The sequence below is a fragment of the Helianthus annuus genome, chromosome 10, assembly GCF_002127325.2.
Source record: "Helianthus annuus cultivar XRQ/B chromosome 10, HanXRQr2.0-SUNRISE, whole genome shotgun sequence".
Lineage (NCBI taxonomy): Eukaryota > Viridiplantae > Streptophyta > Magnoliopsida > Asterales > Asteraceae > Helianthus > Helianthus annuus.
The window spans coordinates 20,756,209-20,828,297 of NC_035442.2; the positions used below are offsets into that span (position 1 = coordinate 20,756,209).

At 36.7% G+C, this 72,089-nt stretch overlaps 3 protein-coding genes and 1 non-coding gene across 5 annotated transcripts; 3 read left to right on the forward strand and 1 right to left on the reverse strand.

Moving 5' to 3' along the window:
- Nucleotides 1-1,711: 1,711 nt before the first annotated feature.
- Nucleotides 1,712-1,817, forward strand: LOC118483555. Its single transcript, XR_004870846.1, has one exon. It is a non-coding gene; the product is annotated as a small nucleolar RNA R71 (small nucleolar RNA).
- Nucleotides 1,818-35,629: 33,812 nt separating this feature from the next.
- Nucleotides 35,630-46,647, forward strand: LOC110884164 (autophagy-related protein 18g). Of its 2 annotated transcripts, XR_002560966.2 has the most exons (10): nucleotides 35,630-36,023; nucleotides 38,034-38,498; nucleotides 38,591-39,016; nucleotides 39,189-39,431; nucleotides 41,076-41,831; nucleotides 42,857-43,017; nucleotides 43,225-43,325; nucleotides 43,975-44,412; nucleotides 46,265-46,319; nucleotides 46,420-46,570. XR_002560966.2 is itself a non-coding variant. In XM_022131847.2 (9 exons), exons 1-9 carry the CDS (start codon nucleotides 35,859-35,861, stop codon nucleotides 46,267-46,269), a joined length of 2,760 nt encoding a protein of 919 aa, XP_021987539.1. In that variant the 5' UTR covers nucleotides 35,630-35,858; the 3' UTR covers nucleotides 46,270-46,647. The 2 variants fall into 2 exon arrangements, 1 of the variants encoding a protein (XP_021987539.1); XM_022131847.2 differs by having other exon boundaries at nucleotides 46,265-46,647.
- A 2,534-nt stretch (nucleotides 46,648-49,181) lies between these two features.
- LOC110884163 (probably inactive leucine-rich repeat receptor-like protein kinase IMK2) lies at nucleotides 49,182-50,790 on the forward strand. The gene has a single exon (XM_022131846.2). The coding sequence runs from the start codon at nucleotides 49,360-49,362 to the stop codon at nucleotides 50,551-50,553; it is 1,194 nt and encodes a 397-aa protein (XP_021987538.1). The 5' UTR covers nucleotides 49,182-49,359; the 3' UTR covers nucleotides 50,554-50,790.
- An 8,386-nt stretch (nucleotides 50,791-59,176) lies between these two features.
- LOC110884162 (probable E3 ubiquitin-protein ligase ARI8) lies at nucleotides 59,177-60,817 on the reverse strand. Its single transcript, XM_022131844.2, has one exon. The coding sequence runs from the start codon at nucleotides 60,800-60,802 to the stop codon at nucleotides 59,192-59,194; it is 1,611 nt and encodes a 536-aa protein (XP_021987536.1). The 5' UTR covers nucleotides 60,803-60,817; the 3' UTR covers nucleotides 59,177-59,191.
- Nucleotides 60,818-72,089: the final 11,272 nt, after the last annotated feature.

A 72,089-nucleotide genomic window follows, 5' to 3' on the forward strand; every position in this document is an offset into this window, starting at 1 on the left:
AGCATTAGAATTGTTAGTAAAAACATTCAAACGCATTTTTCTGTTTCCAAATGCCATATCAACTGTACCAAATCTACAATCGATAATAGCATGTGCGGTGATTAAAAATGGCCGACCCAAAATTATGTTTTGTTGTTGTTTAGGGTCCGCCGATGAGTAATCCAAAACTAAGAAGTCCACCGGGTAATAAAACTCATCAATTTTTACAATAACATTTTGAACCATACCCCGAGGCAACTTATGAGACAAATCGGCCAAAACAACCGTCGTCTCCACCCTTGCTAATGGACCAAAGTCATATTGGTCGTATAAGCCCCCCGGTAAAATGCTAACTCCGGCTCCGAGATCTAGCAACGCCTTAGCCATTTGAAAATTACCCACTTGCACATTAATCAATGGTGTGCCCGGATCTTGGAGCTTAGGAGGAAGCTCCCCATTCAACACCGCACTCACTTGCCCGGTTAAATCCACCCGCTTAGGCACTTTTTTCTTGTTTTGCCTTTTTTGTGTACATAATTCTTTTAAGAATTTTGCATAAGCGGGGACTTGTTTTATTGCATCAAGGAGTGGGAGATTTATTTTAACTTGTTTGAACATATCCCACATCTCCTCCTTTTGAGGACCTCTTGACACAATAAAATTTTTCTTTCCCGGGTCAAGTAGGGCCGATGGAAATGGAACTTGACTCGGTTCACCCTCAACTTTTTCATTCTTTTCACTTTCACCCAAACCCGGTTTTTTAATAATTAGTTCTTTTGGTTTAACCGGTGAAAGTTCATCATCACTTTCCATTCCCGTGATATCCTCAACCACCCCCTCGACCAATTCGGGTGACAAATTGGCCTTAAACTCTTTCCCACTTCTTAAAACACTAACATGGTTAATATTAACATTACCTCGTGACGAACCATGTGAAGGGTTTACCTTAGTGTCGCTTGGAAGTTGACCCTTACCTTTCTTCAATTCCGCCACATCGGTTGCTAATTGACCCATTTGGGTTGTTAGTGATTGGATGCTTTTATCACGAACCTCGTCTTTTTGCATTCGCACTTCGTCTAGTTGGTTCCGTTTTTGCATCTCCATTTGCATGCTCTTTAGCATCTCCATAACCTCGTTTCCACCCGAAAGTCCCCCTTGTTCTTGACCCGTTTGGTATTGTTTTTGATACCCTTGGTTATTCCCGCCTCGGTACCCACCTTGGTTATTGTAAGATGGCCGTGAACCAAAATTACCTTGGCTACCTTGAAAATTCGGGTTCGCTTGATTTGACGGGTTCCCATATCTAAAGTTCGGATGGTTCCTCAATCCGGGGTGGTAGGTGTTTGAATTCATGTTGTTGTAGTTCCTACCACCTCCTCCTTGACCTTGACCTTGAACCGCATTGACTTCCTCGTATTGCCCTTCCAACATCCCTTGGCAGTTTTCAGCCGCATGACCTATTTCATTACACAAAGCACAAACATTATATATTTGATTAGTGGTTTGAACATTACCATCATCTATGGCGTGCACTTGTGGTCGGTTAGTGGTTGGTCGGGCTCTCCTTGAAGCTTGGGCCTTCCTTTTTGATGTAGTTGCCATGCTTTCCAAAAACTCCCAATCTTCATTCTCATAATTCGTTCCAAACGTCCCTCCGGTGATAGACATCAAATCACGTGCGTCTTCGGCACTCAACCCCTCATGAAAAGCGTTCATCAACTCCCATAACTCAATTCCATGATGAGGGCAGTTTTTAATCATCATGTTAAAACGCTCAAACGCCTCATGAAACATCTCACCGTGTTGTTGTTGAAAGCTTCTCAATCCCTTCCGCGCATCATTGGTCTTTTGGGCGGTGTAGAATTCATCCAAAAAGGTTTGTTGCATCTCCCCCCATGTATATATTGATGCCGAAGGCAAAGTGTAGAACCACTTCTTTGCCTTATCCTCCAAAGAAAACTGAAATAAGACCAACTTGACTTCATCTGCCGAAAAACCTTGACTCCCAAAAGTGTTGCAAATTGAGTCATAGGCCTCTAGATGGAAATACGGCTCCTCCGTTGCTAACCCTTTGTACTTCGGTAAACTTTGCAACGAGTTTGTTCTTACTTCAAAAGTTCTCCCTTGGTTGTTGTGAGGGATAACCACCGGTGAAAGGTTTTGAGTAATGATTGGCCTGAAATGTGCCTCTATTCCCCTTGCTTGTTCCCTAAGATGCCTTCTTGGAACACCCAATCGACCCCTTGGACGAATAGGACCCATTGGTCTTGGTATAGGCCCTTGTGGTGCAATTGGTTGTTGGGGCATCGGTGGGTATTGATTCGGCCTTTGAAATTGTGGGTGTACATGTTGTGGCCTAACTTGTTGCAATGGAATGGGTTGTTGGATCGGTGGCCCTTGTGGTCTTGGCCGAATGTGTTGTGGTATAATTTGTTGTTGTGGCATTCCACCAACACTTGCCATTCCTTGAGATTGACTTTGCAAATACCCGAACTCCCCTTGATCACCATAACCTCCATAACCGTACCCATCATCTTCATAACCCTCATAATCTTCGAATCCCTCATCATAACCATCTCCTTGAATTCCTGAGGTCTGCCCAAATGGGATGGTCGAATACTGAAAGCCCGACTGTTGTTGTTGAGGTCTAAAAGATGAAGTCGTATGCACGATAGTTGAATTGGGTGCAATGGTGAAGGTGGATGATGATTGACCTGTAGTTGGGGGAAAGAAGTGAGATAATGGTGGGATTGTGGTCGATGGATCGTAGGTGATGGTAGGCTCAGTTTGAGTGGTGATTGGTTGGGTGACATTGGATGGTGTAAATTCAGCGGTGGTATTAGGTAATGTAGTGTTTGGTGATGGTTGGGTGGAAGTAGGTATAAAGGATGAGGTTGTTTGACTGGTTGTAGGTGGAATCTGAGAATCAGCCATGATGTTTCTCGGTGTAATGGGTGAAGTGGGTGAACCAATGATTTTGTTTTCTCGCACTAAAACTCGGTTTTGTCGTAGCGTTCTTTCAATTTCCGGAGCAAACGATAGCGGTGATGACCTGTGAGAGCCTCTAGTATGCATACACCTGAAGTACCTGCACACTAAACACAACCAGCGTAAACCCGAAAATAACAAACAAAACTATTAAACTAACACACGTTGCGCACTACTCCCCGGCAACGGCGCCAAAATTTGACGTGATGTCGTGGGTCACGCAAATTTAATCCCCAAACAACTGTAGTTAGTGGTAGTAGGGTATCGAACTCAGGGAGTATGTGGAAGATGTGTTGATTATATAGCTTCGTACTTAAACTAATATTAAACTAAATTGCAGAAGATTAAAATTCAAGATTGTGGATTGTTGTTTTAAAAAAAACTAAATTAAGAACTAATTCAAATTAAAGTTGGTTGTAAACAATTAGGAGAGAACAATGATCACCCTAGGTTTCAGTTTCTTTAAACAGTTGTGTGCAATTTCACTAGAAAGAGTTACATAGACATAACTCGTGTATACGTGATTGAAGTGATAAAAGGGAACAAAGTACTCGGATTAGATAACGCGAGGTTGTTTCCCGATGACCTATTAACCAATAACCAACCCTAACCCTTCCCGTGATATCTCGGTTGCCAACGGCACCAAGAACGTACGATTAAGACTAGGAATTGCAATATAGATTAACACACTACAAACAATCAAACATACACCATGACATTCAAGCAACGCAAGAAATCATTCTAGAAATGCAGAAATTAAACACACAAAAGTTTCAGAAACATTCACCTAGGATGATCACCAAAGAGTTTAGCCGGACATGGCTCGGTGAATCATCATCAACATCAAACTATTGTTCATACGAATTAAAAGCACAAACCGAATGATTGAAATTGTTCACAAAACAAGCCACAAGCCAAAATTCGTCCCCAAGGTGTCCAAGAACCGTCCAATGATGAGATAATGTGAAAAGACACCCCCAAAACCGAATAAAAGATGGCAGTTACGTTTTTGCGATTTCAGCTCCACCGTAAATTACGGCTCCACCGTAATTTACGGTGGACATCAATTTGTTACGGTGATGAGAGCCTGTGTTACGGTGCAGAATAAAGTGGAAAATGGTCTACCGTAAATTACGGTAGAACCGTAATTTACGGTACTCGGCTGCCTTCACTTCTTTGTTATTCTTTTGTTCTCCTCTTGCCCCGTTTTCCACCAAAGCCTCCAAAAGCTGCCTTCGATCCATCTTTTAGCTCCTAATTCGTACCTGAAACATAAGCATCGTAGTTATCTAATTCAAGATAATTACACGGCTAAATGGAGGATTATTTCATATTTTAACATGCTTAAGGGTTGTCCAAAGGACCACCCGTCACTGTCAAGACTAACAGTGCAGGTCCATCAGAGGATACAACACCAGACTATGGGTATGAAGTCATCATCCCTCAAAGGTCTGCCACAAATGGAAAGCATCAGTTGTTCAAAACATCTGTGAAAGCTCAACCACTGCTACATCAACAGTTGTTGACCAAAGTAGCCCATTTCCCACTGCTTCCACATCCTCAAACACTGCTGACAAAAGTCCTCAAACAGTGGATAAAAGTCAGCAGTGGTCCACTCCATTACCACCCATTCCACCACCTTTTGAAGCCACTGCTGGGTCATCAAAGTCACCAGCAGTGGTTAGCTCAGATGATACACATTTGCAGCCTTCACCAACAAATGCCATCATACCATACCAAGGAGATTTAATCTTCTTGAGATCTCATCCACCTGATCAAATCATTGGCAACATCAATGAAGGGGTGCTCACAAGAAGCCAAACCCAAAACATTTATCTTTTTGCTGGTTTTCTATCACTCCATCAGCCAGTCAAGTACCAAGAGGCACTAAAAGACAACAGCTGGGTAGAAGCCATGCAAGAGGAGCTCCAATAGTTTAAGAGAAAACAAGTATGGGAGCTTGTACCACTGCCAAAAGAGGTTAGTCCCATTGGCACAAAGTGGGTCTTCAAGAACAAAACAGATGAAAGGGGCATTGTTGTCAAGAACAAAGCCAGGCTTGTGGTTCAAGGTTACAGACAGGAAGAGGGGATTGATTATGATGAAACATTCGCCCCTGTTGCAAGATTGGAAGCTATCAGACTGTTCCTGGCCTTTGCTGTCAACCACAACATGAAGGTGTTTCAGATGGATATCAAAAGTGCTTTCCTCTATGGTACATTGCAAAAAGAGGTATATGTATGTCAACCTCCAGGCTTTGAGGATCCATTTTATCCTGATCATGTCTACAGGCTAAACAAAGCCTTGTATGGCCTGAAACAAGCACCTAGAGCCTGGTATGAAACTCTTTCCAACTTTCTTCTCTCAAATGGTTTCAAAAGAGGTACCATTGATAAAACACTGTTTCTCAAATGGAGAGGGAAAGATTTAATGATTGTCCAAATTTATGTGGATGACATTATTTTTGGAAGCACATGTACCAAAATGTGTGAAGAGTTTAGAGAACTCATGACAGCTGAGTTTGAAATGAGTGTAATGGGTGAGCTGCAATGCTTTCTTAGTCTCCAAGTACAGCAATTGCAAAATGGAACTTTCATTCATCACAGCAAATATGCTAAAGAACTTTTAACCAAATTTGATATGAATGATTGTAAACCATGCAGCACACCCATGGCCACAAATAAGCTGGTCATGTCTGATGAAAAGGATGAGCTGATTGACCAAACACTCTATAGAAGCATGATTGGGTCTTTATTGTACCTAACTGCATCTAGACCAGACATCATGTTTGCAACATGTGTCTGTGCAAGAAGTCAATCAGCTCCCAGAAAATCAAATCTCATTGCTGTAAAAAGGATTCTCAGATACATAAAAGGTGCTCCCACACTTGGTATCTGGTATCCAGCTAATGAGAATATCAAGCTTTCAGGTTTTTCAGACAGTGACTTTGCTGGATGTCACACCATAAGGAAGTCCACTTCAGGAGGGTGCCAGTTTCTAGGTGATTGCTTAGTATCCTGGCAAAGCAAAAAGCAAGCAGCAGTTTCAACATCCACTGCTGAGGCTGAATACATTGCTGCTGCAAGCTGTACAGCCCAACTCCTGTGGCTTCAAAATCAGTTATTGGATTTTGGTATCACTGCCTTAAAGACACCACTCATGTTGGACAGTGAGGCAGCAGAAAATATCATCAAAAATCCAGTTTCCCATTCTACCACAAAGCACATCGACATCAGACATCACTTTGTGAGGGATTGCTATGAAAAAGGTTTGATTTCTCTGCATCATGTTCCAACTAAAGACCAGTTGGCAGATGTGCTCACAAAAGCACTTGATACAACCACCTTTGAAAGTTTGGTCTCTAGGATTGGGATGCTAAACATGGAATAACAAGCAACATCTTGTTTTTCTATGAATAAAAGCAACAAAATGTTTTCAGAAAATCAAAAATCCATCCTTAAAAATAGCTTAAAAATGAAAATTTCATTAAAATCCTTAAAGTCTGCCATAACCACTGATTGTTCAAAAGTCTGCTCTACTTCAAAAAGACTGCCCACTGCTGAAAGGCAACCTCTGTTTTCTCATTCCTTGATAACCACTGTTGTTCAAAAGCAGTGTCTTATCCACTGATATGCTATCCACTGATAGTGAAAATCATCCACTGCCTCCTCTCCACTGCTTTCATCAGTTGCTTTCACCAAAAGTATTGTCCTTCATTTTCACCAGTGGTTGTCACGTGGGCAGTACATAGCAGTCAGACCTTTTGTAACGGCTGCCACGTCAGCGTTCATTCTCTTTCCTATAACATCCCCACTCACCATCAAAACAGGGTTTTACTGTCGAATTGAATTCTTAAAAACTCTCTTCTCAAAGCAGTTTTTCTTCTCATTTCTCACGAATTTCTTCGACCGTTTCGTTTCAAAAATGACAAAATCGAAGCTTTCTGCAAAACCCTCATCAAAATCATCGAAAACAGCCTCTCAAAAGGCCACTACCACTGAAATTCCATTCAAAAAATCTCACAATCTCCTGGGTCTTCTCACAAAACCAGGAACCACAGATGTTTTCGATTCCATTATCACCATCATGGCAAAATCAAAGTACAAAACTTTGCTCACCGCCGACGCACCCATCTACTTGGCGACCCAAAGGGAATTTTGGAAGAATGCAACCCTTGAAAAACAAGGAGACCTTGCAACTGAAATCCACTCTTCCATAAAGGGTAAAGCTGTCCACCTTACACCACAATCCATATCCGAAGTCTTTCAACTCGATGACCAGGCAGGTAAAACTTCCTTTACTAAAAACGAGTTGCATATTGACTTCATTGAACGAGGGTATGAAGCAACAATGATGAAGAAACTAACCTTAGAAAAAGGTTATTTTCCTCCTGCATCAAGATTTCTATTTCATACCCTCCTCCTATGTGTGTCAAACAAAACCACTTCTTTTAATGAGATCCCTATAAAGATTCAAAATCTGGGATATGCAATTCTTCAAGAAGAAAATTATAATTATTCTCGGGAAATCTTTAAAGATTTGGTAAATAATGTTGAAAGCAAATCATTCTTACTATTTCCAAGGTTTTTAAGTTATTATTTTCAAAAGAAATTCAGTAAGGATGATTTAGCTTTAATAAACCAAGGTGAAATAACTGCAATAAACTGCCTAACGTCTGAAACTTTTTCACGAATGTTAGCACCTTGCAAAACACAAGCAGGGGTACCTGAGCAGAATTTAGCAGCAACCACTGCTCCTCAGGTATCTGCTGCTGAGCCTACTGCTCTAGGTGATCAAAGCAGCAGCCCAACTGTTTTGAAACCCACACCTACAAAACCCAAAAAGCCTTACAAAAAGAAATATCAAAAACCCCCCAAACCAATCAAAATGGCAACTCTGGAGGATGAGATACCAGAGTTAATGCCTGTGACAACACAAGAGTCACAAGAAACCACTGCTGCTTCTTCCTCACAGCAGATGGTACAAATATCTCAACCCATAACCATAACTCCTCCTGCTTCTTCACAAAAAGAACAGGTTGTACACAAAGGGCCACCACATTATGATGCTCTGGATACACTCGTTTCCATCATCCACAGCTCAATGCCCGGAGCAAATCCGCTTTCTACACCCACCATCACATCCTCAATTCCACCAAAAACACAACTACTGTTGGATGCAATTGATTTGAACCAGGCATTACACAGTCCTTCTCAATCACCTATCAATGAGAATATGCCTCAACAAATGACTGAGCCTGCTGTATCATTCTTTGCTAACCCACCAACACAACCTGAGGAGGTTACACCCATTGAGTTACAAGTAACTCTTTGTGGTAATCCAAGTGAAGCAGCCACTACAACTGTTGAACCTACAAGTTTACAGTTGGACAGTGGTTACATCTATAAGACTTCCTTGGAGGCAATTCCTTTTATAGCACCTCTGCCAACCACCAGTGGATTTATCTATCCTACTAGCAACATCAAAAGGTTGTCAAGTGTTGAAGGAAGAAGACCCCAGTACCAAGAAAAAAGGGCATCAGTGGTTAAGGTTTGGAGTAAACTCCCTACTTCTACCACTGATAAAACCACTGTTAGTGGGAAATCAGATGATCCCATTAAATTGGGTGATGGTTTAAAATACCAGAAATTGACGGCTCGTGTTGAAAAACTTGATAACTCTGTTGCAGAACTCAAAGAAATGCTACAACAGTTGTTACAAGTACAAAAGGTACAATCCACTGCCGTTCCACCTCAAGCACCTGCTCTACAACAGGCACCTACTACAAATGAGCTCTGGAATCTATTTCAACCTTTTCTCCATCATCAAGCACAAATAGCAGATCAGCAACATGAAAAACATGTTCAACAATTGAGAAATGCTATGGAGTCTAGGTACAAAGACACTCAGGCTGATCTAAAGGCTCTCAAAACTCAGATCTTGCACTCCACTGGCACTGCTCCTCCACCAGTATTCTTCATTGATCAACTCCCCGAAGATAATGCCAAAAAGGGGGAGAAAATTCAGAAATGGAGAAGAAAAGGAATAACAGATGGTCTCTACCTCGCACCAGAAAATTCAAATATGACCAAACAGATTCCTTTGCCAGATGGGAGTAAGAAAATTGATGTGACTACAAATGCACTTGCAGAAGCACTTGCATGTGTAAAAAGGGATAGAGAGGCCAAAAAGAAAGCCAAGGTGGATTATCCGGATCAGGGTACTTCAGGGTCAAGAGATGATGAAAATCTCTTTGATGAAAAGAAGAAGTCTACTAGAAAAGTAAGGCTACCCAAATCCATTCCGGTCAGACGTTCAAAGTCTGCTCAAAAACCACCACCTAAGACAGTTGTTGTAACTCCTGGTGTATCAGCTGCTGTTGGTACTTCAGTAGTTTCAACATCTGCTCCCACTTCAACACACACCACTTCAACACACACTACATCCAATGTTTTACCTCCATCACCACCAAAATCACAATCACCTCCTGTCAAAAGACAGAAGACAGCAGTTGTTATAACTTCTGCTGTAAAGACAACAGTGGTTGGAACACCAGTTGTTCCAACAGCTGTTAGTCTATCACAAACCACTATCACTACAACCACCTTTCCATCCAAAACATCATCAGTCCCTCCTCAAATAAAGAGGAGAAGGCTAATTCCCAAAGATGATGTCACTTCACCATCTCCAACATCTTCAAAACCTTTAGCTCTTGTCAATATACCAAAACCAGTTCCACTTTCTTCAGTTCCAATGCACAAACCCTTACCTCCTGTAGGTGTTCAATTCCCTCTTGAACTAGAAGCTGTCAGAGAAGAGATAAAATCTTTCTATACTGAGGATGACCCTGCCAAAAGGAGTTTGCCTTCAATCAAAGGATATCCCTGGCCCAAAAACATTGAAGAATATTTGAAGATAAAGGCCAAGCAAGCAGAGGATATCTCGAAAAGAAACACACAAGGGAAATCTGACAAGGAAGTATCAAGATACTACCAATATCTGCTCACACAAGTCAGTTCCCTAGAACGTTTTGCTAAAAATGTCAGTCAACAAATTTCAGAAAGAGCAGCTGAAACTCTGAAGAAAGACTACATTGAAAGCATTATGTTCTACAAGAAATACAAAGGAGAGAGACACATGTACAAAGAGTGGACTGTTCCAGAGCTTGAAGCTGAATCAGCCAGAATTCAAGTTATGATAAAAAGGAAAGTCACTACACTCCTCCTGATTGGGCAAAGTTCAAAAAGAATGTACCTGAAAAGCAGTTGGAACTAAAAAGAATGAAAGAAGAATTGGTTGTTGCTGAATTTGGTACCAAAAGACAAGTTGCTAGATGGAAAGAAGATTTGGTCAGGTCAACCTACAAAAGGTTGGAGGAATTAAGGAAGAAAGATCCAAAAATTCCTCAAAAACCTGACTACCCTGAAGCAGCGTTTTCAAAAGGACCATCAAAGCTGCAAACCAGGAGAGCCACTGCTCCAGCTGGTACTGCCATCTACAAAAGAAGGACACAAAGCCAGTTTGGAGTTGAAACTGTTCAAGAAATTCTTGCTGGAAATGCTGTCTGAAAAGAAGGCTTGTTAAGAACGTTAAAAGAAGAACTTGAACAGGAAAACTCTGCTACCACTGCTCAGCCAGTGATAAACCGGCCAGCCTCACCAAATACTTCTGCAAATAAACATCTCCCAAGAAACCCACCAGGCTCAAAAATACAAAAGTGGGCAACTGACAAACAGACCTGCGTATTGACTTTGCTCAGGTCTGGTGGAGTAGTGGATAAAATATCAAGGGAACAAGCTCTTGGCCTGAGTCTTGAAGATTTGCAGGATCTCCTTGATCTTCCACTTAGCAGGGATGATGAAGATACAGATGCCCTTGACTTTGAATTACAATTTAAAGGTCAGATAAGGGAGCTGTTAATGAGGCAATAAAGTATCCACAAATAATGAAGGGTTTTGGCATTATCTGTTCCAGGGGGAGATTGTTGGGATTGAACCCTATCAGAGGAATAAATAATTAAAGCCAAAACTGGATCAGAATAGTGGATTATGAATAAGCAGATGCTGATACACAAATCTCTCCCCTTGAAAGTGATTACAACTACTGATGACCTCCTATCTGCTGATCTTACCAAACTGCTGTCTCATAACTGCTGCTCAACTAAAGATCTGATGGAAGACTAAAGTCCTGCTGATTCAATCTACTGCCTTGAGTCAAGCACTGCTGATCCGGACAAGTGCTGCTGGGTTCACAGCAGTAGAAGGTTGCAGCAGCTGTTCTAAAGTATGTTTTGTAATAGAATGTATTAGCAGTAGTTAACATAAGCAGTGTCTGTATAGATCAGAGGTTAGAGTTTGTTAGGAGGTTAGATGTCATTTTCATGGTGACGTCAGCAAAGATGCTCAGTAGTTTGCAAGTGCCTATAAATAGTTCAGTACTTTGTACTGTTCTATTAGCTCTTTGCATCATTCATCTTCTTTGCACGAACAAACTACTGAGCTCGGGCTGAGGGGGAGTTTGCATTCATACATCTATCTTTGTAATCGTTGTTGAAATTAAATTCAATCATTCGGTTCATAGTGTAAAAGATGTTTGATTAAAGTATTACTCTCATTTGATTGTATGCAAAGTTTGTTTTCATTTTAATTCCGCTGCACAACTCATCCATTTTCATCTTAACTTCAAACACAAAATACAACCAAAAAGAAACTCAGATCCAACAGGTAGGGATTCTCTAAGATCTCCCTAATGTATGCATCGTTCATGTAATAGGGATCTTGAGGATCTAACCCTGGGTAGGCTCCTAAGTTGGGTATTGGCACATTTTCCTGTATCGGGTTTTGTTGCACATAGTCCCTAACATCGTCCCACCAGGGGTCGTAATTGTTTGGGTCTAGGGGATTTGGTGCAGGTACCCTAGGTATCTCCTCCGGTTGTAATCAGGCATTTCTACTTGATTTCCAAAGTTTTCTATTTCCATGGGTTGATCAGGAATTTGTGGTTGTGGTTGGGGTGCTAGCATTTGTTCCAGGTTTGGGTCAGCTGCAGTGGTTGCTAAAATATGGATATTAGCTATACCCCTATTGAGCATATCCTGGGCATAGGCATCAGTTTCTCTTTTAGCGGCGGCTAACACTCGTTGTTCCTGCAACTTTTTCATACGTTTCCTACGCTCGTGTGCTCCCCTACTGAACCATCCCCTCTTTTTCTGAGGAAATGGCTCTTCAGACTGAGCCTTAAACACAAAGATTCCTTCTTCAGTATCAGCAGAGTACCCCGAGAGGGCAGGCTGAGAAGAGGAGGTGCCTTCGCTTCTAGGTGAACCAGACAGTTGACGATACGCGTCAGATGGTCCTTGGTCGCTCATACTGTAAACTAACAGATAGTCAGATAACACATAACAAGAAAATACAATTATGCATGTATTCTCGTAATTTATTTCCTAACACTTTGAATTTTGATGTCAGCAGAACACTTCTGTGGCTGAATCAGTGGCATAGCTCTGATACCACCTTCTGTCACAACCCCCGATCCCAAATCCCCGGGAACGGGCGGCCGCGAGCCAGTTTCGGTGGTATCACGTTTATTTATTCAATTTGGCAGCGGAAATTTTCATCAGGACCGTAGTTAGGAAATATGTTATCAGAGTAAACCACCACATTTTATAACATTAAACACATGGGTAAAACCCAAGTTTTTAGTACATACATTTCATAGGAATAAATCATATTTTATTTAATAAAACATCTAATTTATTCTTAGGTAACATTATTGCCACTTTTCCAAGCCTTCAGTGCTGTCCAGCTGGCTTCTATTTGGCTTTTACATTTTGTTACCTGAAACGCGTTTTAAAAACATTTTGTCAGTGGGAAATACTGGTGAGTGAATCCCAGTTTAATCAAGTTTAAATAAAGAGTCATAGTGAACAGTATTGAGGGCGATCCCGCAATTACATTTGCTTCCAAGTTATATCAATTATCACCCGTCGGTACTGTCAGACCTGACTTGTGGAAATGTTACTCCTTGACCAGGTGGTAACAAATTTTGTATACAAAACCCCAACATACCCATGATAATTGTATTCTTACAAATACTCAATAACTGTTATTCGCATGGAAAGGTATTTAAGGTTTTGTAAAAACAATTAACAAAAGATTTACAAAAAGTGGATCAACTCACAAAAATGAGTATATAAAAAGAGGATTAACTCACATTGCTGTTTTAGGGTTTTCAGTAGGGATTTCCTGGGAATAATCTATAAATTACACAAATGCACGTGTGTTAGTATAATAACCCATTTTAACATTAGTAATACCCTCCCCGAGACGGCATTCCAACGACTACGTCGGGCAGAACCACGACAGCCGTTACGGAACCCTAGATCAATCGGGCAGAGTATTTAATACGTATCCAGGGGTTATAATACTTACAACGGAGCAGAACCTCGCTATTTAGGGAGGTATAATACCCGGGTATAATAACTCTACTACAGAAATTGAGATTGAGAATTGAATTGTGAACGAGACAGACTGAAGGCCGATGGCCTCTATTTATAGGGTTGTAATCCGGTTTCCACGCGGCCCGGGTGTTGGGCCACGTGGCCGCACCGGGCTTTGCCACATTCTAAGTCTCTCGCGGCCCGCGTTACTGTAAGCTTAAGCTTACGCGGCCCGCCTGAACTTAATACTTCTGATTTTTATTTTATTTTTAATGTTATATTGTATTTTGGGCTCGGTTTTCACATACGGGGTGTTTCTAGGGACATATTGGGATATTTTAAGATATATTAGGGTGTCGGAAAAATTATGAGGGTGTCGGTTTATGTTAGTGTTGTTATATCTTGTATCGAGTCTTAGATTAGATTGTATAGATCAGGGCACGTAGATCGAGAAAATAGGAAAGTTTGTATGTTTATGAAGCTGATTTCGCTCCAAATGTTAATTCCGCTTGAAATGATAGCGGACACTTTCAAGCGGAATCAGAAGCTTGCTATTCCGCTCCAAATGGTCATGTTCCTTTCGAGTGGAATCAGGCCACTATATATAGTCAGCCTGGAGCGAAATCAGATGAAGGATTCTAGTTTCCGGTACCGAACTGCTGTTTGATTGTAAAGCTGTGAAATCATCAATACAAGGCAAATTTAAGTGAAACAAGCTGTTTTTCAAGTCCGTTTCTTATTTTCCGCATCTGAAATGGATAAGATCTCTTTTGATTGACTCGTTTGGGTCAGCACGCGATCCTACAAGTGGTATCAGAGCTCAGGAAGAAGAGTTCTTGCTAAAACAGCCTCATTTTCTGACTTCTACACCTTCTTTTTAAATCTGAACTAGTTTTAACGGTTAAAATTGGCTCAATTTCACATATATTGTGTAAAACTACATATTAACAAACCCTTGAAAGTTTCACTGCAAAATTCGGACTAAAAATGGTAGAAATGGGCATTCAAAGTGATTCCGCTCGATTGTATACCTTGTGATTTCGCTCGAATTTGGTATACTGCTTGACTGATTCTGCTCGAATATAGAGGTTCCGCTTGAAAGGACTGACAGGTTCCGCTCCAAATTGTTAGTTGAGATTTCTCTCCAAACTACTAGTTGGGATTCCGCTTGAAAAGGTTGTTTGGGTTATTTTCGCTTGAAACAGAAATCTGTGATTCCGCTCCAAGTTACATCTGTGATTCCGCTCCAAGTTACATCTGTGATTCCGCTCCGAGTTGAATGTGATTTCGCCCCAAGTTACATCTGTGATTCCGCTCCAAGAAATTTGTTATTTCGCTCCAACTTGTTATTCCGCTCGAAATTGTCTATTATTGAAAAACGTGTTACCGAATCATGGCTGAGGAATTCTACAATGCATTCGCTACACCGGTTGCTCCAGTTACTGCTGCTGAAACTGTGTACAATGAGAATGAAACAGGAACTTATCAGAAACCGCCAAAACTCATGTAATTGAAGACTTTCAAGGTTGGAAAAACCGATTTGAGAACTGGGTTTAAGCCTACTGTCACACCCCGATTTCCACGTGTCTCACCGGTGGGCCCGGTGGGGGATTACCGTGACGTAGTTGGCAACAATATAGTCAAACCACACAATTATATGAATGCACAGCGGAAGCATAAAGATAAATATAATTCAACCATTGATTGTAATATCGAATGTATCACAAATAGTCGAATGGTATCCACAGGGGGATCAAAATAATAAAAGTATTATTCAACAGACAAGACATCAAAAGCTTGCGAGACTCTTAAGGATGCTAAGGAGCTATAGCCAGCCGATTTCGTTTAGTACCTGCAGTTAATCTTTTTGGGAAAATACGTCAGTTTACACTGGTAAATACATTCAACCGACACTTTTGTAAAATGTTTATTAAAATTGATTTGAATGCACAAGGCACAAACTCTTTTCTAACTTGGGATAATTTATAATTAAATCTTGTAAAGAATTACATGTTTGCTATGCGTTCGGTCGCCCGGGTCGTGCCGGGTTAAAGTTTAATAGACACACCACATAGCATATAACACCGTGGCGGGTAACCAACGGCTATGCTTTTATAGTTATAGACATAATGCCGGGTGTACGCCTACACCGGGATGTCAAGGTCGTGGCCATTCGTAAATGCTGCCAAGGATATCCGGGACATGGTCATTAAGCCCCCAAAGGCGTTAAGCTAACAAAACAAGTTTTAAACGGGTCACATCGGTAATACCCAACTACAAATGAGTTGGGGTCAGTTGCCCGACCAAGCGGTATTTTAGATACCGTAACCCAAGCCCGTATAACGGAAAATAAGTTAAAAGTATTTACCTTTGCAAGTATAGTCCTTAATTGATTAAATCACGAATATCTTTTACTGGGCTCCTATTCTGGAACGAAGGTTTTAAAATAACCTATTAGAATCCTAACGGGTCTTTATATTAGCTGTAGCCTAGACCGGTCAGTTTCAAAGGATAGATACGGTTTAATCGCGTGAAAGGCAAAAACCGGGAATGGAATGTGATTCCGACCCAACAAGTTTGAAGGCTTGTTTTATATGGGTTTAATATTCACACTCTGGATTTTGGGGTCAAAATAATATGGTTTGACCCGTATCGGCTAATTTATGTAAACTAGTTACATAAGCCGAACCGTGCGCGCAAAAAGGCGTAACGGGTAACCGTAAGAGTCCTACACTGATTTCCTAAGTCAATATGCCTTAAAGAGGTTGTGGTATCAGTAGGATACCTCTCGTGATGCCCGTAACGAGTTTAAGTTCATTCTATGCCCCGAAGGGGTATTTCGGTCTTTTTAAAGATTATAAAAGAGGTTTCTGAGTTCTACAGGAAATCTGAGTTTCCCGATCAGTTTATAAAGTTCAAAATACTTTATTTATTATTTAAAATCAGTAGCAACTGGAATCGGGTCAAAAGACCTTATAGAACTCAAGTTATGGCCGAAAAGGGCATATTCGGTATTTACCGAACCGTTGCCATAACCGCAGGTTATGAGCAGGTTAAAAATAATTAAAAATCTTTAAAAATCCCAAAATATTATTTTACATCAGTGAGTAAAAGGTTTGGTGTCGAAATCCGGGTTTAGATAGGCGTTATGCTAATTGCGCTATTTAATTACTAAAGTTTCGCAATTTGCGCTATTTAGCATAACTCCTATTCTGGACCTCGGATTGTCATGAAATTTTAGGGACATGCTTAGAATTTAGTAAGCAAGGTTATGGTCCCTTCACGTGTCCGAAATACTCGTTTTATTTTGATAAGGGCGTTACGGTCAACTTTAAGCAATTAACGGAAATGCGTAAAAGACTCGGACAAACAACGAACCGGTCACAGAGGGTGGTACCATCACGTGACCTGGTCCTAAGAGAGTCCTAAGGCATATCTACATTGCACTAAAACGGGTCAGAACTGAAGTCAAAGCAAAAGTCAAACTTTTGCGACATTCGGCTCCGAACCGGGTCAATATAGCAAATGGCCGGATCAAACAAGCTTAGACAAGTTTATATACTTAATATCATGTTTTATGAACATCAAAACAGGTTACATATCTCCTACATTACAGATTATGTATAAAATCACAAAATAGCTTTCTGTTGACTTTTTCCAAGCATGTTTGACTCGATATTTGAATTAGTTAGAGTGGTGATCAGGGGGAACCCTTTTCGGGGTTTATTACCCACATAAATACCAACACATAACTACTTTTGATTCGACAATTCACTGGACCATTCGTGATTTATCGCAAAGTCAATCGTTAGTTACGACGGATTGACTTTTAATGCTAAACTAAGCAAAAACAAAGCCATAGAAGGTTTGGCATACTTACAGAGGCTTAGTGCACGACTTAGGATTATAGAAGAACACTTGGGAGCTTCAGGAATGATCAGAAGATGTGTTTTGAGGTGTGTTTCAATTGTGAACTATGTATGGCCTTTTATAGTGCAAGAATGGCCTCTAGATCATTACAACTCAACCTACAAGTGAGCATGGATGTCCAGCAGGTGTCCTAAGGTGCTAGGGGTCAGGTAGAGGGCGCCCATACTTCATTGATTGCTCACAAGATCGTTTTGAAGCCAAATCATTGAAGCTGCCCATGTTTTCTGTTACTGTGTGGTTCACGCGGCCCGCATGAAAGTTCATGCATCTTGTACGCGGGCCGCCTGAGTTTTCATATCAGAACGCGTAACTGCAGGAGGCTCGCGGCCCGCATCAACTTACCCAAAACCTTTACGCGGCCCGCGTTAGGCCTAATTTTCTGGATTTTTGAATCTTTTGTAATCATTGACTAAATCTTTGTAATTAATAACGAAATCTTTGGTAATTAATAACCTGACCTTTCGGGTTTGAAGGGGTAACTTTGCGATTTGGCCCTTGATTATTTACAACTAAGGGCCTCATGTTATTTACCCGCATTGTTAAGTCCTCGGTTAGCTTGTTAGTTATCCGGAAAGCCTTAACTTTCATTGTTGACGCTTTTAACCCCTCTCATACGAATTTGATCATAACTTTCTCGTTTTAAAACGGAACTTCGCGAAATTTATATAGTACATTCTAGTGAGCGTATTTTACTGTTACAAAGCCTCGGGTACGTCAAAGGGTCACTCAGAGGTATAATTAAACATGTTGACACAGTTAACCCCTGCAGCTTGTAATCTCTCACTTTCTTCCGCGTTTCGCTTCCGTACGATCCATGATTTATTCGTTTGAAGGTACGAGCATCGTTGAGGGTTACTATACAGTATACTTACCCTTGTTTGACATTTATAACCCTCGAATTTACATACTTTCAAGGTTTGTCAACTTTAGTCCTTTATTTAATATTAAATGCCACGTGTAGACTCAAGACACGTGTCAATACATTATTGGACACAAAATTTCGAGGTGTTACACCTACAAATTTGATGCATGGTGTTCATTGCTAAAAGATTACGAGAGACCAAAGAATGAACGTGGGCTTGAAAAGGGTTTTAATGACTTTACAGAAGCTGACAAGTTGAAATACACAAGTGAAAAAATGATGATCAGCATTCTTCAGCAAGCAGTTAAAGAAGATATTTTTATGTTGCTTCAACATAATGGTACAGCTAGATCAATTTGGGAGGCTTTGATTCAGAAATTCAGAGGGAGTGCTGATATGATCAAAAACAAAAAGGCCTTATTGAAGAAATCGTTTGACATGTTTACTGCTTTTGATCATGAAACAACAAAGCAGACCTTTGATAGATACTGTCATCTGGTTCTGGAAATGGGAAGATTAGACATTCAGAAAGAGGATGATGAGTGGGTAGATAAACTAGCTGAGGCTTTACCACAGCATAAGTGGGGAACTTATTTGATGGTTGTGAAACTCATGAGAAAGTCCGAGAGTATGAATTTGGCACAATTCATTCAGAAGATTGAAGAACAGGAGCTGGATATTCAAAAGACAGCTATCATGACAAATCCAAATACGAAACAGGATGTCAGTGTGTACTACCGAGGGAACAAGTTTGAGGCTACCCCTAGCCAGAGTCCAAAGACTAGTACTGCTTTTAGTGCTGATGGGTCATCTAGTCCAAATGCTAGCACTACAACTCAAAGTGGTGGATATACTTCATCATTCTCAAGCTTTGATCCAAACAGCAACACACCTAGCCCTCAGAAGCAAAATTCTACAAATCTGCAGTGCAATGTGACCTTGAACATTCAGAATGGTCAACATCTTTCTCCTGAAGTGGCTAAGCAACACATGGCATCTCTTGTCGCCATGTTAGAGTCGTATGAAAGCTTGATTGTAGGAAGAATTGGAAATCCGATGCTTACAAAAGAAGATTATGACCAAATTGATGCAGAGGAACTTGAGCTGATGGATGTGAAGTGGTGTTTGGCTAGTGCCTGCAGGAGAGCTGAAAAATTTCAACAAATTACTGGCAGAGATGAGTTTCGAGGAATGGCTACCTCCACACTGGGTTTTGACAAGTCAAAGGTTACCTGTTTCCGATGTAAAGGAAAAGGTCACTTTAAACGGGAGTGTAAAAACCAAGAATCAACTGGGAGTCAAGATAAGAGCAATTATTATCATAAATCAATCTTTCATCAGATCGATCAACAACCTCAACAAAAGGATCAGAAGACTGCTCATGGGAAAATGATCGAAGAAGCAAATAAGAAAGCTTATTATGGGATAATAGATCAAGGTGATGAGTTTGTTGCAGAGGGATTTAGCTGGGACAATTACATACCTGGTGTGACTAAACCTGATGTGGCTCTTGTTACAAGAATTTTGGGTGAAAATGAAGATTATCAGAAAAGAATTCCAATATTTCCAGATCTAGGAAGTGATGTTGATACTGATGATGAGGAAGAATATCTTAACAAATGTAGAAAAAGTATTGATCCTGACAGTTTTAATTTTTTCTATGCAGATAAAGTTGAGATGCTGAATCAAAAGAAGATTGCCCGTTTGAAGAGAGAGCTAGAAGCAGCAAAGTTACTCGCTGATGAAAAGGCAAAGACAGAAGCTTGAGAAACAAAAGTTGAAGCGGTTACTGAGAATGCAACAGAAAAGATTGTTGAAGTGGAGAAAGTGGTAGAAAAATTAGTTGAAGTTGAAAAGTTGTCGAAGTTGAGAAAATTGTTGAAAAGATTGTTGAAATAGAAAAGATTGTCGAAGTCGAGAAACTTGTTGAAGTTGAAAAGACTATCGAAGTTGAAAAGATAGTTGAAAAAAGTGGTTGAGGTCACTAAGCCTTGTGAGAAATGTTCAGAATCTTGCAAAGTTTGTAAAGAAAAAGATAAAAAGATTGCTGATTTAGAGAAAATAAAGGAAGATTTACTGTCTGATGTGAAGTATGTGAAAGAGTCGTACGATGTACTGAACAGGACAGTTGATAGTTTGAAAAGAACGAATGCAGAAATTGAAAAAGCAAATGACAAAATGAGTGAAACTTTAATGACAAAGCAAAGCGTCATCAATGATTATATTGAAGATTGTGCTAAGCTGAAGAAGGAGCTGGAACTAGAAAAGATCGAGAGTGAAAGGATTAAACGATTACTAATGAGTTATACTACTTTTGATTATTTGATTGATCGTGTTTATCCTACTGTTGCAGGTCTTGAGGCTTTCAAGAAAGAAAAGACTGAAGATACTGATACTGGTAAGAAACCAAGTGTCAAGTATAACAGATGTCCGCCTCCTATCTTTGAGAGTTATTCCCCCAGGAAACCAAATGAGGAACGAGTAGACAAGGCTCTAAACATCAAATTAAAGTCTGAAATCACTGATGAATTACCAGACAATATTGATGTCACATTCACAGCGTTTGACACTGATCATGAGTCTGAGTTAGTTAAGAGAGTTGTCGATCAGGTGTTGGATATGGATGAAGAGTCAAAGTCGGAGTCTAAGTCAGATAGTTTGAGTTCGTCTGAGAAGAGTTCGAGTTCACCGGTTAAAAGGGTTTACCATAAAGAATTCCTGTTATCAAAATCTAATTTGAATGACGGATCAATCAAAGTAGCATATACATTGAATGATTCAGACAAATTATATTCTGATGAGGAATTCCCAATAAGAAGTGTTAAAACTGAGAAGATCAAAAAGGTTTTCAAATTAACAGAAATTAATATTTCTGAAATAAAAGATTTAAATCTTTCTGAAAAACCTAAACCTTACACTTCAAGAATTCAACAAAGAATAAACAAGAAAATGGGTTATGGTTGTGGTTATGGTTTTCAAAAGAAACCAAACCATAATGGTAATCTCAAAAAGAAAGGTCTTGGTTTCATTTCATCAGAAAATTATAAAAATCAGAAAACTTATAAACCAAAAACAAAATTTGTTTCAGGAGGAAGTTCAGAGGATAAACAGAAGAAACCGTTCTGGAAGCAGTCAAACCAGGAGTTTCTTGCTGAAGTGAAGAAGAATGTGAGAAAGTTTGCTCAAAGAGTTGACAGAAGAACCTGTTTCAAATGCCAGGAAGTTGGACACATAGCTTGGAATTGCCCCAAGACCAACTACCAAAAACAGGGAGTTTCTTCTAACTCTGTTTTGAGAAAGACTTGTGTTGATAAGAAAGAACAACCTGTGAAAAATGTTAAAAAGTTTGAAAATTCTACTTCTGAGGAAGGAGAAAGTTCAAAAAGGTTTTACAAAAGAAGAGGTGATTTGAGTAAACAAAAGTGGGTGGTTAAAACAGATAGTTGTTCTGACAATGAATCTGATTCCATAAAATCAGATGAGTCATTAGTTGAGAAAAAGATTGTGGTTTCCGTTCCAGAAATGAACGATGAAAATTTTCCGTCATTGTCAAAGGAAAATTTGATGTCAAAAGTTGGGAAGGTAGAGATCTCAAATCAATTATTCGCTGATAAGGGAGAATTTGATGTTGAGAAGGCTTTCAATGGGAAAGTCAAACATATTTTTGGTAAGATGGTTGATAGGAAGGTAAAAGGTGCTAAAGAATTTTATAAATCAAAATGTTGGTGGGAAAGATGTGTTCCAAAATCACCCAAGGCTGGTCAAGCTTGGGTGGACATTATGTTTGATTAAACACCTGACTTGCCGGAGCTCCCAGGTTGGTAAGAGTGGAGCAGGAATCAGCATCATTCTTGAAATGTTTGTTTGGTAAATCTACAGGTGATATCTTTAAATTGTTATATTTTGATTTACAAGTGATTATGGTTGGTGAGTGAACCTGTAAGTGGTTGAAAGAGGTTTTCATTGACAAGTGGTTAATCAAGGTCATTAAGTTGAACTTGATTGGATCATACTTACAAGTGGTATTTTGGAGAACAAATGTTGAGTTTATCCCCTAACCTACAAATGGTTTGAAAATCAACAAAACTAATTTTCTGGAAAAACCATTTTATTAAAACAAACTTAAGTGTTTTGAAATCACAATGGGAAAATAGTTTGTTGTGAGGGGGAGTTCTGATTGTTTATGCCGAGTGGATGGCGATTTGAAGTGATTTGATATCAGTTGTCAATTTGTTTGTACAGTTTGTTTTCAAATTTTCCTTTAAATGTGTTTGCATTTTAGGGGGAGTAAAAATTTCACAGAAAATCCAAAAACATTAGAAAATTTGAAAAAGCCAAAAACATGATAAATTCAAAAAATTGAGTTTTGTTGTATAAAAGAGGAAATGATAGTACATCAGTGGACAATCACGGCATGCTAAAGAATTGGAAAGTTAAATAGTGACAAACGGTCTCACTGATGATGTGTCAGTAGGTTTTTGCACATTTAATAGATTGTGACGAGATATAAACCTAAATTTCAAACTTGCTAAATTCATGGGTAACATCTCTCGGATATATGGGTAACCCCCGAAATCTTGTTTGAAAGGTCCCTCTTTCTGAGATACTAGGTCTTTATGCTTAGTGATATCTGGGGTATTATCCCGGGACTTCTGCTGAATGGAAATTCTGACCTAGTCCCCGTATAATACTTTCTGCAAATGCTTGAAACATAGCACCACCCTCAGCATAAAAATGATGAAACATTGCAAAATGCTAATCATGTGCTGTTGAAGAAAAGATCCTCTAAAGGGGACACACCATAAGTCGAAGCCGTCATCTCTCTACGTATACGGAAGTATCGACCTGAGCTCTCACGGCCCTCGCAATTTAACCTCTTTACAGATATCATCTAGGTATACTCACCTGTAAGACTGAATATTGGGATCTGGATACGGGAGTATATTCTGAGGTGGGACACGCGAATAAGTTTAAGTTTCTAAAACATTAATCTCGTATCTCGAAACAGTTGAACTTTGTGTGAAAATTTAAGAGGACCTTTATACTGACAATCTAAGTGAATCTTTTAGAACTTAAAATGTTTAAAGCTTAACGGTGTTGGTGATTTGTCTCAGAACTGATATGATCCTCTTACACAAACTCATAAAAAATATTGTTTGTAAATATTTCTTTTCTGCATTTCAATTTTTTAAAACAAAATTTCAAAAAGATTTTCAGTGTGTTTTAGCATAGAATTTTGAAAAATTCAAGAAGATTTTAGACAATTGATATTGGAAAGCTGATATTCAAAATTCCAAATGCTGAACATGATGAACAGGTTTGGGAAAGTTTGATTGAAAAGTTTTTCAGAGAAAATAAATTTATTGTAAAATATGATTTTAAGAATGATCACAGTTATTCTGATTGTATATTGAAAGAAGGGGAGTCAGTGTTGGTGCATACAATTTTAAAATTTGTTGGGGGGGGGGGGGTAGTTGCACGGACCTCCCATCCGCCGGAGTATTGCAACTCCGCAAGCTAGCTTAGCCCCATAGCTGCCTGGCGGTGATTACCCACGGTGAAGAGCCCCAACACCCCATTAGGGCATTGCCGGGAATCGAACCGGTGACCTTAAGAAGAGTCTGGGTGAGGCTGGCCAACTGGGCTACCCCAGAAGGTTCAATTTTAAAATTTGTTAATATCTTATTTTTATGAATCTTATGTTTTGGGTAGAGGATCTGCAGGTAAACCTGGTAGCTAGACTACGATCCCAGCACAAGTTGAGGGGGAGTTGGTTTGACAAAGAGCCAGGTTCTGATCCTGAAAGTGCAGATGCTGATGAATTTAAAGAATCAAGAGATCTAATCAAGTGAATTATAGTGGAACAGAGAGTTCGAGAAAGATTTTGGAAGCCCAAAGACTGATAAAGACTGAAGATGAGAAGACTCGACACTGAAGACTCGTCAACATCTGAGGGGGAGTCTGTTGGTGCATACATCTGTCGACTTCGTCTTGTATCGAGTCTTAGATTAGATTGTATAGATCAGGGCACGTAGATCGAGAAAATAGGAAAGTTTGTATGTTTATGAAGCTGATTTCGCTCCAAATGTTAATTCCGCTTGAAATGATAGTGGACACTTTCAAGCAGAATCAGAAGCTTGCTATTCCGCTCCAAATGGTCATGTTCCTTTCGAGCGAAATCAGGCCACTATATATAGTCAGCCTGGAGCAAAATCAGATGAAGGATTCTAGTTTCCGGTACCGAACTGCTGCCAAAGTGTTGTTTGATTGTAAAGCTGTGAAATCATCAATACAAGGCAAATTTAAGTGAAACAAGCTGTTTTTCAAGTCCGTTTCTTATTTTCCGCACCTGAAATGGATAAGATCTCTTCTGATTGACTCGTTTGGGTCAGCACGCGATCCTACACCCATGCCTTAGAAGTGTGTGAACTCACCTTGGCTTGCTCGGTTAGATTAATTACTCAAGTAAATCAGGAAATCAAGCACGTCCTAATGAGGCACACACAACAATCAGTTTCTCATGCATAACACGTATCCTACGTACTGTTTATTTACTCATTACTTTCTATCACAAACCACATTATTTAAATGTCAAGACATATTATCAGGTTATATTATTTTACCCTAATATAATATAACTATCTCACAAATAAACAAGTATCCACACAAGTGTTCTAGCATAAGATATATATTCTAAATATATATTTATCCAATTTTATTTACGAAAATCAACATCCGGCACTTGGTGTTTTGTAATAAAAATCATGGCGAAGTTTATTTAGAAAAATAATGTTAAAAATATATTTGTAAACATTTGTTAGAAAAATATTTCTAAGCGTCGTATTTCTAGAAAAATTTCGCCAGAGTTTCCTTTGTAAATGGAGGTGTCCATACTTTTAGCATATCATTTTCTTTTGTAAATTCAATCAAACAATTACAATCAACACTATACAATCCCTTATCAACAAACTTGACAAAAATAAGCCTAAATCACAACTCATGAGACTAGAAGGTATGGGGGCCGGCTTGGCCCGGCGCCGGACCCCCACACCGCCCCCCTGGCCCGGCTTCCATCACAATCGGCCACCCATAGCCGGGTGTGCCGCCCCTCTTTTCAAAATAATACCGTTATTCAACGGCTATTTTAATAAAAAAAAAATCAATTTCCTTTTAAATAAATACCATAATCCCAATCCATTTTTTTTATTTTTTATTTTCGGTTTCTTTTTATTTTTTAGGAAATGTAATTTTTTTTTTATTTTCGGTCTCTTTTTTTTAGGGAATGTAATTTTTTTTTTATGCAATGAAATTATTTATGTTGTTTGATGTGGTGTTTTTTAAATTTTATAAAGTTTTTATTACCTTGGTTATTAAATTAAACAATATAAAATTATAAATAATGAGGTGGGGCCCCATCCTCCATCCCCCTCCATCCCTCATTTGGCTCATCCTCCACGGGCCGTCTACGTGGCGCCTACGTGGAGGCTCATCCCCGTGGGGATGAGCCGAACCATACCCACTAGTCTGAACTTGAAAGTTTGTAAAAATATGTAGTAAATCACTAACATACTTAGTAGGTCTTGTTATCTTTAAAAATACGATTAGTTTCCTAAAAACTTTATTTTTAAAGAATATGTAGTTTCACAACTTCTAGTCATGGTTTCCGAAAATATTTCTTTGTGGAATTTTCTTGTTACACAAGTGTTCATACACTTGTTTACTTACTAAAAATGTTTTTAGTTCATACAAGATCCGGGTTTTAACAACACTAGTATTTTTCACTTGGTTCTTTCGAAAAACCACTTGTAGATCTTTAGATCTACAAATTTATAACCTTATTTTTCAAGAAAGATTATATTTACTCAAGTTTCAAGTTCATGGGTGGATGGTTTCATCATCCTTCATAACTCTAACATTTACATCTTACTAGTTCATGTTCTTGAACATGAACTAGCATGTTTTGATGATGATCCATCCTATTTTTACTATCAAACAACATCAAATAATCATAACTACACAAGATTTACATGATTTACACACATATCTTCTCTTTATCCACCCTATTTACTTTATGTTCAAGACTTTAGATTATGTTCATTAGAGCTTCTTAACTTTTCATCATTCAACCATCTATTAACCACTAAAATCAAGAACAAGATGATGTTTTAGAACACTTACTACTAGCACAAGGCTAGGGGAGAAACAAGGCGTAAAAGTGGTGGATAAAAGGAAACTAGAGTGGTTCTTGAACTTCCAAGTGCACCAAGCTTGTTTGTAGGACTCCTTGCACCTTTGAGTATATGAGAAATAGCTAGAATGAAACTTGATGGTGGAGATATGGTGGTGGTGGTGTTCGGCCGCAAGCAAGGGGAGGAGAGGAGAAAGGAAAGCTTGATGTTGGGTTTGATGAAAGAGAAGGGTTAACTCTTGAACATATTTATAAACCAACTCTACTATTATCCTTCATGCAGTGTGCCTTCTAAATGACCAACATCTATCAATAAAATAATCAAAGAAGCAAGGGTGTGTCCCCACCCTTGTGACCGTCGAAGTGAGGGGGGGTATGGGGTTGGGTGGTGATGGTATAGTTACAAGTTGGTTAAGTTCTAATGATATTTAGTTAGTGTATAAGTGTGTAGTATAATATAAGGTGTGTTAGGGTATTCGGGGACCCTAACTAGCTCAGAAAAGTAAAAACAATATGTCTGGCAATATTTTTATGTTCCGGGTAATGTCCAGTTGTTCGATTTGACATTGTTCCGTTAAAGGGCTTAATTAATCCGTAAAGTGTCTTTTATGTATATTTTTGTAACACTTTTAATTTCTAACACTTAGGAAAACACACAGGACTATTTAGTAACTTTTCTGTACACTACCAGTATGTTAACAAGCACATGTAAGTATAACACAGAAATCAGAAAGTAGTTAAATGATTCAACACAGTCATTAAGCACTTTAATTATCATTAATAAATTGTACGGAACACATGTAATTTTGAGGGTTGTCACAATCTCTTCTCCTCATCCAAGCCTTTTCAAGAACAAAGAATACAAAATGACATATGACTGTCATCAGTATCTTTTTCTTGAAGATTTGTCCATCTCATGCAGCAAAATCTTTCTGAGTTACTCTTCTCAGCTAACAATCCATTCAATGAAACTTCACGAAGAACAATGCTGGATATCCAATATAGCATATTAGCCATCTTTGATTTTTTTTTTTTAGTTTTTTGGCGTTTTACAGTGAGTGGTATTTAGTAGTATTTTGGCGTTTGTTTTTTTTTTTTTTTTTTGTTTGGTTAAATGGTAGTTGCTGAGAGTTATTATTTTATAGGATTTCTTTTGGCGGCGTAGGTTAGGCGGTGCATTTTTATAATAAAGTATTCGTCGTTTCAGTTACTGTTTGTAATTATTGTTTTTGATAAGCTTTTTTCTCTGAAGTCTGTAACACGTCCCGTCTTTCAAGTTTGGCGTTTTAGATTCTAATATGATAAATTTTCCGTCTCTTCATTTATACTGTTTTGTAATTACTGTTTCTAGTTACGTTTTCAAGTTTGCTTTTTATTTTTTTTTAATTTTTGGGTTTGTTATAATACTTTTTCAAAGTAATTTTATTATAGTTTGGGAGTTTTTGGGGGCGTTTTACGGGATGATAGCGTTTAAACAAGCATTTTGGCTTTTTTGGCGTTTTTATTATATATGGCGTTTTTATTATATAACAATCAACTGAAAAAGAAAATAAAAAATTTTGGCTGTTTTGGCGTTTTTATTAACCACTAACCCAACCACCTACCTTTAACCCAAGCCTAACCCTTCCTGTGACACCCCAGGAAAACCAGGAAACCACGCAACCTATCTAGCTTCCTCAGTAACTACGTGCTAAATTTCGGGACGAAATTTCTTTCAACTTGGGGATGATGTGACAACCCGTAACTTCGAAGTAAAAACCGTTCGTTTCACTTCTATAAATTAATTATATATTTGTCTAAATTATAGTGTGTAAACGAGTATTCGAACCAAACCTATATCGTGTTGAACTGACCTGGACTGTTTGAACCATGGCATAACTCGCGTGACTCGAAACTCTTGAGGTCCGAATCATGGCGTAAATCTTTTACGTTGGTATTTGGTGGTTAAAATAATAATAAAAGTAGTTGTAGTAATATAACAACATCGTTGACTTTTGTTCTTGTTCTTTTTGTGATATGTAGCCCACACCCACCCACTTATTCCTTCTCTTTAATCTCAAGTCCCAACCAATCCCAAATCACCTATAAATGTTATCCTCATGAGTTTATACGTAAACTGCATGTGGTACCTTAACTCTACAAAACAAATCCTAATCCACCTCTTTTAGCCCAAGATGTGCGGCCCACACACACTCCTAATCCAAACCAATTTAGTGTTTTAATAGGTTACGTATGCATTAACTTATAACCTCTTACAATTCGCAAAACCCTACAAACCAAAACCACGATCATGCCACCTCCTCTCCTGCTTCTCTTCGCTGCTACTGTGGACGAAGATCCGACCCGGGAACTCGACTTCTAGGCTGTTCAATCGAGCCACTCACTTGCTAGGTAACTAGGCTTTGCACTTTTGTTTTAATATATGTGATTATATGTGTTTTTTTTTATTAATCAATCAGGATTATATGGCTGAGTTTGTTGATATGCATGGTGAATTGATATTATTTGAAGTAATAGGTGATAGAGATTGGGTGTTATATTGTCTCGGTCGTTCACATGATCGGTTAAACCACTAGCATTTATTTGAGGGTTGAAACTTGCTGAATTGTGATGATATTTATAATGTTCAAGCGTGATTATCATAGAGTTTTGATGGCTGTGTGGTTCTGTTTTGATTAATGATCTTGATGTACTTGTTGATGAAGGTGATATAAAACAACTATGCACCTACTGTGAATCATGTTTTTCTGTCTCTGGTTCACTAGTTAATCCTTCGCGGAATCGGGAAACGTAAACAGTAATCTGTCTGAAATTTACAGCCAACTTCCGTTGGCTGTAACCGGGTCATAGCTTAACGAAAAATTGATTTTCTTGAGTCTACAATGCGTAATTTCGAAATACGATTCAAATGGCACTGGAATCATGATTTTTGGACGTCGTTTTCTATTTTAAATAAACTATTAGTTTCAGCAACTAAAGCTGAGTTTTTTTGCAGAAAATACGTTGAGTTGCGTAGCCTGTTCCGGGACTTTAAATTATCGAAACCTTACGCTTTCAGAGTCTAAAACCAAGTATCCGGAAATAGCTTTCAAACAGAAGTGGTTTCGTATTTTTCGGACAGGTCTAGGTATTTTTAGCGGAATTGTTTGTAAAACTGCTATGAGCTGCCATTTTCTGCAGAAAATGCAGCGAACGTTTTGCGTTATAACTCAGTGTGTAGTTACTGTTTGAATATGAAAATGTTACTGTAGATTCTAGGGATCGGACATGCGATTTTGTTTTTGGTTTCGCGCCAATCGGATACACAGATATTTTTAAATAAATTTTTCGGCAAACATGATCAGATTACGTCAAATCTGATCATGGTTTGGCGCAAGATTTTTCACGAAAAATCCGTAAGGAATTTGGTCACCAAAATTTAATACAATGGTCTCTGGTTCGATTGAAACGTTCTGTAATTCTTCGGGAACTATCCGGTGCCCGAACGGTCCCAATTAATGCACCGCAAATTGTCCGAAAATGCACTTAAAAGCTGAAATTTTGTGACAAGATTTACTTGTGATTTGTGACGAATATGTGGTCGCTAATTCGAATAGCGACACATTGCATGCATGTGTACATCTAATCTAATACTAATAAAAAGGTATAGATAATGCCACATGGCATTCTCATACTAAACAAAAGCCTACTTAAAGCCATATGTCATTTTCTCCTTCAATTCACATTTATTATTATTATTAATTATTTAATTAATTAATACAAAACAATAAAAAAATTCCTTAACAACTTAATACTAATAAATATTTTATTGTTTACTTAGATATTAATTATTTAATTCTGACTTATCTAAAATATATAGTTAGTTATTAGTAACAATTCTACTTATAATAAACAATTTCATATAATGTCAATGTGACAACACCTTCTTATTCTTTAAAAAAAGATTTCTTTACAATAAATTATTATTTTATATTATAATAATAAAAAAGGTAAATAATAGGTTAATCTGATATTTGAAAATCGGTTTACTTCCATGCTTTGAAAACACTTTTAATGTTATTAAACCTATGTAACAAACGCGTTTAAGGATATAATATCTTCATACTAATTTTGATACAAGTCTATACTCACTGGATGTCCTAAATGGAGTTATATTTTTAGGCTTGCCATACCATTGATAATTAACAAAGGTCAATGTTCTAGTGACGTTATTAAGAAATATTCATTGAAAGAATAGTTTATGTAATGAACTCGACTACAGGTCCTATCACTAGGTGACTAGGTTATTGAGGCACTCATATTATCCTCCGGAAGTAATAATAACACTTGAACATTTATCCCTAAATTTCGTTTAATACCTCCAAATAGAAATATTTCATTTATATTGAAAAGAGATAGATTCCTCTCGCCCAATGTTTTGCCATGACGATAAATAAAAGTATAGGGCAATTTTTATGTAAAGTTGGTTTGTTTATAAGAGAATTAGTTTTTACACATGACCAACTGTTGCATCATCTACGGTAAAGAATTCACTTATATAAATTTACGAAGAGAATATAAAATTAAACAATTTACAAATTTATATCCTTAAACCCGTGTAGTACACGGGTCTAATAATCTAGTATATACATTATAATATTTTATGTGCAACATGTTAGAATACGTGTAGGAACTTTGTGCTCTATTTGAAACCAGTAATTGACTAAATGTTAATCATACTAGGACGTGATTGACCAACCCTGACCGTTAGCTATTTTAAGAGTTCAACCGAGCATCCTAAGGTGAGTTCACACTTTTCACAAGGCATGGATTCCCAGGGGTTGGGAATGGGTAAATGATTGAAACTGAAACTGCGTGATTTCCTGATTTGGAACACGTACACACCCTCTTTGTTGAAGGGTGACAACATGTGATAAGTATTTAATCGGAACCTGCGTAATCTTCTGGTTTGGAGATTACGTACACACCCTCTTTATTGAAGGGTGACAACGCGGATACTAGACCAAAACTCTCTATCATGAAGTCCCTCCTTTTATATCGACTTAATCGTCGGGCCAATGGCGAGCGGGTCATTAGTTAGACAGCGCTATTTAGGTTTGACAAGCCTCACACCGTGCCGCAGAGGACGGGCGTGAACTAATGGATCTGGGCACTAGTCAATGATGATAGACATTGACGTCAGGGCACCAACTTACTTTAGTCAGTGGTCGATATGGTAAACAGGTCTAGTGGTTAACATGGGGAAGCCCCCACCAACTATGGATATGTTTGGGAAACAGGGTAAACGGATTAACTTACAACTTACAAATGAACTCCTGGTTTTGAAACAACTTAATAATGAACACCAACTGTGAACTCGCTCAACTTTGTTGTTGACTCGTTGTTACATGCCTTGCAGGTCGTTAGGTGCGTAGATGGAACTTGCACGAGGAAGAGAGGTCGTTGTGGGACATGGACTGTTGAGTTCCATGTTAAACTTATGAACTTTTAACTTATGTTTTGGGTTTTGAACTTTATGCTTCTGCTGATAACTTTAACTTGGTTGAATTGTTTTGACACCAATTATATTGATTGGATTGGACTTTTATTTACTTAATTTATATTGTTCAATATGATTGGTGGCTGGATCCTGGTCAGTCACGCCTCCAAGCGGCGATACTCCGCAAGTGGATTTTTGGGGGTGTGACACTTCCCCCAAAAGTCCTCTTGATATTTACAAAGGTGTATAGTTAAAAAGGAGAATGATTGATTGCTTGGCAAGCCTATGGTAGGAGTTAGTTCCATGCCGCTCTCGAGTGTTTCACTAAAATACATCTTCGGCCGAGTGTTGAGTGATCCCCCGTGAGGTATGTGAACTTGTATATAAATGGAATTTTAAAGAGGCATGTTATGCCCTAATAAGTAATTTATCTTATGTGACGTTTTAAATAAATCATGACGAATAGGATTGTAAATAAATAAAAATAACCTATCACTAGGTGACTAGGTTATTGAGGCACTCATATTATCCTCCGGAAGTAATAATAACACTTGAACATTTATCCCTAAATTTCGTTTAATACCTCCAAATAGAAATATTTCATTTATATTGAAAAGAGATAGATTCCTCTCGCCCAATGTTTTGCCATGACGATAAATAAAAGTATAGGGCAATTTTTATGTAAAGTTGGTTTGTTTATAAGAGAATTAGTTTTTACACATGACCAACTGTTGCATCATCTACGGTAAAGAATTCACTTATATAAATTTACGAAGAGAATATAAAATTAAACAATTTACAAATTTATATCCTTAAACCCGTGTAGTACACGGGTCTAATAATCTAGTATATACATTATAATATTTTATGTGCAACATGTTAGAATACGTGTAGGAACTTTGTGCTCTATTTGAAACCAGTAATTGACTAAATGTTAATCATACTAGGACGTGATTGACCAACCCTGACCGTTAGCTATTTTAAGAGTTCAACCGAGCATCCTAAGGTGAGTTCACACTTTTCACAAGGCATGGATTCCCAGGGGTTGGGAATGGGTAAATGATTGAAACTGAAACTGCGTGATTTCCTGATTTGGAACACGTACACACCCTCTTTGTTGAAGGGTGACAACATGTGATAAGTATTTAATCGGAACCTGCGTAATCTTCTGGTTTGGAGATTACGTACACACCCTCTTTATTGAAGGGTGACAACGCGGATACTAGACCAAAACTCTCTATCATGAAGTCCCTCCTTTTATATCGACTTAATCGTCGGGCCAATGGCGAGCGGGTCATTAGTTAGACAGCGCTATTTAGGTTTGACAAGCCTCACACCGTGCCGCAGAGGACGGGCGTGAACTAATGGATCTGGGCACTAGTCAATGATGATAGACATTGACGTCAGGGCACCAACTTACTTTAGTCAGTGGTCGATATGGTAAACAGGTCTAGTGGTTAACATGGGGAAGCCCCCACCAACTATGGATATGTTTGGGAAACAGGGTAAACGGATTAACTTACAACTTACAAATGAACTCCTGGTTTTGAAACAACTTAATAATGAACACCAACTGTGAACTCGCTCAACTTTGTTGTTGACTCGTTGTTACATGCCTTGCAGGTCGTTAGGTGCGTAGATGGAACTTGCACGAGGAAGAGAGGTCGTTGTGGGACATGGACTGTTGAGTTCCATGTTAAACTTATGAACTTTTAACTTATGTTTTGGGTTTTGAACTTTATGCTTCTGCTGATAACTTTAACTTGGTTGAATTGTTTTGACACCAATTATATTGATTGGATTGGACTTTTATTTACTTAATTTATATTGTTCAATATGATTGGTGGCTGGATCCTGGTCAGTCACGCCTCCAAGCGGCGATACTCCGCAAGTGGATTTTTGGGGGTGTGACACTTCCCCCAAAAGTCCTCTTGATATTTACAAAGGTGTATAGTTAAAAAGGAGAATGATTGATTGCTTGGCAAGCCTATGGTAGGAGTTAGTTCCATGCCGCTCTCGAGTGTTTCACTAAAATACATCTTCGGCCGAGTGTTGAGTGATCCCCCGTGAGGTATGTGAACTTGTATATAAATGGAATTTTAAAGAGGCATGTTATGCCCTAATAAGTAATTTATCTTATGTGACGTTTTAAATAAATCATGACGAATAGGATTGTAAATAAATAAAAATAAAACTTAATAAAGAATCTTGAAAATCCCGACACTCTATGACAAGCCCAAAAACCTTCTCTTCTACCCGTTCCATCTGGGAGTGTAAGCCACATTATAAAGAGTTTTGCTTGAGGACAAGCAAAGATTCAAGTGTGGGGGTATTTGATGTGCGCAAAATGCAACATATAAATTACATCAAATATGGCATAAAACTAACCCTTTTTTAGTACTAATGTAGGAAAAAGTGTGTTTTTGTCTTCCTTTTGTATTTTCAGGATTAAATGAGCTCAAATGAACAAAAGAAGCAAAAAGGCAGCTAAATCTAACATAAATACAAGAAAAGGAACAAACGTGGCATGCCCAACCCCCCGACAGCATCTTCCCAAGCAAAAACAAGAGAACAGAAGGCTGAACACGCCCTGTGCTCAATGAGCACGGGGGCGTGCCTAAGTGTCTGTAGAAAAGACAAAGTTGTAGAAAAGACAAAGTTGTAAAAGCTTCTATCACCCACCACGGGGGTGTGCCCAGCAGACACGGGGCCGTGGTCAACTCTAAGATTCGCAGAATCTAGGAAAATCTTGATAGTACAGATACGCTTTTGCACACGGAGTCGTGTCCAGCGGACACGGGGGCGTGGTCAACTAATGCAGACAAACTGCAATTAATGAAGAAAGAGAAGATGGGTGGACACGGGGCCGTGCCCGAGCTTCTGTGCAGGCTATAAATAGGGGTGCTTGGCTCATTTGCAAACCATCCCTTGGCACACCACCTCTATCACACTTCACCCACCCACCACCACCATCATCCATCATCCATCATAGAGTGTGTGAGTAGTCTCGGGATCCAAGATTGATCGTAAGAGTTCTTGACAATCAAATGCCATGTTTGCCTAAGTCTCTTACATCACTTGGTAAAGACAAGTGTCTAGTGTAATACCTTTTATCAGAATACTTAGTTTCAAAAAAAGTTTTTTATTTGACTAGATACATACAAGATTGTGTTGCATTTTTTTAGAGATTATATGTTCAAAAATAGTCTTATTGATAATCATATTAGTTAGTTGAAAAAAGCTATAGAATATTCAATTATTGGTTTATAGGTTCTATATATAATATAGTTATTCATTAGTTTTTTTAACTTCAATTTTTTTTTGAATTCTTGGTTTACGGGTACTTCAATTTCTAGTTTACTAAATTAATCTTATCATGATGCAAAGTATTTGATACTTGAGCTTTTAGTTTTCAACGTTTATGTTTAAGACTTATATTTTCTTATTTGTGTGCTATTTTATATAACTTTTATTTATATTTAAGAGATATTTTTTCTTATTTGTGTGTTACTTTATTGCATCAACGGTTTCTTAAAGCACTTGATAATAAAAATTTTAAATTAAATAATTACTAGACATATGTAACACTTATAACATATATCCATCACAATAATGTTACCATAAATATTATACGAATAAGAAAACTACGAGTGTCGCAATGTAAAATGTCACTCCGCCGCATCGCGCGGATACCGTGCTAGTAATATTTATATGTATGTATGTATGTATGTATATCCACTTATTTAAAAATTGAAGTTTAATCCTACTTTACTAGAAATCAACTCAACAATCAACAATCAGAGGCTTTGAGCAGCGGAAAATTTGGGAACAACAACACCTTCTTCTTCGTCTTCTTCTTCTTCTTCTTCAAGTCAAACCTAAACCAAGAACACACACTAGCGGTTACTTTCACGCATCAACAATCGACTCGATTACGCTCTCGGATGATCACGGCTCATAACCTAGCTACGGCGGTGTTGGCGGTTGACGGAGGATGAAGAAATCCAAGGTGAAGAACACCGGATTGTTACCTAATTCCTTGAAGATTATATCTTCCTGTATTCGAACTGTTTCTACTAATGCTAGCACCGTCGTTCGTTCCGCCGGTGCGTCTGTTGCTGCTTCGATTGCAGCGTCTGCTGATGATCACAGAGATCAGGTGTTCGTTGCTATTATTTTGTTTTTCATCGATTTTAACTGCTTTTCATGTCTTAATTCACTGTTATGGTTGTTTGATTGAATGAATGAAATAACTGTTTTAGTATCCTTATGCTTGTTGTTAATTACGGTTATAACTAATTTTTGAGAAGTTTTCATGTGTTAATCAACTGTTTGCTAAGTAGTTTTGCTCAGTAGCTGATTTGAGAAGTTACTAGTTCATTTCATGTTTATCGTGCATAGGGTTATAGAATGATATATTAAGTATTGAAATCTCGATAATATTCGTGTATAAGTAGTATAAATCCTAGAAAATCAAATAGTTTTGGTTGTATAATTGAAAGAAACAAGTATTTTAGTATCGTTGTGTTTGTTAATTACGGTTATGTGTGGTTATAACTAATTAGAGTTAAAAGTTTATTTTATGTTTATTGTGCATAGTAGGGTTATAGAATGATATAGTAAGTATTGGAAGCTCAATAATATTTGTGTATAAGTAGTATAAATCGTAGAAAATCAATTATAACTAATTCGAGAACTTAGAAGTGCATTACATGTTTGTCGTGCATTATAGAGCGATAGAATAATATAGTAAGTATTCGAATTCGATAATATTCATGTATAAGTAGTATAAATCGTAGAAAATAGGTTGTAACTAATTCGAGAACTTACAAGTACATTTCACGTTTACCGTGCATAGTAGGGCAATAGAATGATATAGTAAGTATTAGAATCTAGATAATACTTGGGTATAAGTAATATAAATCCTTGAAAGTTGATAATTTCAGAACTTACAAGTACACTTCATGTTTATCGTGCACAGTAGGGCAATGAATGATATAGTAAGTATTCGAATTCGATAATATTGATGTTTAAGTAATATAAATCCTAGAAAATCGATTATAAATAACTCGAGAACTTACAAGTACATTCCATAACTACTTCGAGAAGTTATAAGTTCATTTCATGTTTATCATACATAGTTGGGTTATAGAATGATATAGTAAGTATTGGAATCTCGATAATATTCGTGTATAAGTAGTATAAATTCTAGAAAATCGATTATAACTAATTCCAGAACTTACAAGTACATTTCATTACTAATTTGAGAAGTTACAAGTTCATTTCATGTTTATCGTGCATGGTAGGGCATTAGAATGATATAGTAAGTACATGAATCTTGATATTATTCGTGTATAAGTAATATAAATCCTAGAAAATTGATTATATTAATTCGAGAATTTACCAGTACATTTCATGTTTATCGTGCATAGTAGGGCAATAGAATTACAAAGGGGAGGGTTTCAATTCCTGCAAGGTCTAGGTTGTGGCGTATTTATCCTAGAAAATCTAGGAGTTGCTGTTAAAAAAGGTAATATAAATCTATAAATGCATGATGCAAAAATAGATACATGTATACTATGGTCCATGAGTGCTGATTTATGAAAAAAACTATTGCTTAAACCTTCTTCCCTAACTTGTATTAGGGAGAAACAATGCCATTTGAACGTTGATATAGAAGGCACCATAGCCACAATAAACAGTAGTTATCATAATATATTAAGAATGTGTTATTAATAAAATTTATGGAATTCGATAACTTTGGTGATTAGTTACAGAATATATTATATTTGCAACGGTCCATAATAAAAGACGTTGAAGAGCTCCTATATTATATTAAGGTATTGGTATTTGTACTGTTTGGAGGCAAACATAGTATATCTTTGTGTTGATTAACAAAAGGCAACAGTGTTATGCTTGTGACCGAAAGCAATTTCTCTATGTTGATTCACAAAAGTCAACAGTGTTATGCTTGTGACCAGAAACTTAGTGCATCTGATCTATTATTAGCATTAATGGGAAAGTGTATTGACTCTTGTTAATTAATGCTTTAAATATGTGTGAACCAACTAACCACATAATTATTGTCCAATTTGTTAAGTCTTGCAATAACTCATTCCTATTTTTAGATGCAAGAAGGTGTCTATCTTAACATTTTAATGTAAACCAGGTAATATGGGCCGGCTTTGACAGATTAGAAATTGGTCCTGCTTCCTTCAGACATGTCTTATTGCTTGGTTATCAGACTGGTTTTCAAGTTATTGACGTTGAGGATGCTTCCGATTTTACCGAGCTTGTTTCAAAGCGTGACGGGCCAGTCACTTTCTTACAATTGCTGCATATTCCTACAAAATCTGACGCCAATGAAAAGTTCCTACAGTTACATCCATTACTAATGGTGGTTGCTGGCGATGAACCCACCAGGTCGGGGCTGGGTCAAAATCGAACCTATTTGAGTCAACCAGGTAGGGATGGTTCAGTGATGGCTCAGTCAGGAAGCTTGGTGGACTCTCCTACTGCGGTGAGGTTTTATTCTCTTAAGTCCAATTGTTACGTGAAGGTTCTCAGGTTCAGGTCAACTGTTTTTATGGTCAGATGCAGTCCTCTGATAGTTTGTATTGGTCTTGAAAAGGAGGTAACATGTTTATTCATTCAGACATTTTCTGACATTGCACTTATGAGTTATTGTAAGTTAATTTTACATATGTTATATCTTATATGTGATAGATACACTGCTTAGATGCGGTCACACTTGAGCATAAATTCACTGTACCCACGTATCCGGTTCCTCGGTCTGGAGGCCAAGGAATGGTTGGAGTTAACTTTGGGTATGGTCCATTAGCCGTGGGTCCACGGTGGTTAGCTTATGCTTCAAACAAACTGCTTGTATCTAACACGGGCCATTTAAGCCCGAAGAACCTTACTCCTGGTATTAGCCCATCGACCTCACCCAGCAATGGTTCCTTGGTGGCTCGTTATGCAATGGAATCAAGCAAACAGTTGGCTGCAGGAATAATAACCCTAGGTGACAAAGGATATAAAACAATCTCTAAGTATTACCCGGATATGCTCCAAGACCGTCCAACATCCCCTGCAAATTCAAATCCAAACTGGAAAGTTAATTCTTCTTCAGAAGTAGATAATGCTGGAATGGTCAGTCCTTAAGCCGTTTCACTTTCTAAAATTCTTGTGCAAATGTACGTGTTACAATATAAATATTAGTAAAGAGTTGATCCATGTAGAGTATCATATTATATAAATCTACTTTGTCTTTTGACATAAAAGCTTGTAGATTTTCTATTTTCTGATTCTATAGTTGGTGCAGGTCATTGTGAAAGATGTCATCTCAAATGCAGTTATATCACAGTTTAGAGCTCATTCCAGTCCACTGTCTGCCTTATGTTTTGATCCAAGCGGGACCCTTCTGGTAACAGCCTCGATACATGGTAATAATGTAAATATTTTTCGAATTATGCCTTGTACCCGCAACACTTCTAGCAATCAAATCCATGATTGGAATTCTTCTCATGTGCTGCTTTACAAGCTTCACCGTGGCATAACATCAGCTGTAAGTATACTGTATACATCTATTCATCACAGTATGATTTTGCCTAGACGTGCGATCGTTGATCCATTAGCCAGTACAAGGTTCACTTTGGGTTAGGAGAGGTGGTTTGTACACCACCAAAATTTATTCATACACCATAAATAACACATTGTACAATGTCACACAAACGTAGTTGTGTATGAGTATATTTTGGTGATGTGCAAAATATCTCCCTATATATTATCCCTAACATGTCAAACGGGTAAATGACAAAATTTTGCTAAAAAGGAAACAAGTCAAATGGGTCAAAAGTCATTCAAAGAGTATCCACGTTCATACAACCTAGATGTGGCATTTTCAACCTATTCACTTATAAAGGGGTTAATTTTTGCTTATATTTATAGATAGATATAAGAGTAAAATGCCATTTTCGTACCTGAGGTTTGGCCAGTTTTGCGATTTTCATCCAAAGGTTTGTTTTTCCGCATCTGGATCCAAAAGGTTTGAAAGCCTGCCATTTTCATCCGGCTCGTTAACTCCATCCATTTTTCTTCGTTAAGTCAGGAGTATTTTTGTCTTTTTACCTACTTGTTTTTGTTTCTTGTTTATTAAGGGTATTTTGAATACTTGTAAATTATGTTAAATGCTTGTACATAAAGTGAAAAAGATCGAATTGCCCTTTAAGTTAACAGAAAAGACGGAAACACCCCTGACTTAACGGAGAAAAAGTGGATGGAGTTAACACGCTGGATGAAAATGGCAAGATTTCAAACCTTTTGGATCCAGATGCGAAAAAACAAACCTTTGGACAAAAGTCGCAAAACTTGCCAAACCTCAGGGACAAAAATGGCATTTTACTCTAAATATAATAAACTAGCTAGAAAGGAAATGGGTCTGATAGGAGTAAGACCCCGAATCACCGGTTCAAATCAAACGGTAAAATGAAAGATAGTTCTACGGTTCGTTTGGATACAGATTCACCACCAAACGAAACGGTAGGGCTGCGATGTCCAACCGAAGATACAGATACACCACTCCGGCTAAGATATCGTGTCTAAGAACACCACTCAATATGCCACAATTGAGCTAGCATAGACACATTAATTTAACTCTCACACTCAAGAGATAAATCAACAAAATTCTTTTCTCAAACATAAACTCACTGTCTTGTTCTTTCCATTAGTACATATTTAACTACAATTACAATAACCGACCACTACTCCCATTATCCTTGTTCATGGGTTTTACTAAATAAAATAAAAATGAAAAAAAAGCACATGTTGGAAAATAAAAAACTGCACAAAACATGGACTCATGCAAATAAAAAAAACACAAAAATATAACTTAAAAATATTAAATGAAAACGTGACTTAAGGGGCTATCAGAGTCAAATGGGTTAAAAGTCAACCCGGGTGTATTTTTAATGCATGAAATCTCCTAAATCATCTTATTCATATTAGGGTATAATAAAAATAGTGGTAGTAATATAGACTTTGTTGTCATTTCTAACACGAGAATTATGTAATAAAGTCCATGACCTCAAACCTAACCTCAGCAGGCCCATACTAAAATTTACACGCCCTCCTATTTTGTTACCCTGCACTCAACCCGTTCATTTTGCCATCTCTAATTTTCGAGTCATACTTTATATTATTTGTTTGACAGGTTATCCAAGACATAAGCTTCAGTTGCTACTGTCAGTGGATTTCTATTGTATCCTCCAAGGGTACGTGTCATGTGTTTGCTCTATCACCCTTTGGTGGTGAAACGGGCTATCGGTTTCAAAGGTCCCACAGTCGGGCGGTCAACCCGGTTCAGTCTCTGCCATGGTGGTCAACTCCATCATTTGTCATAGACGAACAGCCGTTACTGCCACCTCATCCCCTTACCCTTTCAGTAGTGGGTAGGATAAAAAATAACAATTCAGGATTTCTTAATTCCGTTAGCAACACCGCTTCTTTTTTGGGAAAGACAAATATACCCTCTGGTTCTGTTGCTTCGGTTTTTCACAACTCTACAACTTATCGTAATCAGAATATGTCTAAAAAGGTTAACTCTTTGGAATATCTGCTAGTTTATACTCCTTCTGGATACGTAGTTCAATACGAACTTCTTCCGTCAGTGGGGATTCAACAAATTGATGTTGGGTCACGGACTCAACCCATTTCATATCAACCGGGCCAAGATGATGAGTTAGGAGTGATATTCGAGCCTTGCCAATGGTGGCAAGTTTCTAGAAGACTGGATTTTCCCGAAAGGGAAGAATGCATATCTGCAACGTCAGTATATAATGTTTGTATGGGAAGTCAAAAGCTGGTTGAAAATGATTCGGTAAAGCAAAATGATAGAGCCCATTTGTTTCTGTCGAATGCTGAGGTGCAAATAAATTCTGGAAGATTACCGTTGTGGCAAAATGCCAAGGTATGAAGTATAGTAAAAATAGTAACATGCTGGTCCATTTTGCTAAATATATTCATTTATGCTCTCGTTACTGGTTCAATCGGTAGCCTACCGGTATAGAGCAACAGGTGGCATTTTCTTTAATTAATAGTGCGGACATGACATTTTTGTTGACAATGAAATAAAAATTGGTTACTTAAAAAAAAAAGAAGTTTAATTCTTTATGATTTGGTATTCTTGTATAATCCTTTAAATTAGGTTAGTTTCTCTAGATTCTGTTATTATGAAAATTTCTTTTGTAAGTCATAATTTTTAAAATGTATTTATCCAACAAAATTATGATAATATCTTTCCACTCATCATCTTTATTTAACAGCAGCAAAGTATAATAATAATAAATTAAGGGAAAAAAAGTAAAATATATAGTTTCCAAGTCATCATTTTATTTAATAAAATTGGGGTAGGTTAATGTACAATAATCCTTAACGTGCGTTGGTACGATATGAAATACGCATGTTATAAAATCAAAACCCTAATCACACATGAACAAAACCATAATCACGCATGAACAAAACCATAAATCACGCATGAACAAAAATCATAACCATGCATGATTATGGTTTTTCTTCATGCGTGATTATGATTTTTTGTTCATGCGTGATTAGGGTTTTGAGTTTTATAACATGCGTAATTTCATATCGTACCATCACACGTTAAGGAATATTGTGTTTTACACTATCACAATAAAAATGCCATATCAACAGAATACCTGTTCAATCAATCAAATTAGTGGATTGCCATATTAGCACATCAATCAAATTATACTGGGCCGTTACCAAGTATAATTACCAAAGTGGACGGTGCACCAAGAGGCAAATACGTTGCTATTTTATGACATTTGACCTACTATATGCATGGTCAAAGTCAAACCAGAACATTACAACCCGCATGGGCAAATGGAATCAATTCCTTTTGTATTCTGCTGATTCCATTCCTTGTCATATTCTATTCCTTACGTATGTAATTCAAACTTCTTTTTGGTGCAGGTACATTTTTATGTGATGAAATCTGCAAATGTGGAAGGATATGCAGATGGAGGAGAGGCTCTGATTGAGAACATACCTTGTTATGAAGTGGACATAAGAAGAAAGGATTTACTGCCTGTTTTTGACCATTTCAATAGCATTAAATCAGGCTGGGATGACAGGTAATGACCATTTATTTTAACTTCATAAACTGTAATTGTGACGGGACGCCTTTAACTCTTGATCACACTTTAGACAATGTATTCTTTTCAATACAAAATAGGCAGCATGCATTAAACTTTTTCAAGCGATAATGTATACGTAGGCCACCGAAGTATTCAAAAGTTTTGTTTTGATTTGACTTTCTTGATGACTTTTTTTTTCTGCAGAGCATATTCTGCCAGAAAAAATCCCGGTGAGTCTGGTGATGAATCTGTCATCTGTCTCTCGAAGCCAGCGTCTGTTAGCTCCACTGAAAGCTCGGATGGAGGTATAATTAAAGATACATTATATGGTCAATATTAATTGACTAACATTCTGAACATGTCACTTTGTCATAAAGCCTCACATAAGAAAAACGAATTTGCATGTAAAGGTTCAAGTGTCTTGACATAAGTTATAATTTCTTGTTTCTAAAAAAAATAGAGGTTACATTATTTTGTACCAAGCCTCCAGGTCTTGATTTTCTATAGGTGGCAAAATGGGCGGGTCAGGCAAGTTGGGTAATACAGGTCCGGGTTGACCCACCACCAACTTTTTGTTCATTTTTTCAAATCTTATAAATAGTTAACATGTTATATATATGATTATAAAGCTATATTATTTGAATAAATGATTTAGGAGGTTGTAAGCATTTAAATACAACAAGGGGAATTTTCTATCCCCTTGATGTGTTCAACTTATTTCATTTTTAGCTAGGGGTTTTCATTTGACCCGTTAGAGATGAATTTAACCCAGATCGAACCATTTTAACATAGAACGGGTCAGAATTACTGCCTCTACATGCTTGGAACAAGCCTGTCATGTGACCATGTTTGTTTCACCCTGTTTTGTTTAGTTTGGTTTCTTACATGCTTGCTTCACTTCATTTCTTCCACCCTATCGTCTATATTTATTTATTTTTAATAACTTAATTTCAGGATCATCCCGAAGGATTGAGCATTTGCTTGATCTTGATCCAGTGAATTGTGGGAAATCTAGTATGCCGAACGGTTGCACCCTGAATGAACTTTATAATGACCCAAGAAGCTACCAAAACCCTAAAGAATCAGCATTTTCCCCTTCAGATATATGCAAAACCGCTACTTGTCAAACTATAGGAAAGAGTGGTGGTAGAATTATGAGCACGCCTTTGTTGACCACCGACCCTTTCGATTTTGAGGAGCTGCCTACTGGGGTGAAGAAATCGGTGGATTTTGAAGGGTGTTTTCAGGAGGGTTATTGTAAGGTGGTTGAACCTGATGGTGACGGGAAGCTAACTGGCGGTTCAATTGATTATGGTGAATATGATGGAAGACAAGAGAATGATGGGGAAGAGGATGAATTGCTTGGTGGCATGTTTGACCTTTCTGAAGAAGGTAAATACGCAGTTTGACTTTTGCATTTAAACCTGTTACTAGAGGTGGTAAATTGGCGGGTTGGTTAATGGGTCAAGATGACGGATTCGGTAAGGGGTCAAAATGGTTTTAAACCAAAATATGTAACTTATTGAGATACCGGTCTGATTGGGTCAAATATGATTACAAAATTATATTATCTCAATGAGTAAAGTACACGGATGGTCCCTGTGGTTTACCAAAATTTTGGATTTGGTCCCTAGCTTTCTAAAAGTACACATATGGTCCCTGGTTTGCACAAACACATTTAGTCCTCAGCTTTTTCTAAAAGTTACATGGATGGTCCCTGTGGTTTGCACTTTGTAACACATTTAGTCCCTAACGTGAACATGCTAAAATCTTTAGATTTGTTGGCTAAGGACTAAATACGTTACAAGTGCAAACCACAGGGACCATTCGTGTACTTTTGAAAAGCTAGGGACCAAATCCAAAATTTTGGTAAACCCCCAGGGACCATTACTTTATCTCAATAATAACTAACCTTTTAAATAGATAAGTAACTGGGTTTTAACTAAGTAGGGGTGAAAACGAGCTGAGCGGCTCGCGAGCTACTCGAGATCGGCTCAAGAAAAAGCTCGAAAAGAGCCGAGCCTTATCGAGCTTGAGCCGAGCTCGAGCCTAAAATAAAGCTCGTTTGTTTATCGAGCCCGAGCTCGAGCCTCTCATGTGAAGCTCGTTAGGCTCGTCGAGCCTTATCGAGCCAAGTCGAGCCAAACTTATTTAAACTTGTTTACAAACCAACCTCGAACCTAAAAATAAGCTGATTTAGTAAATGAGCCCGAGCCCGAGCTTCATTTCTCGAGCTTGCGAGCCTAAAAAGTTATTTATATTATTTTTATTTAATATATTAATTAATAGATAATAAACGAGCCGAGCTCGAGCTTGAGAAAATACCAATGAGCCAAGCTCGAGTTTTGAAAACAAAGCTCGAATCGAGCCGAGCTCGAGCCTGAGCTCTCATAAGTTAATCGAGCTTGAGCTCGGCCTGGTCGGGCTCGGCTCATTTGCACCCCTAGTTTTAAGCATTTAAAATTGGGTTATTACACCAAAAGGTAACTTGCTTTCACCTTATTATCATTATATGTAAATAACTTTCTATTATCTGTAAAATGGTGCCAACATCAAAAACTATATTGACTCGCTCTAAATATTTACTATTTTTTTTTTTTTTGGTGATGATACATGATTTACTAATTTCATAAATCCAAATGATCAAAATCCAATATTCATATTAGCAAATAGAAAACATAAACATAAAGTTACCAAAAGCCATTTGAAGGTGTGAAATTGAGGATGAAATATACATGATTCTAGATTTCTAGGTTTTGGTAATTGGTTAGAATTATGGAAACGTCGATACGATATTTCTGTTTTTTCCCGCTTTTTCACAAGCCCGCCAATTGTACGTATTAGCATACGTATTCTCGCCGAATCCAACCCTAATACGTATTGAACCTAAAAATTCGCTATTAGGGCAAACAAAATTCAGTGAATTGAAAAAGGAAATTCAAAGAATTGAATAGCATGATGCGCTGAATTGAGGGAGCGAATTCATGAATTCGTACCGTATTATACGCATACGAATTCCATATGGTACGAAAGGTACCAAAATGAAATTAGCCTCTTTTAGAGCGAATTCTGTGACTATGATTTTGACCCCCAATAAACATTTACCCTTTTGACCAGTTAGGCAATTACCACCCACCTAATTTGCTGTTTGTACTTTCCATATTCATCATCAATAGTTCTACCACCCTTTTGACAACCAAAGGCAACCTAAGTCAAAACTAAAACAATAATATTATGTCAACAGGTTAATTTGCTTGCAAGATGCATTCAAATTCATCAAGTCAGAGCCTTGTATACTTGTATGTGATCATCTCTCCCTTTTGTTTCTTTTTCTCTTGTATATCTGTGAATAAATGACAGATTTTATGGTTATGTTGGGGGTCTGGTATTGGTTCAAAGGGGAACAGGTCTTATTTGGTTCACTCATGCACTCACTTTCTAAGCTTGCTTGTATAGATGTGGTCAATGTGAAAGTTCTCTACAAAATGTATATAATAGATCTGTTTGTATATATTTTTTTCGTTAATCATTAGAACCTGTTACCAGAAAACTTACAGGACCCCGTCAATACCTTGCTAAGCAGTAAAACAACTTTGTGCTTAGTATATGGCCTTTAAGGGAGTTAAAGACTGAAAAATACTGAAAGCTGAATTCGAACATAAGACCTCTGTTAAAGGGGAGGTAATTTTACCCTTGCACCGCTTTCTTGAAGGATAATGTGTCGTAATTTTTCTTTTTTAAAAAGCAAAGATTAATAATATTGAAGTGTTACTGTCTTAGGGATATCTACCGATAAACACAACACTAGTTTGAAAACAATCCTTGTAGCATTCTCATCCCACCCAATATATACTCTATATCAAAATTTTAGAGAACAATTTGAAGAAACCATTCAAAATATCACTCGGTCCTATTCTTTATAATAGAGAGCAATTTAGAGAAAACAAAAGCATGCCTCGGTATAAAAAGAGAGAATAATAATAATAATAATAATAATAATAATAATAATAATAATAAGTGTGTGCGAGTATGATAAAGATAGAGAATGAGATGTGAGAGGTCTTTAAAACGTATACAAATTTTAAAGAACATGTTGATTTTTCGTTAAATTATACAGACAGAGAGAAATTATACAGACAGAGAAACTGGAATGTGATTGCTCTAAGGGTGTAAGAGAAGCTCCACCCGTTGGAGTAGCCCCCCCCCCCCCCCTCTCTTCACCCCAACAAATTCTACTACTTGTACTCAAACATAAGGGGGAGCGGGGCACCTTCGGTGACCCCGTGCGGGAACCATGCTTGCCGAATTAGGGGGTGCCGCCATCAAGGCGGTGAGCTATTTGGGGGAACGAAATCGGTAGGGAGTCACCGATGAAAGGAAGGAGAGAGGGAAATGATGGACCAATGAAAACTTTTTTTTTTTTTTTTGAATAAAAAAACAATTCCCCTAAGAGGGGTGCACCCCGTACGTTTTTGGACAAGAGGGAAGTTATAGAGGGGAAATGACATGGCAACGTATGATTGGGTTAAAAAAAGTTTTCTCTCACCTAATTAGGGGGTGCCCCCTTCACCCTAAGGGGTCTATCCGTTGAGTAGTCCATTTCATTTTTGTTTGTTTTTTATTTCTAAAAATTATGCATAATAATTAAAACATGTTTTTTTTTTTTTTTGTTTATCCATTGGGTGTTTTGTTTGTGTTGTTTGGTTGTGAATGGTTTGTGAGAAATAGTTTGTGAATGGTTGTGTTTAAATATTAAAATGTCATATATTTTTTTTCTAGGGTTAAACGAGGTTATAACTGTTGGGGTTGTTGCAACAGTCAAAAAAAAAGAAGGGGAAACAAGCGGTGAATGCTTCAAAAGATCACCGGGGTTGGAGGCGGTGTTCCCGTCCGGTGACTTGTCACCGTTTGCCTTCCCTGGGTGACGCCCCCTACACCCTAAGAGCATTCACATTGATTATCCTCATTTCTTTAATTACACTAAAAGTTATTATTTTTCTCTTATTTTCAATTAAATAATATTTTTTAAACTTTATCACTACATTTTCTCTTTCCTCCACTCTCAACGACTTTTAAAATATTAATAAAAAAATTCATCGACTTTTTTATATGTAAAACTAGTTTACAAGCTCAAAAAAATGTATTTAAACTTTATATTATTAAGTTTACAAGCTCAAAAAATTATATATAGATGAGACTGATAGTGTCCTCACAAGTTGGTCTCGTAGTTAGTTACTTGATTTCTCTCCTTGAGGTCCCAAGTTCAGCTCTCACTAGCATCACTTTGAAGGACATTGGTGGTGGCTATGAAGTTCAGAACTAGGCCTCTCTGGAGGTCGCTAGTTCGAAACCGAGCCGAACCGTGTTTTACCGCAGTGGGCCTTCGGGCGAGTGAGTTTTCTCCGAAACTTGTGACTTAGTGGCTCGAGTATGCATCCAACTCTGTCCATTATGAATGAAGGAATACATTTGCTAGATTGAGGGCATCTTAAAATACTTATTCGGTAATTAAGTTCACAGTTAAAAAAAGTTGAGACTGATAGACGGATAGTCAAAAAGATAGTGAGCAAAACCGTTAATGTGTCAATTGAATATTCAATATAGTTGGTAGTAAAAAATGTCAATAAATTACTATGAAGCTTTTCACCAATCAATGCACGTGTTGGAGATATAATTTATAATAAGCGTTTATATAATATACATTATTTTTATTTAATTTGTATAATGAAAGCTTATATACATTATTTTTATTTAATTTGTATAATAAAAGCTTTTATGGATTGTTTGAAACCGCGTTTTGTTTTTCAAAACGACGATTTTTTTTATATTAGGCTATCGCACTCCTAAGTTGAAGAGTCTCATTGCCTTACTCCGGTCAGAGTATGTTGTCTTAACCAGCCCACGTTGACTTCAGAGTTTGGTTTGGACGTTCCTCTCGAAAATCATACCATCGATTGCCACTTGACAGCCCTTGTACCACCATATGAGTTGAACACTCTCTGGCATAACACACGATAAGAAGAAACCCAAATAAGCTCATGAGAGAAGCACACACTTTGTACCATTACCATATAGGCTTAAACAAACATACACTTCTTCATCTGACAACACGTAGGCTCGGACAACCGTTGATATATGTCTCCCGAACCTAAGCTAACCAAACAAAAAACCAATAATACATAAACAAAACTGTTATTTTAATCATTATCAAACAGACACACATATACATCAAGAAATATGTATATGGCTTCATTCCCACAAAGTCAGTAACACTTTACACTTCCATCATCCTTTCCATTGTATATTCTTTCTTCATTCTTCTTTCACTTTACCCAATTTATGACAATGGGGATCACAAACAAAATATCTCTAGTGATTACAACCACATTGTTCATTCAATATTCATTAGCACTATTGCACCCCATTGATTTTTTAGCACTACAATCCATCAAAAAATCACTAGAAGACATGCCTGGTTCCACCTACTTTTCTTCATGGGACTTCACTTCCGATCCCTGTAACTTCGCAGGCGTGTTCTGCGTGGGCCAACGAGTCGTTACATTAAACCTCGGTGACCCGCGCGCTGGCACGCCTGGTCTGTCCGGACGACTTGATCCGGACATTGGAAAATTAAAAAATCTTGTTGAATTTACACTTGTACCCGGTCGGGTCATGGGTGCGATTCCCGCGACTTTATCGGAGTTGAAAAATCTCCGGTTTATCGGAATTAGCCGGAATTTTATCTCCGGCGAGATTCCGGCGACGTTGGGGGAGCTTACTGGGTTGAGGACACTTGATCTGAGTTATAATCAGCTCACCGGAAATGTTCCGTGGGCCGTCGGAAACTTACCGGCGTTAACTAACGTCGTTATGTGTCATAACCGGTTATCCGGTTCAGTACCGGCTTTTGTTTCTCAAACTCTAACCCGGTTGGACCTTAAACATAATAATTTATCCGGTTCAATACCTCCCGGTTTTTTACCTTCCTCGTTACAATATCTTTCTCTTTCTTGGAACCGGTTTTCTGGACCGGTTGATGTTTTATTATCTCAACTGAACCGGTTGAATTATTTGGATTTGAGTTTAAACCGGTTTACCGGTCCAATACCCGGTTCGGTTTTTGGTTTCCCGATTAGTAACCTTCAACTCGAGCGGAATATGTTTTCTGGGCCGGTTCAGCCGTTTAATGAAGTTGTGATCCAGACCGTTGATCTGAGCCATAACATGTTGTACGGAGAAGTGTCTCCATTGTTCTCAAGCGTAAAGAATCTTTACCTTAATTATAACCGGTTCACCGGTTCGGTTCCAACCACATTGGTGGACCGGTTGTTGGCTGGAGAGGTTGAGTTGTTGTACCTGCAACATAATTATTTGACCGCGGTTCCAATGAACCCGAACGCCGCGATCCCGATGAGTAGTTTGTTGTGTTTACAGTATAATTGTATGGTGCCACCGGTTCAGACCTCGTGCCCGGTTGAAGCCGGGACACAGAAGACCCGACCAGCGTCGCAGTGCATGCAATGGAAAGGGTAAAATCAATGTTTTAAAATCCGGTGTTTATACCGTACAGAATTTGACTCAGAAAAAGGTTTAACAGGGGTGTATCGGGCGGTTCAACCGGGTGTACTGACGGTTTAACCGGTTCTACCGGACTATTCCATTGGTACAACCGGCCGGTTTGAACCGGTTTTAAAAATATTGGGTAAAATTGGAATTTTACTCGTGTAGTTTTATTTATTGTGTTGTATATATGATTATAATTTATTGGAATAAGTTTTGTAGGTGGAGGATCCTGTAAAAAGTGCTCAAAGTGTGAGAAGTGTAAGAAGTGTATTATAACACTATATATAATACTATATAACACCATATAAACACCGTATAACAATATGTAACAACATATAATACCATATAACACTATGTTACACTATATATCATTATATAACAAATATAACACTATACATCTATCATAGACATGCTATTAGACAACCTATAGTGTTATATTTGTTATATAATGATATATAGTGTTACATAGTGTTATATGGTATTATATGGTGTTACATATTGTTATACGGTGTTTATATGGTGTTATATAGTATTATATATAGTGTTATAATACACTTCTTACACTTCTCACACTTTAGGCCCTTTTTACACTATCCTTACCCAAGTTTTGTATACCAGTTTTGATTGATGTTTTTTATCAAGTTTATTCGAACGGCCTTTTGGAATATGATTGTTATGTTCAAAGAAAAAAACTTGAATACTAATCACTAAGTTGGTTATTAGACACTTGCAGCCGCGCTCCGCGGAGGAGCAACATGATTTTTAATATAAATGAAAAAATATTTAGTTTTTGTATTAAAAACAATTAATAATTTCTTTTCAGTGGGTATCAGCTCAGCCCGTTTTCAAAAATAGTTATATCGCGTATTTAGGTTTTGTAAAAGAAAACTAAGGAACGAAAGTTATAAAATTGTGATGAAACACCGATTAACACCAAGGTTAATCGATGGGGTTAATTCGTTTAAGGGTTCAACCTCTTTCCTTACTCGTGACAATAGCTCGAAACCTGCAAAACAGTAACCACCGTCAGTCTCGTTAAGAGGGGGAGAAAGGGGATTTCCCTCTTAACCAGGCTCCGGCGTGAGAATAAGTATTGTTCTGAGAGAAATAAACAGTGTGTGTATAGAGTGAGTATGGAGAGTAAAGATCCTGAACCTGAATGATGAAGGGTCCTATTTATAGCCGGATGGTGAAAAAGGAAGGAGCAGCTGTGCCAGCTGTGGGCGCGTGCCAGCTGTCCGACCAAGGGGAATATCCTCTTGGTCTGCTCTGTCACGGCATGTATAGTGGTACACGTGGCGTTCTTACATTTGCCCACGCTGGAGACCTCGTACCGGTGTTGTCAGCTTTGCTCCCTGATTTGCCGCAGGCCTATGTGGCGTTCTGCGAGTGGTGACACGTTGTGTCCTTTATGTCGGATAGAGCATCTTTGGCGCCACCTGTAGATCTTCCAGAAGTTTCTAGAAGCTTCTGGATTCCTTCGCTGATGTGGACGCCTTGTATGCTCAAAAGTGGTGTGGTCCCTGCCATGTAGGCAAGGAATTTGGGACCATACCTCTTTAAATTGAAAAACAAAAACAAGAAAGAAAGTTCAGGTTTTATAAATTAGTTTAATTTGTATTAATTATCTTAATCGTTAAAAATAAAAGTATTTATAAAAATAAATTTGGCGTGGCAATGGAAGTTGCATTACAAAGTGAAACAACGCTCACTAAAGTAGATAAAAAGTGAAAATACAGTGGAATCTGATGTGGAGTTCATATGAGTGTTTCGATGAGTGATGACAATGGAAAGTGATCATCAAATTCTTATCTAGTGTGATATGTGAAAATACTCTTGCCCTTGTGACGTTTACATAGCAACACTTTATTTTCACATTTAACATGATCATTGCAGATAACGTTGCTATACTAAATTTACACGCTTCTAAAAGTTAAAAAAATCTTTTAGTTGATTTTATGTAAATGCTTTATCCTTTTCTTTAAACTTTTCGACTCACAACTTTTTTGATCCACCACTTTATGTAAATGTTGACGTGACGGTTCCGAAACGGTTTTTTTTGTTTGTATCATATTGATTGCTTTGTGATTAGTCATGTTTAATTAATAACATGACTAATTATGTAGAAACTGGTGTTTGTCATGTTTTATAGTTATGGAATAATGCATTTAAGAACCCAATGATGATGTTTTCTTACACTTACTCTATATGTTGTTCAAGTACATCTCTTTTTTCATTAATATCAAATATGTCTAGAAAAATGCCAAAATGTTTTAAAATAACAAAAGGTCTGGGTTTTTCTAACATTGAATCGGTTACTTATTAATAGCCTAATACAAATAAACTAAAACTAGTTTAATACCCGTCTAATGGATGGGTTATGTTGTGTTGTCATGACATTGTCTGTATATGTCAAGAAATTTATGATGATATGAAGATCAACCATGCATGATATGCATTTTACCCAAAAAAAAAAAAAAAAGATCAACCATATGCACGAAAAATTTAGTATATTTCATTATTATAGAAATAAAAAAGATATCCGACCTTAAACTTACGTATAAACAGAATAAAGATAATCAATTTTATGACCTTGTTTTTAATAAATTATAATAAACACTTTACCAATCTACACGCATAAAATACCCTATTTTCATTTTCGATTTAATAAAATATAATAATACAGTTATTAACTTTGCCTTCCTAATATAACAAATAATCTATACATATAATAAAGTAAACCATTTGAAGGACACATGGCGCTTTCTGGAGTGCTCTCAATTGTTTTTTCCCGCTTAAATAAATGGATAAACAAAAAATTAGAGATAAAGAATGACTCCTATATATCCTTTTAATCACATAAATTATATATTTTTATCTTTTATTCTTTTGTTTTTTATATTCATATATCTTGATTTAAATGTTAATCCATTAAAAACAACAGAAAAAAAAAATAGAGATAAGGAATGACTTCTATATATTCTTTTAATCACATAAATTATATCTTTTTATCTTTTATTCTTTTGTTTTTTATATTCATTTATCTTGATTTAAGTATTAATCCATTAAAATTAAATAATTGTTTATGGAAATTATATATTATGAGAGTGACGAAGAAAATCCTTTTAGTAATAGTGGATACATATAATTATGAAAATTCTGATAATAAAAAGACTCACGTTATATTAGATTATTATTTAAGATATATATACTACTACATAGTTTATTTAGAAATATACTAGGTTAGAACCCCGTGTATTATACGGGTTGAATAAATGTAATTTATATATTAAATAATAGAAAGTTACATATTTATGAACCCCGTATATTGTACGGATTAAATAAATGCAATTTTATATATCAAATAAAAAAAATTACAACTTTAAAAACCATGTGTATTACACAGATTAAATAAATGTAATTTTGTATACTAAATATTAAAAAAGTCATATCTTTAAAAAAAAACTCGTGTGTATTCAGGTTGAATAAACCTACCAAATAATATAAAAAAATTACATCCTTAAAAACGCGTATGTTACACATGTTAAATAGATCTAAAAAGAGTTATATCTTTAAAAATCATGTATATTGCACATATTAAGTTAATGTAATTTTGTATATTAAATACTAAAAACGTCGTATCTTTAAGAAAACTCGTGTATCCTTAAAAATCTATCAAATAATAAAAAAAATGTATCCTTAAAAACCTCGTGTATTACACGTGTTGAATAAATGTAATTTTATATAGTAAATAATAAAAGAAGTTATATTTTTAAAAACCCTAGGCTTTACATGAGTTGAATAAATATAATTTTGTACACCAAATAATAAAAAAAGTTATATTTTTTATAAATTAGGATAACATTTAATGTTAATTTATTATTTATATATTTAATATAAGATAAGTAGGAAAGAGAGGTATTTGTTTTAAAAATTTATTAAATTAACAATTTAAATTTGAGGATAATATTTTATTAAAGTATTATAAGATTTAATATTAATTTATTATATTTATTTATTTAGTTAATATAAGATAAATATAAATTTGAGGATCTTCAATATGGGGGTTAGTTTTTAGTTAAGTGGATGAGTACATTTTTTCGAACTAATAAATTAAAAGACCACTATCATTTAAATAAAATCTGGGTTGTTAAATGTATGTTTACATGACTGTTAAAACTCGTGAGAAAGTCGACGATACAGTCTGTCTTCTAATTGATGGTTCAAATGCTTTCATATTTATAAACTTGACAAACATCATAAGATTTGATCATACATGACACAAAATTTTGTTTGGATATCAGAAAAGCGTCTTAAAAATATCGTTTTATAATTGTTAAGCCTTCGTTATTAACTATTTGATTTTTTATTTACTTAACCCGTGTAATACAGGGGGTTATAACCTAGTATATTAATATAAGGATTTTATTTCTAATAAAATATGATAAACCTTACCCTCGTATAATCGTATTTTGAAGAGAAAACATTAGAAAAAAAGAGAAAACCATGTGGGAGTTGGTGGCGAGAGCCATTATGCTTTGTGCTGTTTTCGTTTGTTTCTCTTGTTTTAGTACGTTTGTTTATATCTTGTCATATCATATTTATAACTTTCTTATTCTTTATTTATTTATTTACTTATTATTAATCTCAGTGTGTTTTTTTTTGAACGGCAACTTCACTAGATATTTATATATATTTAATCTCAGCTAGTGTGTATCTAATGATTTATAAATTTGTGTTCTCCTTCATCTAAATTCACAATGAGCTAAAAGTTGAAACATAAAAATAAGTTCAAAAAATAAGTGAAAGCTTGTTTCACATGCGTATGCGAGTAAACTTTAAAGGTTTTATAGGTGCCAAAACACCTTTATTGTGGCATGTCTACATTTGGTATATATGACTTAAAAAATTCAAACTCGTGTGTATTTGCGACTGTAGAAATGAATGCTAGGTTTTCATGTAAGTCGGGTTTTGTACGACCTAGTTTTTATATTGGAATACTGAAACAAATTTACCACTCATTAAATCATATCATTAGCAAAGTTAAGGTATGGTCTGAAGAAGATAAGATGTAGACAGCCTTACCTCTACTCCATAGGAATAGAGAGACTGTTTCCAGTGAGACCCCTGGCTCGATAGTAGTTTTGCATCAAGCCTTTATCAACCGGGACAAAAACCAATTGGTGCATGTATTCCCTTGTCTTTCGGCTATCAACGCCACCGCATGATGTATGATTAACCATCCGTCGCTTTTAACGTTATTTTCATGAAATTAATAAAATAACATTAAAAGTAGTGTAATTTCTTTTTGGCTCCTCAGACGCCCACATATATATATATACACATTATATATGCATACCGTAAGCAGGGCACTATAAGTGCTATTAGTGTAGTTAGTGTTGTACCTTAAACCCTAAATGTGTTTAAAAAGTTGTTATCAAACACAGGAATGGGATCAAATACAAACACTTAAGTTTGTAAGAACCGTAAGAACCAACACATAATTGACAAGTGTCCATCAATAAAAAACTAGTTTAGGGGTAATTTAGACCTTTTGACCATATTTATTTATAACTAATTAAAAATAATTACAAAAAATATAATCAGCACACCACTATATAATTAGCATAACATCCTTAATTGTTCTTCATTATCAGCACATCGTCCTCAATTGTTCTTCATTATCAACATAAACGACATTAGCACAACATCCTCTATCATTCTCCATTATCAGCACACCAGATGTGCTGATTATATCTACTTTTGATGTTTGTTTGTATTATTTTGTAACTAACACATAATCAGCACGTTATCAGCACAGCACAATTATAAAACACCTTTTGTTAACTTTTTTAAAAATCACTTTTATAAATACAAAAAAGGTATAGCAATATGGTACTCATATTAAAGATAAAAAAATACTTGATTTTATGGTATATATATATTTTTTTAAATAATGAAGTATATAAAAGTTATTTTAGTTTAAAAAACCTTGGTGGAATTTGTATTTAATGAAAAATGGTCAAATGACTAGTAATTTTACAAAATTACCCATAATTTGTTAGTAGTAATTTTTAATTATAAGGGTTTTATTTATAATCAATATCAACCCTTGATTTTAATTATTAATGGTTCAGATCTGTTCTTACGGTTCTTATAATTAGCACTGTTTGTACAGGATCTCAACCCATCAAACACAAGCCTGTGTCATTCTTCTCTTTCTGTTTTTTTTTTTCACATTTCCTTTTTACTAGCTTTTTGTTCACTAAAAGGTATATGAAGTTTTGTATTATTGTTTATCCAATCATCCTCATAAACGGTATTCTACTACACAAAATAATCACATGTGTAATTTTAAGGAATGCTTGGAGTGGCTTATTAAACTCATTTATTCGTTTAAAATTATTGTGATACAACATTAAACTATTCTTATAGTTATAGTGTTACTTATATTCAGTGGCGGATCCAGCCCTGTTTTGTGGGTTCACATGAACCCACTCGGTTTGGAGAAAAATAGTAAGAACTTTGTATGATTTGGAAAAAATAGTGAGAATCTACCAAAACGAACTCACTGAAAGAAGTTCCTGGATCCGTTACTGCTTATATTCTAAAACACAATAAACAGATATAGTCATATAACTAGGTAACTAGGTTCATATATGCAAACAATGTTTATAGAGTTAATAGCCAAAATGGTCCCTAAGGTTTGCTCACTTTTGCCACTTTAGTCCAAAATCCAAAATTTTTAAATCTGGGTCCCTGAGGTTTGCATTTTGTTGCCATTTTAGTCCAAATTTCAAAAACCCCCTTTTTTTACTGTTGCAACCAGCCTATTTTGTCCTTTTGCGCAGGGATATTCTGGGTTCTTGATCTGAGTTTGTTATAATAACTCATAAAAATGACCAAAATACCCCTGCATAAAAGGACAAAATAGGCTGGTTGCAACAGTCAAAAAAGTGAGTTTTTGAAATTTGGACTAAAATGGCAACAAAATGCAAACCTCAGGGACCCAGATTTAAAATTTTTGAATTTTGGACTAAAGTGGCAAAAATGAGCAAACCTCAGGGACCATTTTGGCTATTAACTCATGTTTATATGCAAAACAAGTAATATATTAGAAGTTTCCTTGTATTTTAATCGCAAAATAATAACTAAAAGTCAAAATAAGGTATTCAAACTCATCTGGGTTCAAACTTTTTGATAAAGTCAAGTTTGAATTTTTTTTAGCTTTTTTCATGGGTTTCCGTTCTTTTTTTTATAATTCACATTTTATTTTACTTTTTATAAAAATACATTCATGTGTATGAAACGAGGCCACGAGGGGTCCTTTTTCAGCTTATAATACTTGCATGGTTTGACTATAGTGGTGGGCCTCAACTGCTGCGTTTGAATTCATGTTCGAGTTTTCGATTTGTTTTCTCAACTTTTATCATAGATTTAGGTTTGCACAATATAACATAATACTTCATGATATATTAAACAATATAAATGTATAATCTATTTCACTATTTGTGATAAGAGTTAAATACCATTTTACTCCCTGGGTTATTTTGTCACTTTAGTTCAAAGATTTTAAACGTTGTTATTTTAGTCTAAATAGTTTTAAACGTTATACTTTCTGCTAACGGGAAGGATAATTCGGTCATTTTTAAATGTAATTTTGTTAACTAGAAGGGCACTCTCGTTGACAGAAAAAAATGGACGAAGTTAACCCAGTGGACTAAAATGACAACATTTGAAACAATTTGGACTAAAATGAGAACGTTTCAAATCATTGGACTAAACTCGCAAAATTGCCAAACCACAGGGACTAAAATGGCATTTAACTCTTGTGATAAGGTATATCAATAACTCGTTCATTCGTTAGGAGTATACACTGATGATTGACTGGGTTTTTGTTTAACCGATAAGATCAGCTTGCAAACAACAACAACAACCAAATCCAGTAAATCTCACCAATAGAAAAGTTATAGAGGATAGGGTTAGAATAAGATAAGATCAGTTTGGTAATTTCTTAAACCTAAACCAAACCACATAAAAATGCTTGATCGGCTTTTTATTCAATTAACTAGTCATCCGTTTTTTAACAAAGAATAATCTTTCGAGATTGTGATTTGTTAATGTAAATAACAACATATTGGGTATGTTTGGCATGGAGCTTTTAGGAGCTTTTAGCTTAAGCTTTTAAGAAAAAAGCTCCTACTCAATAAAAAGCCTTGTTTGGTTGAAGGAGCTTGAAGCTTTTAGGTTAGGAGCTTGAAGCTTTTGGTTGAACGCTACTACTAGTAGCGTTTAGAAGGAGCTGCAAGCTTTTAGTGAAAAAATGAGTATTTTAACCTCTAAAAATAATAAACTTTTTAATGCACAAGCTTTTTAAATTTTTAATTATGTCCATTTTTGTCATTTTATACATTTTATTAAAAGCTCAAGCTACTTTGCCAAACACCAAATATATCTAAAAAGCTACAGCCACTAGCTATCAGCTACCAGCTTCTAGAGCCACCAGCTACTTTTGCCAAAGATACCAATTGCCACTTGAATAGAGATTGTTGATTTATTGATTACTCATCTCATTCTTATGAAAAATATGATTGGAAAAATGGTTCGGTTAACCAAAAAACCAATATAAATATTGGACTGCATTCTTAGAGCTACTTGTCTTGCTTGATGGCGCATGTGCATCGACGTCTGATAGACCATTTTCAAGCGCTCGAACTAAGTTCTCGAAGTAGTTGCGCGTGACACTAGTCAAACCAGCCAACTTTGTTCGGAAGTTATTGAAGGCGTCTTGAGAGCAATCATCGTTGAGGTAAGTAAACAATTCTTTCTCTACACATTGATGAAGCCTTTCTAAACCAGCTTCTGCTTCACCTTGTAAGTACTCAAAAAACTGCCTCTTTGCATGTTCTTGCTCAGGTAGGTAATACCCGTATGCATAAGTCCATTTTAACACGCGCCTGCATTCAACTATCTGCAACCAAGCTTCTATAATGAATTTCAATTGTGTCTCGGGTTGACACTGCTTCTCGCTGAGTTTTGCGAGATGAACTGTCCGCATTTGTTGCAAATCCGCAAGAGCTTTTTGCCTCGATGATTGGTTTGTAGCCCAACGTTCATAATAGTGAGTGTATCGCTCTAGAGAGTTCTTTGCCATCTCTCGTCGACGTTCAGACTCATCATACGCTCCCTCTGACTCATAACGATTGCAAGCATGAAAGCCACCAGTTCTCTCTCCATGATCTGACCATTGACCGAGACACAACCAGCAAAACTCGTATTTGCAAGGAGGGTTGCAAGTCATGTGCATACAACCTTGGTTCTTCTCGATCGGACGTTTACACTTTGGACAAGGCTTAGAATTAGCTAATATCCAATTCATATTTTCAGACTCTGCGATGTTTTTCATTATCCATTTGGACACGGTTTCACAGTCCACAGGGCGATGAGCTTCTTCTGTACAATTCCAACAAAAGCTGTATGAGCAATGGCACGTTACATCATAGCTTCCACTTCCGAGATCAAACTCGATCGCACAGTCACAGCCCGGAGCAGGACACCATTTTGTCTTTCTATTGTCCTCGATATATGATCTGAGAAGGTATCGCCGATATTTCTTCTTGTCTTCATCTGAAGTCAACATATTGACCATGTCGACACCGACAGCAGCACCACATGATGGTATGGGACATCTTAATGTCAAACATCCAGGACCATCACTGATAGATGTGCCAATGTAAGCTGTCCAGCATGAATTACAAAAAGGATGGCCACAAGCAGCGGAGCTAATCTTATCAACCGAATACGATTCAAAGCAGATCCCACAAAGCAGCTCTCCAGCTTTTGGTAACTTAACATCTGTCTTATCCAACAGACCAACGGCCTTTCGAACTTTATCTTCATTAGCAAACCATGCTTCATGAACATTACTAACATTCCAATTATATCCGCGCAAAAGCATGCACGCAGAATCTCTTGAAATCGAAAGAACCGAACAGATGGTAGTAATATCCTCCTCTTGGCGTTCGCTTATATCATCTTCCTTCAATATAGTATAATAATTCTTCTGTTGGCGACTAACTAACACATCATCAGAATCATTATGCAAAAACTCATCATCAGCATCATCTTCGTCGTCACTATACATCGCATCGCCGCTATAATAATCTTCTTCATAAGAATCAACATCGTTCGCATCATGCATATCATCTTCCGAATCCATCGTGTGCGAACAAAAGTAAAACCCTAATAATTTATGCAACCGAAAACCTAGGGTTTTAGCTTACGAATAAATTATTGTGAATTTGTTGGTGCGTAGGGTTTTGATTTATAGGAGGATCATGTTTGTCGGTCTAAGATTACAATATATATAGAGTTCACAAGGCATCCTAGAAACCTAATCGAGAGTCCGTGGGCTTACACTAATAAACCTTAGTCTAAGAATGCAATCCAATAATAAACATCATTGACAACCTCATGTGTGGATTCATTTCAGAACCAATATTACGTTAGAATGCCGAGAAGCACACAATCACGTGTACACATTCTTCAATAAAAATGACAAAATAAGAAACAAATGGTATATTTTTTCTCCAACTTATTTTCTTATAATCGCATGTATATGTGCATGTAGGGGTGCAAACGAGCCAAGCCGAGTCTGAGCTCGGTCAGGCTCGAGCTCGAGCTCGATTAAGTTATGAGAGCTCGGGCTCAAGCTCGGCTCGATTCGAGCTTTGTTTACAAAGCTCGAGCTCGGCTCGTTTTTATTTTATCAAGCTCGAGCTCGGCTCGGGCTCGCCTCGTTTATTATCTATTAATTAGTATATTAAATAAAAATAATATAAATAATAGATTTTTTAGGCTTGCGAGCTCGATAAGTGAAGCTCGGGCTCGGGCTCGTTTACTAAATAAGCTTATTTTTAGGTTCGAGGTCGGCTTGTAAACAAGTTTAAATAAGCTCGGCTCGACTCGGCTCGTTTACACTAAGGCTCGACAAGCCTAACGAGCTTCACATGAGAGGCTCGAGCTCGGGCTCGATAAACAAACGAGCTTTGTTTTGAGGCTCAAGCTCGGCTCGGGCTCGATAAGGCTCGTCTCGTTTCGAGCTTTTTCTCGAGCCGATCTCGAGTAGCTCGCGAGCCGCTCATCTCGTTTGCACCCCTATGTGCATGTAGTGTATATGCACATGTAGGGATGGCAAAAAATACCAGAGTTCGACGGGCATACCCAAAACCCAAAATATTCGGCATTATCTACCCAAACAATGTACCCGGAATTTTTTTTTATTTTCTTAACTCTTGCGCATACTTTATTTTAAGAATAAACTAGCAATAAGACCCGCGGGCGTTGCGTCGCGGACCCGTTGCAAACATCGAGTAGATTAGTCCGAGCATTATGTGATGCAATAATTATATGAAAACGGGTGTTTCGAGGTATGAAAAAGTAAAGTATATCGAATATATATTGTCACCTAAGAACTACACCACCCTTACCTTTGTATCAAGACTTGACAAGGTTAAAATATAGAGTAATTCGAAATTATACCATTAAATGAAAACGTATTATATTTTATCCGACTCGTTTTCGAATAAAATTTACGTCAAAATGTAGGTCAACTGAAAACGTACACAAAAATAAACATAAAAACATATTATATTTGGCTCGACTCGTTTCCAAACAAAATTGACGTCAAATCGTAGACTAACTCGAATTTATAAAAACGCACACATAAGAATGAAAAAAAATAGTTTTTTAGTTAACGAACAAAAGTTATTAAGGGAAATCAGATTATTCTCGACTCCCGAGTGTGTTTAAGTGACATTTTATAAAATGTATAGAAAGTTAAAAAGAGATGAAAATGATATTTTCTTAACGTAAAGGGCTATCAGGGGTTAAAACTGAGATTTTTACAAAAGTTTTGAGGTAGTATAAGAGTACAGAAATAAACATGTAAATGAAAATTAAAATATTCACAAAAGAAAAGAAAAAAACAATGGTGGAGTATTTTGAAATGAGATTTAGTAAAGAAACGTGGAGCCTTTAAACATGGACAAATCAGTTTAATGGATACATGGAGTAAATGGGTTAAACTTAAAACTACTACGTGTTTTATTTAGAAAATCTTGAGATTATCGAAGTCTTGCTGATTTTCTTTTGATTATGCATCATCTTTAGTCAGTATAACTACAACAGTCACCATTGTAGATGAAATTTGAGAGGATTTGGTGGCGGTAGCGAAATTTTGGCAGCAGCTTTCAGTAATCAGTAACTACTTACCTTGTGATTGATTTCAAGGATTTTGTGCTAACGGAACAACAAATGGGTATTGTCACCGAAGGTGCCTGAGATGAAAAAGAGAAACCGAAACATCAATCAGGTTTACGGTAGTGTGAACATATTAAACAAAGAAACTGCCGATGAGATAGTAACAATACTCAGAATTCGCTTGGTTCTGATTTGCGTTGCAGAGATGAAAGATAAAGGAGAGCGCGTGTTTGTATATGACACATGGAGAAAAGGCACCAAAAATCTTAAAACGAAAAGTTATCCCAGCCCTCCATCATCACTTCATGGTGGTGGATGGTGGTGGTTGTGTTGGTTGTATAATCGGAAGGCTAGCCAATTTGGGAGGAGGGCATTTATGTAATTATGTCGCTGCAATTATGTAATTTGGGAGAGGACATTTTTGTAATTATGTCGATGCACTATTGCACCGTCTTTCTCTTTTAAGATTATGTAGAATATATATAAAAGAATTTAAATCCATTTCAGTTCTAATCAATTTATAGAACAATGTACTCGTATTTCGGTATTTTACCATATTGGTATCGTTTGGTGTCATCCATTGTTTTACCTAAAAAATATCATGTGCAACTCATCCATTATTAACTGAATTAGAGTAATATATTAGGAATGTAAATAAAAGGTAAACATATCAAACATCCATGGGTTTGACTTTTACCCAATTCTGAGTCACCATCAAGTTCGACAAAAGGGGTTTCTTCAACAATAGTATTGTCTCCCTACACAACCAAACACAAAGATATTAAAAATCTAAAAATAAGAAAAGATAAATTGATAATTTATAACCAAACCATTGAAAAATTAACTTACTTCGGTGGATTTCATGCTTTTTACCGATGATTATTAAATTCGGTATTAATGCCGGTATTTACCGAAAAATACCGATACCGTTTTTACCGATACTGAATTTCGATCTATTACCGATATATGTACCTGTACCGTTTATGATCGGTACGGTACAGCATCGGTACGATACTGGTATGGTATCGGTATTTCGGTAAAAAATCTCATCCCTAGCCGCCCTAACACCAAAACCCCATTAAACAACGATTTTAAATGGGTTCTTCTATTCTCACACCCCTATTTTCTTATTTTCATATCCCTAGATGTTTACGGGCCGTATAACATTATACGACTCGTATAGAATGTTGTTGCATAGAAATAAATGCAGTTGAATATTTTTTTTGTCTTACATGTATACTGGCCGTATAACATTATACGAGCCGTATACAATTGTATACGAGCAATATAATGTTATACAACATAATGTGTGTGTGTTTTTTTGTGATTTTATCAGGTTTTTGGGTTTTTAACAATTGTATATGGGTCGTCTAATGTTATACGACCCGTATATAATTTTTTTTGTGAAACCGAACAACCTTTTAATAAGTTTTAGTATTTGTTTAGATAGCATTTGCCGTATTATTTAGATATATCGGATTATGTTACAAGTTTGTAATTAAACGTACTAATAACGTTGAATAATTTTCCACTCTATTATGTGAAACGTTTATGTTACAATAGTATTTACCGTATTATTATTATTATTATTATTATTATTATTATTATTATTATTATTATTATTATTATTATGTGTGTGTGTATATATATATATATATATAGAGTTGGAGTTGGCTAGAAAGCCATCAGAACGTGACATGTGGCGTTGAGGGATTTTAACTAAAAGGGTAATTGTGTAATTTAACCTTTTATTTTAATTTTGGAATTTATATCTCATTAACTAACTATGCACGATTTTATGGTAACTGATTCTCCATGATTTGCGAATTACTAACAGACGTAAATATCAATCAAATTCTCATTCGTTCCTTTCACAATCTTGATCAACTTTCTTCGTAAATCATTTTTTTACGTGAGAGATAGTTATAGCTTCAAACACAATTCTTGATTGTGAAGATGGTAAATACACTTCTTTTGTTGTTTACTATTATCTGGTCTGTATCGATTTTTAATTATGTCTGGAAACCACCAGAATGTTCTTGATATTGTGTTTTAACAGCAAGCGGATTAATACAGTTGTGTTTTAGCATTCATGTTGGTAATGCTGGAGGATTTCTTGATGTTGTGTTTTACCATCAATGCTGGTAATGTTGGAGGATTTCTTGACATTGTGTTTTAACAGCAAGCAGATTAATACAGTTGTGTTTTAGCATTCATGTTGGTAATGTTGGAGGATTTCTTGACGCTGTGTTTTACCATCCATGCTGGTAATGCTGGAGGATTTCTTGACATTGTGTTTTAACAGCAAGCAGATTAATACAGTTGTGTTTTAGCATTCATGTTGATAATGCTGGAGGATTTCTTGACGCTGTGTTTTACCATCCATGCTTGTAATGCTGGAGGATTTCTTGACATTGTGTTTTAACAGCAAGCGATTAATATAGTTGTGTTTTAGCATTCGTGTTGATAATGTTGGAGGATTTCTTGACGCTGTGTTTTACCATCCATGCTGGTAATGCTGGAGGATTTCTTGACATTGTGTTTTAACAGCCAACAGTTTAATATCGTTGTGTTTTAGCATTCATGCTGGTAATGCTGGAGGATTTCTTGACGCTGTGTTTTACCATTCATGTTGTTACGATGAGTGACATTTATCACGATGTGTTTTCTTGATGTTGTGTTTCTTCATGAAGGATAGAAGGAAGAGAGGGAGACGAGAGAAAGGGAGAGAGAGAGAGAGAGAGAGAGAGAGAGAATCGCAAGAAATGTGGGGTGGTTTATGGAATGACAGTTATTTCCATGTTTAAAATAAGCTAAATGACATACCTACCCCTGATTAATTAAATAATCCTATTTTTAAGAAACGCATATTAACCAAATGCCACCAAGATGATCTCAACCATTAAACACACCCATTGGATGGCCCGGATCGCTTCCTAGACTTTCTAGGAAAAACACACTTTCCGCAGGATCCCTACTCTATATATATATCGGATAAGCAAAACATGTTCATATGATAAACAATACGATAACAATTATTAAACAAATAAGATAAAATGTAAATATAACATTAATATTTACAATGTTTTACATCTAAAACAACGAAAGATAAATATTGATAATGTTTCAAATGTAAAACAACAAAACCAAAGCTGCTACGGCGATGGTGGTGGTGGTGGTGGTGGTGCAGCGCTAGCTCGTGGAGGTAGGGGCGCGCCAGAATGCGTAGCAATAATCGCCTCGACCATTAACTATACATCGCTCTGTATACGGGATACATCCACCCGTACAGCAGCTACACCCGACTCGAGCTGAGCCAGTCTCTCTTCGACCCCTGGTGGAGGCATCACACGTGGTCTCACGCTCCGTCGCTCGTACGGGCGATCAACCTGTACATCCTCCATACCCATCTGTGATCTGTCGACCGCGGCATGAACTGCCCTCTGTACCCCGCCTCCCTCTCCCCCGTCACCCTCACCCTCACCATCACCCTCGCCTCCCTCGGCAGTGGCTGCCCTGGGTACCACTCGGTACGGCACTCATCAAGCAACCAAATCACCCGGACCTTGTCCGGTAACACCTCGTGAGAAATCTTCATCAAGACTGATGTGGCCCTACCTATCGGATCAACCTGGTGTGTGACGGTCATATTGACAAGCGGCACGGCCATTGCTTCGCCAGATGGGTGAGGAAGCCGCCACAGCTAATGTGGCTAGAGGTACGCTTAAATACGACCCGCGAGAACCTTTAACCTAAACCTTTTTTAATATAAAAAAATACAATTCATAGAAATGGTCAAATAGATATGTATAGACAACGCAAAAAATAAAAAAAAAATACTCTTCTTTCGTCTCTTGGTTATTCTTTTTTACGTAATCGATTTCACTTGATGTTAGTATATTATTAAAAAAAATTATTTTAAAGAATAACAATGTATCTTTCGTGAAATATTTTCCAGCTAGATGTATATGTATGGAGATTGATGATCCTGTACATTAATTTAAAAGTGTGAGAAGTGTGGGAAATATTTGTGGAGATGACATGTGTCCTCAATCTAAATTAATTCAAAAGGGTAAACAAATAATTTTCTTATTAATTTAATTAATTGATAACCTTCCATTATCGCCACCCTTAATTATAGGAATACGAAAAAAATTAATCTACGAATTTGTGTCATCTCTTCATCAATTATTAATTATGAAGATCACAGAATGAAAATTTATTTATATAGTGATGGATGCAGAATGAAGGTTTTCATATAACACTACAAATCTCTATAAAACACTACGAATAGCATATAACACCATATAACCCTTTATAACTCTATATGATACTACAACATTATATATAACACTACAACCACCATTCAGAACTGTATAGTGTTATATATTTTTATATAGTGTTATATAGTGTTACATAGAGTTATATGATGTTATATAGTGTTTTTTTGGTGTTATATAGTGTTATATAGTGTTATATAGTGTAATATGATGAATGTATAGTGTTATATAGTGTTATATGATGTTATATGGTATTATATAGTGTTATATAGTGTTATTTAGAGTTATATAGTGTTATATAGTGTTATATCACCATTCAGAACTGTATAGTGTTATATATTTTTATATAGTGTTATATAGTGTTAGATAGTGTTATATGGTGTTATATAGTGTTTTTTGGTGTTATATAGTGTTATATGGTGTTATATGGTATTATATGGTGTTATATAGTGTTATTTAGAGTTATATAGTGTTATTTAGAGTTATATAGTGTTATAGTGTTATATCTTTCTGATAGCATGTCTATGATAGATGTATAGTGTTATATATTGTTATATAGTGTTATATAGTTTTACATAGTGTTATATGGTGTTACATAGTGTTTATAGTGTTATATATTTCTTGTAGCAGTTACATATTTCTGGATTTGTTTAGAATGTCCGGATTTTAGAATAAGTTTAAAACTAAATCGCTAGAATTTAGGAGTGAATCGCTAAAATTTAGGTGAGATTACCTAATTTGAAACATATACAAAGACATTATTACCCCTACAACTTTCAAATCAGTCCAAATAATTAAAACATAATTTATAATTTGGTCCCTATTGATCTCAACCATTAGATCAAAGATCTAATGGTTTAAAACATTTTTTACACTTCTCACACTTTGTACACTATCTCTACCCTAGGTATGGATGCAATATATTACATTATATATATATATATATATATATATATAAAATCCAAAGTTGAAGTATATATTTATGTATGTATTTGTAACAAAAATAAAAGCACACACCAAAGATTATGGTATAGTCTGATTACATAGTTTTAGATTACTAGAGTTTATTTAATTGGATATGTTATGATCTGATGTGTATATATACATGTATCATTGTTTTGTGATGTATACATAATGGATTTGCGTAACGTTTCGAGTGATGAGAATGATAAAACTGTTACTAAAAGGCAAGCCTAGAAACGAAAAGTGACTTAAAAAGGGAAGCTCATGGGCTATTGTTGAAACCATATGGAGGAATTCTTTGACGAACATGTTAAAAGAATGGGAAGATGTAACCCTTCAAAGGTCTCCATAAAAAGGTTCTAGCCTATTGGACCCTTTACCTAACCTTTAGGACCCGAAACCACATAGCCTTCTAAGGTTCGGTTCGTAGTTCTCAATTTCATCAACAAAAGGGTTTATGAGTCTGGGTCGGGTTGGGTCGGGTCCGACCCTTTGCACAAGACACCACACCCATGGCATCTTTAAGAGACTTGACATAATCGGATAGCTTAGGATAGATTATGAGGCGTGTAGGATAAATTATGAGGCGTGTAGGATAAATTACAAGTTGGGTAAGACAAATTTCAGTGTGTAGGATAAATTTTGAGATGTGTATGATAAATTTTGATGTGTGAAAAAAAAACTAATGTGGAGGATGATAGTGTTTATGACTAATTAATTAGTAAAAAGTAATAATAAATGAGATATGAGAAAAACTATTTAATATTTTAATATTGTACCACGTTTTCTTTTTCTTCTCAAATGATCATCTCCTAACCACATTAACACTTGTACATTATTTAATTGGCATATATATATATAGAGTAAGGTTAACATACAAAAAGCCTTATCATACATCACGTAGGAGACAATGGTAACCGTTGGATCAGGGGTATAATCACACATGGGACCACATAATCACACATGGGACCACATAATCACGCATGGGACCACATAATCACGCATGGGACTATAATCACGCACGTTCTATGATAATAACGCACGTTATATTTTTTGTCATGTATGTTAATGTAGGTTAAGCCCTGATGTACATTATACTTTATATATATATATATATATATATATATATATATATATATATATATATATATAGAGAGAGAGAGAGAGAAACGGGATCAGGAGAAAACGCTCAGAAGTGTGAGAACGGTGAGAACGCATCCTGGCCCAACACGTGTCACCCGACATAGAGAAGGGCGGAGGGGCTTTTTTGTCCTTTCATATTTCTTTTTTTTAAACACGTGTCACATCCCGTTTCCATTTTTTGGCGTTTAACAAATACGCGGAGTTTTTATTGTTTGTAGATCAGGATCATAGTAAATATTTTGGCGTTTTAAGTATGTTTTGGCGTTTTTATTGTTTTTAAATAAGGATGCATGTCTATGATGTAAAAAACATCAGTAATTATCTTCATGTTTATTATATCAAGTAGGATACAGGTCTATAATGTGATAGGCAATTATGGCGTTTTGAAAAGATAAATAAATTCAGTTTTCCATGTAATGGCTTTTAATATAATAAATGTTTGGCAATAATGTTACCGTCTCTTCATTTTACTGTTTAGCAATTACTGTTTCGTTCAATTTCATCTGTCAATTAGTGTTGATTTTTCCAGCAATACTTTGTTTGGCGTTTTTGGCGTTTTATAGCAACATCGTGCTCTGCTAGCATCCGTTCTCTCAGTTTTCACACTATCAGGCGTTTTGGTGTTTGTAGTTTTTGGCGTTTTATACTCAATTTCTTTTTATTAGTAGAGAATTAGATAATAAACAACAGAGATTTAGATAACAAACAATAGAAAATGAAAAAAAAATTATAATCTAATTTCTCATCCAAATCTTTACTGTCATCAGCCTCTTCTACTTTAACCTTTTTGACGTTTTGAACCTGTTTTTGAATACCTTATGTAGATCCTTATTTTCCTACATAACGCCCGTCTTTAGAAGATGCTTATTTTTTGTGCCATCCTTTATTGTGGGCTGATATATACTTGTTTGATGACATGTTGAAGACCAACGCCTGATTTAATGTATTGATCCCTTCATGCCATCAATATATCCATCAAGAACAAAGTGACATGATGACATATCAGTGTCACCAGTCTCTTTTTCTTGAATATTTGTCTATCTCATTCAACAAAAACTTATAGAGATACACCCCAGAGAAGAATCCATTCAGTGAAACTTCATTCAGAACAATACTGAATATAGAAGAAACGAAGTTCCGCATCTGTGGCTTTTTTAACTATTTTTTTGGCGTTTTGTAACACCCTTGCTATTATTTTAAAGTTGTCGTATAATTTACGAAAATAACATGTAATTATGATTACATATACGTTGAAAATACGGGTAAATTAAAACTTTTAACATTTAAAATAATATAACATAATGTGATTGAGTTCATCGTTTAAAATAACGACGAAACAACTTGCGGAAGCTTCATTTTCATGTGTTCGGTTCTTATACGTCGCTTGATCTTCATCCGGGTGCTCCTGATATTCACCTACGATCAAAACCAACTTAAAAGTTAGTTTTGATAACTTAAATATAAGATTAAGCAAGTTCGTAGCATCAAACCAACAAAATAAAAATAATTTTCCGAACTAGTGCCCGCACCTCACTCACACGAAAACAGCATAACTCGAGACCATGGTTGCGGGTCTTGTTGCGACTCGAGACCATCTAGTCTCGACTAGTACATGCATGATCCGAGACCCCTTGGTTGCGACTCGAGATCTTTAGGCCAACAACTCGAGACCGCACTGTCTCGACTCGAGAACTCTGGTCTCGACTCGAGACCACACAATCACACATGCTATTTGGACAACCAGGCCTAAATAATTGGGCTGCACCTTTGGGCCTTGTTTGTTACGTGATTGCTACTGTTGAACTCGTATGTACTGTTAACAGCCATGCTTATACGTGTATGCCATGATCAATACTTGTATGCCACTTGTTAGTATACGTGTAGAAAACCATACGTGCATTACTTAAACCTAGACCTGACTGTATGGTAACCATGTTAGGACGTGGTTGACCACAAGTGACTCAAGTGACCTTTCGTTTATCTGCCGAGCAAACCAAGGTGAGTTCACACTCTTACCAAGGCATGGGATTCCCGGGGTTGGGAATGAGATTGAATGATTACTTGTACTTTCATCGTTACTGGAATACGTACCACCGACCTCGTTAGGGGAAGGTCACTTATAGATACAGCTAGACTGGTAACACATGGGAAGCCCCCACTAATCTTCGCACACATGCCTGGAATGGCCGCGATACGAATACTAATCTCCGTACACATGCCTGGAATGGCCGCGATACGAATACTAATCTTCGCACACATGCCTGGAGGGCCGTGATACAAATACAACTAGTCTAGAATACATGGGAAACCCCCACTAATCTTCGCAAACATGCCTGGAAGGCCGCGATACAAATAAATACTATACATGGTTTACAAAACGAACATGTGAATTAAGAAACGAATACTATAACTAAACAACCAGCTGTGAACTCGCTCAACTTTGTTGTTGACTCGTTGTTACATGCCTTGCAGGTCAATAGGTACTCATGGAGCTTGCACTGGGAGGCGCGGTCGTTGTGGGCATGGATCGTAAATGCCATGTCAAATAATTATGACATTTCAAACTTATTACTTATGTCGGGTTTACATTTATGCTTCCGCTAAACATAGAAACTATACTTTGGTTTTGGAACACCTTTCACATTGTTTGGTTAAATTACATGTATTATTGTTCAATATGATTGGTGGCTTGATCCTGGTCATGTCACGCCTCCAGGCGGTGGTACTCTGCGTGTGGATTTTGGGGGTGTGACAATCCGGTTGGCGTTATCTCTTGGCCACCGTTTTTTTAACCAAAGTTCTAACCAAATTTATTACGTTTCCAACACTTTAACTAGTTCAAGCGATTATCATGACTAA

Bases quoted from the DNA above. Each gene is read 5' to 3' on its own strand.
- LOC110884164 (XM_022131847.2), top strand. From the start codon at position 35,859: ATGAAGAAATCCAAGGTGAAGAACACCGGATTGTTACCTAATTCCTTG. The intron at 36,024-38,033 runs GTGTTCGTTGCT...AATGTAAACCAG, and splicing joins CTGATGATCACAGAGATCAG to GTAATATGGGCCGGCTTTGA. The intron at 39,017-39,188 runs GTCAGTCCTTAA...TAGTTGGTGCAG, and splicing joins AAGTAGATAATGCTGGAATG to GTCATTGTGAAAGATGTCAT.
- LOC110884163 (XM_022131846.2), top strand. From the start codon at position 49,360: ATGACAATGGGGATCACAAACAAAATATCTCTAGTGATTACAACCACA.
- LOC110884162 (XM_022131844.2), bottom strand. From the start codon at position 60,802: ATGGATTCGGAAGATGATATGCATGATGCGAACGATGTTGATTCTTAT.